This window comes from Eschscholzia californica, unplaced genomic scaffold (genome assembly GCF_041429995.1).
Source record: "Eschscholzia californica isolate CP2 unplaced genomic scaffold, dmEscCali1.0.p SCAF_4, whole genome shotgun sequence".
NCBI classification, from domain to species: Eukaryota; Viridiplantae; Streptophyta; class Magnoliopsida; order Ranunculales; family Papaveraceae; genus Eschscholzia; species Eschscholzia californica.
In genome coordinates, this window is record NW_028238461.1 from 23,270,663 (window position 1) to 23,331,610 (window position 60,948).

General features: G+C 35.5%; 3 protein-coding genes and 2 long non-coding RNA genes across 6 annotated transcripts; 4 read left to right on the forward strand and 1 right to left on the reverse strand.

Moving 5' to 3' along the window:
* The first annotated feature begins 10,448 nt into the window (after window positions 1-10,448).
* Window positions 10,449-12,323, forward strand: LOC147543732 (uncharacterized). Of its 2 annotated transcripts, none has more exons than XR_015223720.1 (4): window positions 10,449-10,585; window positions 11,157-11,354; window positions 11,465-11,932; window positions 12,045-12,323. It is a non-coding gene; the product is annotated as an uncharacterized LOC147543732 (long non-coding RNA). The 2 variants fall into 2 exon arrangements; XR_015223721.1 differs by having other exon boundaries at window positions 11,465-11,696.
* Window positions 12,324-30,468: 18,145 nt separating this feature from the next.
* LOC147543733 (small ribosomal subunit protein eS30z/eS30y/eS30x) lies at window positions 30,469-32,616 on the forward strand. The gene is made up of 3 exons (XM_086636217.1): window positions 30,469-30,595; window positions 30,711-30,848; window positions 32,334-32,616. Exons 1-3 carry the CDS (start codon window positions 30,592-30,594, stop codon window positions 32,378-32,380), a joined length of 189 nt encoding a protein of 62 aa, XP_086492343.1. The 5' UTR covers window positions 30,469-30,591; the 3' UTR covers window positions 32,381-32,616.
* Window positions 32,617-35,452: 2,836 nt separating this feature from the next.
* On the forward strand, window positions 35,453-40,507 carry LOC147543734 (glycosyltransferase BC10-like). Its single transcript, XM_086636803.1, has 3 exons — window positions 35,453-35,852; window positions 36,123-36,760; window positions 39,589-40,507. The coding sequence occupies exons 2-3, from the start codon at window positions 36,248-36,250 to the stop codon at window positions 40,225-40,227; spliced, it is 1,152 nt and encodes a 383-aa protein (XP_086492929.1). The 5' UTR covers window positions 35,453-35,852; window positions 36,123-36,247; the 3' UTR covers window positions 40,228-40,507.
* Window positions 40,508-51,419: 10,912 nt separating this feature from the next.
* Window positions 51,420-52,300, forward strand: LOC147543735 (uncharacterized). Its single transcript, XR_015224003.1, has 2 exons — window positions 51,420-52,142; window positions 52,184-52,300. It is a non-coding gene; the product is annotated as an uncharacterized LOC147543735 (long non-coding RNA).
* Window positions 52,301-56,451: 4,151 nt separating this feature from the next.
* On the reverse strand, window positions 56,452-60,071 carry LOC147543736 (IAA-amino acid hydrolase ILR1-like 4). Its single transcript, XM_086673208.1, has 5 exons — window positions 59,221-60,071; window positions 58,532-58,657; window positions 57,920-58,234; window positions 57,200-57,328; window positions 56,452-57,121 (listed from the first exon to the last, which is right to left on the reverse strand). Exons 1-5 carry the CDS (start codon window positions 59,575-59,577, stop codon window positions 56,714-56,716), a joined length of 1,335 nt encoding a protein of 444 aa, XP_086529334.1. The 5' UTR covers window positions 59,578-60,071; the 3' UTR covers window positions 56,452-56,713.
* Window positions 60,072-60,948: the final 877 nt, after the last annotated feature.

The following is a 60,948-nucleotide window of genomic DNA, read 5'->3' on the forward strand; positions in this document are numbered from 1 at the left end:
TAAGCTCTCCTAATGGCATATCTTCTAAGATGATTACTCAAGTACGCACGTATGATCATTATTGTGCTTACAACGCGTAACTGATAGGCCTAGAAAGTTTCCGAAATAGGTCACCACCCGCAAGTATACGGACGTCAAGTAATAGTTCCGGTAAGACCGGTTCGTTCCTCAGAGACTAAGTGAAACCTATTCTAAGACTTGGAAGTAAGAGGGTTTCATTGTTTGGAAATTGGTTTTTGGTGATTAAAGATATTAAAATATTAAAACGAATAAAAACGGTAAACGAATCAATGGGGGAGAGGACTAGGGTTTTAGAATCGATCTTAACATGTATTAATGATGATTTAATCAAGCATATCTTCTTTATCACTCAAGTTTTGGTAACCGAATGTACCAAACCCCGGAAAGTGTTCTAGTTAAAGCCGAATAACACTAAAGTCTAAACTCGAAGTTTTAAAATAAAAAGTCGCAACTATTAACTATCAATTTATAAGCATGACTCATTAAAGAACTTAACCTAAATATGAGCCATCAAACCAAAAGCATAGCTAATGAAGAAATCTCCCTATGTCAACACTAAGAATTTAATATTATAACGATTATAGATATTAAGCCATGAAACGGATCATCATCAAAATATTTTCAGACTTCATCAAGAACCCTAAGTCAAGGAGAGTTAGCTAATCATGATCAAGTATTGAAATAAATAGAGAGAATGGAAGAAAAACTAAACTTTTTTCTCGTAGGAAAATTTATTGTCCCTTCAGAACCAAACGCATCCCAGCAGAAAAGTATTTTTCAGCAGCAGAGGAAAATAATTTCCCACCAGAACCTACTTCCCAAACAAGGTCTTCTTCCTCCTCAGAATCTCTCTCCCTCTCTCTCTCTCTCTTCTCGGTTTCAACCTTTCTCTCACTAAAAGGAACACAACAGAAAAAAGGAGAATACAAGATGATGAAAGAAATGTAATAATCTTCTCTGTGTGATTCACAATCCAAATGATCAATCTCTGATTTTAAATGAATTTTTCTCTATCCCTCTCTCTCTCTACAATTTAACAGTAATGAAACAATCCCTCCTTTGCTCTCTAATCACTCTCTTTCTCTCTCTCTCTATTAAACTCTCTTTCTCCCACTAAAAGAAAGAACTTACAGAAGAAGAAGAAATTGAAAAGAATAATAAAGAAAACATAAATGAGAAGATGATATTGAGACTCTGTTTTTTTCTCTCTCTTTCTCTGATCTTGCTATTTGATTTGAGCTCCAGAGAGGACCCCCAAAGATGAGATGACTTCCTTCTCTCTGTTCTTCAATATATATGTGAGAATGAAGTAGTTGCAGTTGTCCCTCTTTGTCTATAATCTTCCTTCAATCCCCGTCCACGATTTCCTTTAATAAAATCGTTTCCATAAATCCCTGAAATCTCTAAGTCTCTCTACTGTCAGTTTGAGAGAAGATATCTTCACGATTCTCTCTCTCTAGAAATCTCACACTCTTCCCTGATTTCTTCTTCATCAATGACTCTCTAAGTTTCTGTTTCCAATAAAATACCCAGCTGTCTCCTTCCATAGAAGAGATTGAATCTTTTCTTTCTATGTTCGGTTATCTCTCGGATTTAGAAATATGGAGAATGTAGAGAGAGAAAGCACCCCCTCTCTGTAATTCAAAACAGTAGAGAGAAGAAAAGAAATCAAATCATTTCTTTCTATTTCTCTAAAATTTTCTACTTCTCTAAATAATCTCCTTCCATTTAATTTCTCTATTTCCATCTTTAATTTCATCTTCATTTTCTCTAGAATATCTTCAACTATTCACCTCTTTTTAATCCACTTTCCATCTCTTCAATATCTTCTAAAAATGTTCTTTTCAATCGATCAAATCTCTTTCTCATTACTGTGCAAAATTTCTAAAGTTTCCTATTTATCTTGTTGGGATGAAAAGGAAGATGTACAAAAATATAAGAGAGATGCTAGAATCACAAAAAATTTTGACAAAAAAAAGTTCCCAGCTGATGTGGCGGTTGTGATTTTCATCTCTCAACGGCCTAGATTTGGTCAAAGTTTGAAACCACACCCGCCACATCAGCTGGGAACCTTTTTTTGTCAAAATCTTTTGTAACTTTATCATTTCCCAAAATATAAAGTTATAGTAAAAAGAAAGATGTGAGAAAGAGAAAGGATAAGGACTTCCCATTTATTTGGCAGCAATTAACGTGGGTGCTGTTGGGATGACGAAATTTTGCTACACCAGATGCGCTTCAAGGTTTGATAGGGTGGACGTACCAACGCTGGATCTATCGAAACGTGCCATGTGTGCTTCACATTGACGTTGGGCCACTGAAGATGAGATGCACTGGATCTTATTTTCATTAAATCCCAGAGTGCCTCCAATATGCCCGAATTAGTACAGTACACACCTATCACCGTCCATCTGCTTGCGCACCCGCCATGTGTTGCTGAATGGATATATGGTGACCTTTGGTCAACTTACTTTGACCCAAACTTTGACTTTGCCTAAATTGCTCGTCCGGACTCCGATTTGACTTCCGTTTTCACCTACAGATTCGTCTTTGACTCTGCTTTCATCCGAGTACCAAATAGACCAAACTACGATCACCACCAAATGACCGAAATGCCCCTAATGTGTTAATCTCCCGATTTTAACCGTTTTTAACGCTCAATTCCATAGAAGACACCTGGACAAGATAAACAAGTAATTCATGAAAGTAACTGCTCGAAATAGACTAACTAGCCCAAATTAAGAGATTCAGATGGATATTTTCATGTCTCATCAGTAACTTTAACTACGGTGTTTGCATTATATACCGTAGCAAACAACTATAACAAAATTTCAAATCTATCAACGTATAATATGTGATTTATTGGTCATCTAATAAATAAAATATGACATAATGAAAAACACACTTTTTGGGACATATTTTACTGATACATTAATTACGCAATCCACAACAACAGTATATGTGACACCCTTATTTTAGAGTCGGGAAACTGAACGAGTTAGAGCGCCGGACGAAGCTAGTGATTTTGTAGGATTTGGTTTCGAGTAATTTTTTGGTTGGTTTGAACCATTCATTGGATAGATATCGAACGACCATGTATTTTGATTTGTTATATATAAATTCATATGTTATTTAGCCCTTAATAAAAGAGAAACAATAAATACTACGATCGAAGAGTGTTGGTATCTAATTCGAGTGCCGCATTTTCAATTGTTTATGGAATATGTGATTGGGCATGATGGATCATGGAGATTCAATTGTTTATCATTTTTGTTTTATCTTCCTCGAATGTTGATAAACTATGTCGACTTAATCGCGTACATTTAGACGTTTTAAGTATAATTATAGACGGTTTTACGGTCAAAATTTTGAAACTTTGTTCTTGATAAAATTTTAACTTTTGGTTCGGTTGGATCCGTTCATGTATGGTTTGGACCGAACCAAACCATGAATTAATTGGTTCAGATTGAGATTTACAATAATCCAACCCTTTTGGATCGGCCTGTGGATACGCTCAAAAAGTCAGTATCCAACCGATTTTCACCCCGTATTCTATTACAACATATAATATACTAGGTATATCCCGTGACTCCGGCACAGCGAAATTCAGTAGACATGTCATTTTTTTTTTATGGCGGTAGAAGACATGTTGATTTTTTTTCTTTCATGAATCTACACCAGGAAAAATAAACCTTAATTAATTTTAAAACAAAAACGTATCTCTTTTTAAAGGGTAAAAGTACAATTTCATTAAGTTCGTCAAATTTAAAGAACTTATGCAAAGACAAATAAACCACACCAAAAGAATTTCTTTACTGTTCAAGCGACACTAAAAATACCACATTATAGTTTATAATCGAATTGTACTCCCAAAACAACCCAACTTATTCTTGAATATGATGGAAACTGTTACAAAGGTTTTAATGTTTCACATTGGACCAAAACGAGTGAGGATTTCATACGCTTCCAAGTTGTAAAGTCCCATATTCTCCATTATGTGTTTGAAGAAGATGAAGTTGTGTACAAAATGATACATATATCGGATCCATGGACACCGAAGATAAAATTTAGAAGCAAAAGGAATCCTTAAAAAGAAAGAAAACATTGGAACAAATCTCTAGACTTTCATTTATAAGTATTGGTAAAAATACCCTTAAAAACTCTGAGCCGATTTGTTTAAATCTATATAATAAAACAGAATGAAAAACGATGAATGAAAAACGATGACTAGGACAAACATCCTTTTTTAATTATACATATTGTCTAGAAGCCCTTCTCAAAATTTCTAAGATAGTCCTTCGTAGAAATAAAGTTACCTATTTAAAAAACAATAATCTTTTTGTTATTGGAAATAAAATAACTAATTTAAGAAAAAAAAAACAAAATAAATTTCAAGGGTTAAAAAAAGAAATTAAAATCTCTCTCTCTCAATAAAATAATAACTAATTTAAGAGAAAAGAAACAAAAAAGTAATACAAAAATATAATAACTAATAAAAATCTCTCTCAATAAAATATAACAATAAATTTCGTAACATTTGATTGATACAAGTGTTCGTGTCGTACAAGTGTTTCGTAACAATAAAATCTATTATATAAAACAGAAGGGAAAACGATGACTGGGACAAACATCCTTATTTAATAAAGGATATTGTCTAGAAGCCCTTCTCAAAATTTAAGATATAGTCCTTCGTAGAATTAAAATTACCTATTTAAAAAACAATAATCTTTTCCTTCTTAGAAACAAAATAACTAATTTAAGAAAAAAAGGAACAAAATAAATTTCAATCATAATCTATTATATAAAACAGAATGGAAAACGATGACTGGGACAAACATCCTTTTTTAATAAAGGATATTGTCTAGAAGTCATTCTCAAATTTAAAATATAGTCCTTCGTAGAAATAAAGTTACATATTTAAAAAACAATAATCCTTTCAATCTTAGAAATAAAATAACTAATTTAAGAAAAAAAAAAAGAAAAAAAAAATTTCAAGGGTTAAAAAAAGAAATTAAAATCTCTCTCAATAAAATAAGGGTTAATTCCGTTTTGGACCCCCAATTTGTGACCAACTAGCCGTTTTGGCCCCCAATTGTGTCCGGCAGTTCGTTTTGACCCCAATTTCCTGTTTGGCCCCAACATATTTTTGTAAGCTTCTCCATTCTACCCTTAATGCAATTTTGTAAATTAAATGTATTTTCTTTCTCTTTGTCCACCTCACTAAGCAATTGCCATGTCATATTCGTCCACATAAGGTCGCCGGAAAATGTCGTCGGCGACATCATTTCCGGCGACCACCATTTTCTTTTTTAACTTCTTCTTCTCCAACCATCTCCTTCCTTCTTATTCTCTCTCTCTCCTTCCTCTTTTCTCTCTCTCTCCTTCTTCTTCTCTCTCTTCTCCGGCGAAGGGTTTCCCTTCGCCGGAAACCTAACAGAGAGAGAAGAGGGGGAGAGAGAGAGAGAAGAGGGGAAGAGAGAGAGAGAAGGAGAGAGAGAAGAAGAAGGAGAGAGAGAGAAGAAGAAGGAAGGAGATGGTTGGAGAAGAAGAAGTTAAAAAAAAAAAAATGGTGGTCGCCGGAAATGATGTCGCCGGCAAACAACCAGTCTGGCGGGTTTAAATAGACACACAACTTTCAGGTGAGGAAAGTTTAACATTCAGGTCAGGATTTAGAAATCTGAGGCACAACATTCAGGTGAGGAAAGTCTAAACCAAGGCAAGCGTAACATTCGGGTCAGGATTTGGATTTCGTTCTCTAAACTGTGAGACACTCCTAACCGTACTATCTGCATATGAGTGAAAGGTTAGGTTTTAATGAGTTGGGACTTGCAATCTAGATAGCAACAGGAGTTATGGGTTGTCTATGGGTCAATATGTTCAGATTTTATGTTTTTATGGAGATAGTAAGAGTCTGCATCCTCCAAGGGAATATAGGAACCATAGGAAGAGTTTCTAAGCAATAAAAAAAAAAAGTTAATAGGAAGCAATCTTCGGATTAATAGTAAAATTATAAAGGGTAATATAGAGAACATTAGTCATGTACACAAAAGAAAAACCAATAAACAGAAACTTATTATATGTTAATATATATCATCACCCCTAATAAAACATGATTTGATAAATTAGTAGTAATAAGGATAGGAGAGATGGGAAGGGAGGTAAACTTTGCCAAACCTAGTGATGATATGTGGGTCTTGTATTAGGTCACCTTCTCTCTTGCGGCCTTGTTGCACATACTTATCCAACAATAGTTTGCGAGTTGTTTCCATTAAATTGAATTTCATATAAATATTATCAAAACTTTCAGAAGCCTCTTCAAGAAGAGGCCGAATAGGATCATCACCTTCAATTTTGGTGGAATCCATCGTCGCCGTCACAGTTGTTATCATCATCTGTCTCACATGTTCTGTTATGGCCATGGAATCATCAACCTCGCTCAGCATCTCAGCACATCTCGCTCTGTTTTCATCTTTTAACGTCTCTTCTTCATTCTCTATCATCGATCTAGTAACTTGTGTTAATTTATCAATTTTTTCTGAAGTTTTTAACGCCGACTGTATATACCTTTTAATCATGAACTCCGCCGAGTATCCTCCGACTCCTGATTCGCCCATTATTCTTTTTTTGCTCCCAAATTGGTTGTTCAGATAGAGACCGACGAGACTCGATTAGGGTTAGGGCTATTTATCTATCTTCTCTTCTTATTGGGAAGAAACACCTTTCTTGACCGACACCGAGGTACTTAACTTCTTCACCAACACGGATATAACTATGCCAATATATTTTATTGAACCAACTTCCTTAAATAATAACTTCCTTTTATAAATTTAGTAAATTTCGTAACATAATAATAAGGCCAGCGCTGTGGGGAAAGCTAAATAGTTTCCGGGATGTGAAGACTTGGTCAAAAATTGGTCGATTTTGTTTTGACAATTTTATTTTGTAAATTGTTAGGGGGAAAAATAAAAAATCTCCGCCTCACCTCTCTCTCTCTCTCCACCTCACCTTATCATCTTCACCGGCGAAGGTCGCCGGCCGGTCAATTTTCCGGCCGGCGACCTTCAATCATTAAAAAAAATAAAAAATTCTCTCTCCTCTCTCTCTCTCTAAGAAAAAAAAATTTTTTTTTTTTTACTTTAAGACCTAGATCTGGTCTGAACAGACCAGATCTAGGTCCGTTCTGTTCGTGAGGAACAGATCTGTTCCTCACGAACAGACCTAGATCTGGTCGTTATTCACGAACAAACCAGTTCTGTTCATGAAGAACATACCTAGATCTAGGGGTGGGAAAAAGATCCGAAAGATCGCTATCCGATCCGTTCGACCGAGATAAAAAGTGTCCATGGGCACCCGATGGTCATAATGGTCAGTGTCCGACCGGCCCGAAAGAATTGGCGGACGGTCACGGTCAAAATTCTATGTCGAAGGACCGACCGCTAACCGACCGGTACGAGTGACCGAATAGGTTGACCGACTAAACAATCCTCATTTTTAAAAGTTGACCGTTGAATTTTATAGACATATGAATATATGATGATCATTAGCTATAGTCATATAGTCCTCTGGAAGACCAAACATTAGTGCATGGCTTAATTATATCTTGTCAAATGATGATCAACTGTGTTTTTTCTTTTTTATATTTACTTTTGATTTCTTGGCTAAACATCTTCATTTGCAAGTAATTTTGTTTGTGGTAATAAAAATAAAGTTCTGAATTAAGTAAATTTATTGGAAAGTCCGGACCGAGACCGTCTGGTGTCCGACTGGACCGGTAAAATAAACGGTCTTGGACGGTCAATGGACAAAGAATTCTTGAGAGTGACCGTCCGAGTCCGCCCGAATAAATAGGTGGTCACTAACAGTTTATGTCCGAGTCGACCGGTTCGATGAAGTTAGAGTCCGGTACCGACCGGTCCGGACCGATTCCCACCCCTACCTAGATCTAGTCTGTTCTTCAAGAACAGACCAGATCTAGGTCTTAAAATAAAAATAAAAATAAAAGAGAGAGGAGAGAGAAATTTTTTTTTTTTAATGTTTGAAGGTAGCCGGCCGGAAAATTGACCGGCCGGCGACCTTCGTCGGTGAAGATGGTGAGGTGGCAGAGATAGAAGATGAGATGGAGGAGAGAGGTGAGGTGGAGAGTTTTTTATTTTTATTTTGAACCATATTCCCCATAAAATATGTTTCCCCGGAAACTTTTCAAAATTCTGCATATTCCCTTTAAAATTTCACACCCCGGAAACTATTTAGCTTTCCCCAAAGCGCTGGCCTAATAATAATTTAACTTTTTGTTCTCTCAATAAAAAAAAAACAGAAGGGAAAAATGTTCACTGGGACAAACATCAGTTTTTAATTAACGATATTGTTTAGAAGCCATTCCAAAATTTAAAATATAGTCCTTAGAAATAAAATAACCTATTTAAAAAAAAATATGCGTGTCCTTCTTAGAAAGAAAATAACTAATTTAAGAAAAGAGTTATTTTCTTTTTGGCCCTACTTTGTGACCAACTTCCTTCTTGGCCCCCTATTTTTTTATAAATTCAAATTTAACCCCCTATTTTCAAGTAAATGCCATAATTACCCTTCGTTATTTCAAAATAAAATATTAAAAAAAGAATATTTCCATCTCACCTATTTTCAAGTAATTGCCATAACTACCCGGAAAATTTTCTCTTTTTTAAAAATATTTTTAATATTTTTTCTGATAGTTTTATTTTGAAATTAGGAAGGATAGTTGTGACATTTACTTGAAAATAAGGGGTCAAATTTGAATTTATGAAAAATAAGGGGTCAAGAAGGAAACTGGTCACAAAGTAAGGGGCCAAAAAGAAAATAACTCTTAAGAAAAAAGTAAACAAAAAATATTGGAAGGGTTAAAAAAAAAGGAAATTGACCTCGCTATCTCTTAATAAAATCGTGTGCTTCTTAGAAATAAAAATAACTAATAAAAAAATTACACGGATTAAAAAAAGAAAATTGAAATTTCTCTCTCGCTGAAATAACTAATTTAAGAAACAGGAGTGCTACATGTACAAAATCTTTGACAAAATTCTCGACTTAATGACTCATTTTCATTAAAAGACAAAAGTTGATCAAAGTTTTTCAAAGTTTGACTTTAATCTGGACCGTTTTTTTAGAATTTTGTCAAGAAGTTGTATCAAACAAAGAAAAAAAACAATAAGCAGGATACCAAAAAGTTTGGGTATCCAGAATATATAACAATAATAAATATGGAAAGTCAGATGTCATATTTGGGGATAGCGCCTAGAGCAATACTATGAGGCGCCTATACACACTGGGTTCGTCAAATTTGATTGATACAACTTCTCGTACCCTAGGACACAGGATATACCCTAATATTTAAAAAAAATCCAATCATAATTCTTCAAATTATTATTAGTTTTTTGTTTTTGTAAGAAGATACATCAAGACACTAACTCGCACATGAAATTTGAACGAATGGCGCGGATTCATGAGTTATTCATCCAAACACACCATCACTTGACATTTGGGTTGTATTGGGCCCACATAAACTAAGGATGGGGCTTTATCAAGGGTTTGGTGTTGATTCAAAGTAACCCAGCCCACTACACAAATTCCCTTACAAGTTACACCCTCTGTTGATGTCGGTTAAAATGGTTGGCCCAACACATTATTTTAGTCTGTCATATTTATCCTATGCTCCCAAATGAAAAAAGTGAGTGTTGTGATATTAATAGTAATTATATATAAGATGTTGTAATAACCTTACTGTTTTTGAAAAATAGTTCAGCCCTAAATAAGAATATATATATTTCTTTCAACAAAAAAATATATTTTCAAATATGTGGCTACATTATTATATCTTTTTTTTGTTCCATCTTTAATTTGGAATTTGAAATGTTGGAGAAAACTAATTTGATAATGAACCCCTAACACGTATTCATTCACTTCTACACGTGCTGCAAATTTTGAAAGATCTGAGTTCTATTATATAAAACGCAAAGTTTTTTGCTGACTGCGACAAGTCGAAAGACAAATCTGACCGTTCGTTTGATTTGATCTTCAGTCTAGATCTTTAGATCTCTTACCCACCCAAGCAAAAAATAAATCGTTCACCCACTCGATGTAAGAGTAAATCTTCACCCACACAATGTAAGAGTAAATCTATGTATAAATCTTGGCCATCCTTTTTGACGAGATACAATTCTATCCTTCAGATGATGGTTTGGCATTTAACATTTTGTTCACGTCCCATTTTTCTGTATACGCCGTTACATTGATATAATAAATATCACTATATTGATTGCTATTGGTTGAGGGAAGTTCTTTTGTCAGCATAGTTCCTATCTACAGTCAAATTTTGAGGAACTTTTGTGTAAATGGGCACCTACAGCTATTATGATGACCCCTCTAAAACCTTCATTTTATTAATTCATGAAATCTCAACGTTGCATTGCCTCAAGATAAATGCGTAAAGAAGAGTTACTTGCACACCCCAATTAATTTGTTTGATTTTTGTTGATAGTTTTTGTTTAGGTATGTCATGAAAACCTGCTCGACAGATTGGGTGCTTCACCCGATTGAGGTAATTTATTCCTTTTAACTTCTTCCCTTTAATTTGTTGTTTAGTTTAATAAACCTCAATTGATTTCTCTAGATAATTCTTAGTTTATCGTCTTCACTTCAATTTCTGGGTATTTCTTCATTGATATTGACTATTTGTTAGTTTGATCCATTTGGTTTAGGAAAATTTTCAGAAATCATTATGGTTTCACAAAATGAAGAATTAAACCCCTAAAACACCAAAATTCTAATGGAATCAACGCAGAGAAAGTACTAAATTCCAGTCTTTACCAATTCGATCGATTTTATAGAATTACGAACTAACAGTTATTCCACCTCCATTACTTTCTCCGCAGTTTCTGGACATTTGTTAGTTTATTCGCCGCACATAAAATCTGGGTATTTGTTGGTTTCTCTTTTTCATTAATCTAGGGTGTTTGAAATGTTTCTGTGTAAAATTGTTAGTTAAGATCTTATGCATGCTGGAACAAGAGTTAATACTCATGTTTGTCTATGGCCTGACAGTACCCATTGAGTAGAGCTACCAATTGGGACAAATTTAGTGCAATTGTTGAACTGGGTGTTGTGCACAGAGGTTGCAGGTGACCATTTTATGTATCATCAGAAGGGGGTGTTCTTATGCCATGAAACTAAAAAATGGTCAAGTGGAGTTGTATCTTCCTCGAAGTGGAGTTGCTGACGGTGGAATTCCATATTCAGAAGGGGGTGTTCTTTATGCCATGAATCCATTTCATGATTAAACAATTATATTCACAAAGATCAGTAGTAAGGTTACAACCTTTCTTATTCTATGTTTAACGTGTTACCGTTTCTAATTTTTGTATGGCTACTTAGTTTGCCTGTTTTATCCAAGTAACAATCTTTTGTACCTCCTTTGAAGGTTCGAGACCACATAGGCGGATAACTCGTCACAAACTGTATATGAATCATGAGTTGAATCTGAAAAATTCTCCAAGATAAGATATAAGAATTTTAAGTCATTAAGTCTCACATCTTCAAGAATCATGGCACAAAAATCATTACATTTTGAAGATTAGGAGGTGGAGGTTCTGATTACGAGTCCTTTGTAAAACATGTCAGAGTTTCAGCCTTTTACATGTTATTTGGGGGAGGTATGTATATGTCTTCTGCTATCCTTACTGTCATGTTATCATTAAAAAAGTGGCTGCAAAAATTGATGGACAGAAAAGGTATTAACTAAAATTTTGCAACCGTTTCGAAACATATATATCCTGTGTCACTGGATTAAATTTTATTACACTTGGATTGTTATTGTTGAACCTGTGTGTATAAAACACCAACATATCTCCCAAGGATGGTTATGTGAAACGTCGAAGGTTTCATTTTGGTATGTAATTTAGGCCTACTTGGCCTTTTGAATATTGTAAACCTCTTGTGCTTTAGTTCATTTTGATTTAGTATCTTATATCTAATCTATACTAAAAATTCACCTTTGGCAGGAATTAAGTTATAGAAAGTGATTAGCCAAATGGAGTGTTATTGCAAAAGGAATGCAAAGGTCGAGATGTCTCTTGAAGAACTCATTTACGATGTTAACTCTAAACATTAGTGAGGAAGTGTATTATTCATTCAGTGTCAAGATAGTGTTAGTTTGTTTTTTTGTATAATTTGTCAATAATATCTTTCTTCTTTCGGATTTGGTGCGCTTTCATCGAATTTCTCTCATTTGTTGGATCACAAAATTTCAGATAAATATCAAAATGTTGTCTTCATCTTCTGTATAAATCCTACAATTGAGCTAAAAATACCGTTGTGTTTTGTTATAGGAATATGTGTACAGATAGATTTCCTGTTGTAAAGGATTATTGTTATCTATATATATTATTAGATTTTAAATTAGTGTATTTTTTAGTATAGATTTTAAAAATACTATTTTTATAATATATGATTGCTTCTTTATAGTCTCTGTCATATACATGGCACAAAAAGTAAATTTGGAGTTGAAATAAGTTTTTTTTTTTTTTTTTGTTGAAAGGAGTTGAAATAAGTTTACATTTAAATGTATTTTTCATCATGCTGACTACTTATAGTATGTTATTGTTTGGTTGCTAATCTACTGAGTAGTTATTATATGTTATGCTACTGGTTTGAAAACACAATTTAAATATATTTGGTTGAATTAGTGGTATCTAAACCATTTGATAAGTGCAACAAATAGTTTTTCTAATGTGATTGATCTCTTCCGAAGTGTAAAAAAGAAACTATCTGATCAGGAATGAGATAGTTGCAGGGTCATATTAGTTCAAATTTTACACCGAATCATGTGATAAACACACGTATCCGTGCCCTCCGGGCATGGGCTATACCTAGTATATTAACAAAGGTCCATAACAACATCAAAGAGGAGGGGTAATGAGAGTGAGGAAACCTGTGTAAATTCTCTTGTTTTTTTTTTCTTACATATGATTGCGTGTTTTTGTAAGGGCGGGTGTCCATGTCTGGATATGATCACTCTTACATAATACAATATATCTTAATTTACCTTTGTAACCATCAATATGACCTAAGTAAAATTGAGATACTTAAAGAAATAGAGAACAATGAAAAGTAAAGGTTCATGATATTTTGCTGGGGTAAAAGAATTACAGATTCTGTTATGAGTTGAAAATGATTTGGGTATCTATATAATAAAAGATAAGGGAAAACGTTGATTGGGACAAACATCCCTTTTTAATAAAGGATATTGTCTAGAAGCCCTTTCCAAAATTTAAAATATAGTCCTTCTTAGAAATAAAATAACCTATTTAAAGAAAAAAAATAACCGTGTCTCTAGAAAAAAAAAAACTAATTTAAGAAAAAAGTAAACAAAAGAAATTTCAAGAGTTAAAATAAAAAAATTAAAATATTTCTTTCTCTCAATAAATAATAACTAATTTAAGAAAAAAATAATACCTAAAATCTAGGACATCCTGAATATAGCAATCTATTATATTAAAACAACTCAGTCGGTTATCCAGGGGATAAGTTTGACCTTCCATTTTATTTTAGAGATTTGATTGGGAGTACATCCGACGGATGATATAAAATCTTTTTATGTAAATAGACTAGAAAAAGAAGGGTATCTATGTAAATCACTCAAAATTAGTTAGAATAACTACTACCCACATATTTATTTCTCTATTTTTTTTCTCCTACGGATTACATCTTAGAAACTACCAACTTTACAGTAGGAAATCGTGGGACAAATCAAAATAACTAACCCACTCTCCAATATCTTCCTATTTTCTCTCTCGACCGCCTAACTATTTGACTTAAAATTGAAATTCTCTTATTCCCTCTCCAAATTCTTTCTCTACACAATGGTAGGTTGGTAGTCCGGTTATCGGGAGAGTCTATCCCACCGGTCTACGAGTCACTCACTATCTTAGACTAAAACGAAAAGGTGTCAAATTGGGTTTTTGATTGGTTTATAAGAAATAAAGAAAACAAATAAAACTAGCTAAACAATTTAAGTAAAGGCGCGAGAGATTAGAGAGAAGTGTCGGAGGAACAAGAGTCGGGAGACAAATAAGTGAGAGAGGTGTCGAACGGGAATCCGATATGATAAACCTACGACTATGTGTAGTCCGATCTAATGTTCGAAAGTATAATCGATGTTCGACTCTTAAAATAGATGTCTCTAAGTACTACATATATCCGGAGATCATACTTAGTCAAACAAACGTCATAATCGGTTAAACCCAAGTCATCGAAGGTGTTGTCTAGTCGCCTAACTATGTGAAGTGCATGACAAGACACGTGAAATTATGACTTAGACTACGATTGATATCGAATACTTCGTTTCGTCTATTAACTATGTGAAGTGCTTGACAAGACACATGAAAATACGATCGAAACGATAATCGAATCAAATGAACATCAATTCATAGTCAAACCATTAAATCAAAACACACATAATCATAACATTTATCACATTTCATCTCATAATTGACATACGAGAGTTAGCTAAACATGGTGAATGAATAATAAATGAAAAGAAAATGATGAGAGAATCCCCCTTTTTCGATGTGGTGCGAGGCTAGGATCGTCGGAAAATATAAGTCTTTAAGGTACAGCCGCTTTCCCCTTAACGAAATTTTGGGTTCCCTATAGCAACCACCACCATCTTCTCCATTTTTACTCAACCTCCATGAAAGCTTAACCCTAGCTTTCTCTCTCTAGAAGTTTTCAATCCAAATCAAAATCAAACAACATGGGAAGCAAGACAATAGTGTGGGGAGCAAAAGCCGTATGGTTTCCGACCAAGGAAGTGGCCGGAACATCTATAAAAATCCGACCAAAGTTGAGAAGAATCCGGCCAACTCAAGAACACCAAAAATCCGACCAAATGTGGAGCTCTCGGGCCAAGATGCTGCTGTCCCGAGCACTCCCGAGCAGGCCCTATGCCGTCCCGAGGTTGAAAGCCTTTGTCCCGAGCTCTATTGCTTGCAACCGAGCTGACTTTGAAGAAGCAGCTCCATCCCATGTCGGTTGAAGATCGAACAGCAGCTGTTGTCACTTTGCTTTGCGCGTCCGGAGCTACCCGTGCAATGAAGTTCCGAGCAGCCTATGAAGAAACACGAGCAGTAGTTGTTCGTGTGTTTGCTTATTCTTGCCCGCGACTTTGCCGACCTAGCTTGGCTGGCTCCTCCTTTTCTCTACCACTTTCTCTCTCTAGCAAGTTCTCAAACTCTCAAGATCTCCAACCAAGAACGAACCCTTGGAAAACCCTAGCCTCTCTAACTTGTGTTGTGGAAGATAGATCTCAAACTTGTATTTTCTTTCTTTTAATCAAAATCCTAGACTTAGTCAAACTTGACTAAGTCTTTGGACCATTTTGACTTGGACCACAAATGGGTGCCCATAAAGTTTCTCCTTGTTCTTCTTCTTTAGGTTCGTCTTGGACTTGGGCTTGGGCTTTGATTAGAAACCAAAGGGAGTGCCTCCATCCTTGTCTCTACTTTTTCATTTTCCATAAAAGATCAAGGTGCCCTTGAGCTATCAATTTTGGCATGAGATGAAAAAGTGATAATTGCTTGGTTTTATTCCAAACTCATGCTTAGCTTCATGTTTGTCACCTATCATGAAAACATGGATAAGTTATTAAAATAACACCGAAAAAAAGACTAATTAATCTAAGTTAGGCGCATCAAATGTGACATTTTCATGTCACCTCACCCACTCTCCCATATCTTCCTATTTTCTCTCTCAACTGCCTAACTATTTGACTTAAAATTGAAATTCTCTCATTTCCTCTCCAAATTCTTTCTCTACACAATGCTTTCTCTCTCTCAACAATAAAAAAAATTATTTAAAAAACCAACAAAAGAAAGCTCCCAATTCTTTTATCAAATCTTTCCTGTTAGTGATTTTTTGTATGTTCTTCCTTCACATAAAATGTGATTTACCGGCGAAGCCAAGAGGAACTTGTCGCGTCCGTAGGACGCGGCAAAAACCTAGTAATAAATATAGAAAGTCAGGTAACATGTTTGGAGAGAGTGGCTAGAACAATACGAGGCGACTCTAGAAGTAATGAGTTAAAATTTCGTCACATTTGATTGATTCAACTCTTCGTGCCCTAGGGCACGGGATATACCCTAGTATCAATATAAAACACCTACGGGTCCAAACCCTAATTTCATTTTGAACCCCTTATTTATAAGAAACAGAGAAAATGAGTTAGTGAGAACAATACTTACATGGTTCTGTAATTTGAGTTCTCCCTCCTGATCTATATAAGATTTCACACGTATATCAATTGTAATCTTAAATCTCATAGAATGAGGATTTGAATGTACTTTTAAACTCAGAGTGCACCATTGATTATCAATTGGTTGTAATTGCATGATATGATCAAACAATAACATATAATAAGTACTTTTTAGCATAGCAAATACATTCTTGTTTCTAGATGTATATGACCTCAAAATTCATGTTTGTTTTTATGTATGTGATCTACTATATCGGTTTGATTGTGATACAAAATCCATTCAATCAAATAGATTGAAATTGTAGTTTAAAGCCATTAGGATAACATATAATAAGTATTCAGTAGCTTATCAGTCAAACTATAGCATATAAGTAGTTAGTCAGTAGGATATCAATTACATCTAAATGTATACATATATCTGACGTCAAAATTTATGTTTTTAACAATGTATACGATCTACTGTATTGGTTGACCGTGAATATAAGGAAGCAATAAGAGGTTATAAGAGTTTTTTGTTAGTATAAAATTAGTACCAAACAATACACTAAAAAATAGTCGAATCATTAAGTAGCAAATTGAAACTGATAATTTATTTTAGGATCTTACAAATGAAGAAAGTTATGTAATAAAATTATCATATTTTCATTCTTCGGTATTATATTAAGAATGCAATAATAAGCTATAACAGATGTCAAACGTAAATTTATCCTAGTTATCTCTCTCCAATTGTATTCAAGAAGAAAATCAAAAAAATAATTATTATATATCTACAAAAAGTTAGCAAATTTTTTTCAAATGATGACCTGTTTTTTTTTTTTTTTGGATTTTTGAGTAAGGTTCAAAAATAGGGGGAGTAATTAGTCATATATTCACTCCTAAATTAATAAATAATATAAAATCAAAATAAATAGAAAATAAAAAATAAGCCCAAAAATTTACTATTTACTGGTCCCCATGCATCAACCCATTTATTTCCTCCCATTCTTACCCTTTCATAAATATATATTTAACCGTCGGTAAACCAAAGGTTTCTAATGGTTGAGTTAATACATTTATTCTTTCCATAAATTTTAAGAGAAATATTTATGGTGGATATTTATTGTCAATATTTATTTCCAAAACTTATATTTGTTTAAAGTAACCTACCAAACAATAATGATTTACCTAAAACGAGTTTCTCTCTTTCTATAACTTTATGTTCTTCGAACTTGAAGAAATTGTGAATTTTGTGATTGTCTTTTTATGTCTACCTCGATATATCCATCTCTAAAACATATTTTTCCTTGAAAATCATTAAGAAAATTGTATACATGTCGATTAAACTTAGAATCTTGTAAAAAAGTTATTTTATTATAACAACAAACTTAAAATGTAACACTTTTTCGTCCACAGTGAATTTTGAGATCTCTATCACTATAATCTTGTTCTCATAAAAAAAATATATATTGAATTTGTTTTTGCTACATTTTCAGTATTTTACTAGCATTTTCTTGATTTTATTAGCATCTGTTATGAATATGTTAAAATTAGGTTAATAATCATTTTATTATTTCGCTAGCATCTTATTGATTCTAACAACATTCTTATATATAACAGAATTCTCAAATTTTTTCTAGCATTTTATTTATTTAAAAATTCAATAATATACTTTACAAAAATAAATTCTTCTGAAATTAGGATTGCATTTCTCTAGCATCGGGTGAGCAAAAACCGAACCGATAGGCCAAACCAAACCAAGTCGAACCGCAAAAATCGGTTTTTGGACCGAACCGATCACCGTTCGACTCGGTTCGGCCGAAGAACCCAAATCGACTTGGTTTGGCCTCGGCTTGGGTTTCTAGAAACCGTCCAAACCGAACCGACCGAACTCTTTGGAAAGAGGGAATAATAATTTTGTAAAGTTAATAAGACAAAAAATTAGGAAAACCATAATCAGATCTTCCAAGTCTAAATTTGTCCTCCTCCCTAGTTGTTGTTATCGGCTTCGTCAACCACAACCTATTCAACTTGATTGAAAGGTTTTTACAGGTAAGTTTTCACTAATGTTCTATGTATCACAACTCATTCTTAGTTAATAACTTAAAAATATAGATTTTGCATTTGCACTTCTACTTCTTTTTTTGTTTGTAATGGTAGAAAAGTACGAAGAATTTTTAATTTTTATTTTCCATATATGTAATGGTGGAAAAGTACGATGGACTCTTAATTTTTATTTTCTATATATCCAATGAAATGAATAACATTAGTTTGACATTTTCTATAAATTGTGTTCGGTTAAACCGATCAACCGAACTCAACCGAGCCGAACCAAACCGAGTCGAACCATGTCGGCCGGCCGAATGCTTGGCTCGACTTCGGCCGATGATTTAGTCAAACCGCCACTTATTGGTTCGGCTCCGGCTCGAACCAAAACCGAAATTATATTATGTTCACCAAATTTTTAATATTTCTCTAGCATTTCACTGATTTTCCTGCACATGTCTTAAATTATGTTTCTCTAGCATTTCATTGATTCCCCTGCAATACTTATATTTCTCTAGCATCTTATTTATTCTGACACAATTCTCCTGAAATTATATTATGTTAACCAAATCTATATAAAAAAGGTAAAACTAAAAGCTTGGTCATTACGATAAACGGAAAAGAAAACTTTTGTTGTGGAAGGAAATTTCTTTTTTGAGGAAATAATTTTGTGAATCTTTAATTTGGTTATTTTTTATACTTAGGATAGGTTAGGTAGTAATAAAAAATCAAAGGTCAGACATGTAATTTACTCTAAGTGGATTTATTTTCTATTTCAGATTATCTTTGGGCTCTAGACCCATTGATCATTCGATTTTGGACTTAAAACCCATCCTCGCTTTTTTTCTTCTTCCTCAAGCTCATTCAACCACAAAATAACATGAACTCTCTATAGTATTATCTGATTATCTTTTGTCAACTTCTCAAATGTATGAACTTCAGGATCCACCATATGCAATTTACAAATTTCAACCTTATTATAGATTAGGGACATATATTAGAGGCTGGAATTAAACTCTATAAAGATGCTAAGAATTAATGACCACAACTCCTTTACGATCATGATATATCTTCTCTACTTATCATATAATCTCATACTTAAATCAGAACAAACAAAAATCAAGTTAAATTTTTTTCTTTTCTAAAAATGAAAAAGATTCCAAAAGAACCTAACTTCATTAATGGTATAGTGATTTTTTATTATCCTTTCACTGATACAATTATAACTTGTTATATGAACCCAAATTTGTTTAGACCAAAGTCGAAAATCACTTTCCATAAATTTTCATATAATGATAAAGATCATCCGGTTATATTGAACTATATGCCACAAATAAATCATGGAATATTAAAAGAGATGAAGAGTTACCTCTTTATGACTGATGAGACATGAAAATGTCCCATCTGAATCTCTTAACTCGGGTTAGTTAGTCCAGTTCGAGCGGTTACTCTGATGATTTGTTTGATTTTCTTTCTCAGGTCTCATTTACGGAGTTCGATGCAAAAACATCGTGATAAAGACATACTCGAGGGGTATTTTGGTCATTTTAATAACAAGGGTATTCTGGTCAATATTAGTGCTCATGTGAAAGTAGAGTCGAATACGAATCTATCGGCAGAAACGGGAGTCCAATCGGAGTTCGGATGAGAAACGTATGGCTAGTCAAAGTTGGGGTCAAACTCAGTTGACCAAGTCAGCTACTAGACACGTGGCGCAAGCTGGGAAGTTTATATGAAACCTTCGGTATAGTGGTGGGCACTAAAGGGATTTCGGGATGCACTCCAAAATCTGATCCCCTGTCCATGTAATATGAGATGTAACGGCAGACGCTCATCAAACGCCATCTCGCGATTCAGAGGCCACCGCTCTATCTGCTCCGGTAAGCCGCGATGCACCATATCCGTGTCACTTAACATCTAACATTCTACCGGCGAGATTTGAAATAAAATTCTCCCTCCCTCTCGGCTTCTTTTGGAAACTGCTTCAACAGGAAGCTAGAGACAACCGAGAGAGATGTTTTAGAAGGAAAGAAAATAGAAAAATGGAAAGATATTATGGAGAGAGATAGCTCGGCTGGAAGTTAGAGAGAGAGAGAGAGATTCGATAGATGGAGAGAAGGAAAGAAAGAGAACCGAAGAAGGAAGGAAATCTAGAGAGAGAGAAGGAATTCTGAGGTGGTCATCTTCTTCTTCTCTATATAGCTCGGGACTGCAACAGAAGGGGGGTATCTCTCCACGGCTACAGACACAACAGGAAAAGAGTTTAGAGAGAGAGAGAGAGTGAATCTTTTCTGCTTCTTCTTCTTCTTCTTCTAATCCTTCTCTTTGTGAGAGAGAAAAGGATACATAGAAAGAGTTAAGAGAGAGAGAGAGGTTACTGTTATGTAGAGAGAGAAAGAGTTTTAACTATTTATAAAATCCATCGAAATCATCTATTTCTTCTTCTTTCTTTCTAGTTTCTGTTAGGTAGAGAAAGAGAGAGCTATATTATTGTTTAGAGAGATAAAGATAAAGTTTAGAGTGAGAGAGAAAGAGAAAACAGTAGAGAGAGAGAGAAGAACCAGAGAAGGAAAATAATTTTCTCACCAGGAAATCGTTTCCGGGAAGACGAGAAAATTATTTTCCATAAGGGACTGTTTGGCTGCACAGAGGGAAATTCGCGAGAAAAAAGGTGTTTTCTTCTCCGATTCTTTTTTCTTTCTTTAATGTTATTATTTCTGATTTATCCCACCATGATTATGACCTCTTTAGTGATGAGTAGCTAATTTCTCTAATCTAGGGTTAGGATGAAGCCTTAATCTTGTATGATAGGATGACATTTTTCTCACGATAAATATATTCGATGTGATTTGATAGATAAATTTAATTTCTTTGCACTTATTTTATAGTATCTCCTTCATTATTTATGCTTACAATTTGATGTTACATGTTTAGACTTAGAGTCTTTAATGTATCATGCTTAGGGTTTGATATGTAATAGTTGGAGCATCTCTTGAATATTTGTCTTGAAATTAAGATATTAGATGTTTATGTCGTTTTAAAAGATTATAATTTTCCGAGGTTTGGTACGAATGGTTGTCTTCCCTTGAGTTATAAGAAAAATATTTGATTGTGAAAAACTAGGTCATTTTACATACATGATAAGGTGGATTCTGAAACCCTAGGTTTCCTCCTCATAAGTTTCTCCATTAATTATATTTCCGTTGTTTTAATCAAGTTCGTTATTTTTATCGTCTCATCACAAAAAAATCAATTTCCAAAGTAAATCCAAATTAGTTATAGGAGTCAGAATAGATTGACTTAGTCTCTGAGGAACGAACCGGACTTACCGGAATTATCACTTGACGCCCGTGCACTTGCGGGTGGTGACCTATTTAGGGTAACCTTTTAGGCTCATCAATGACCCCACTCATTGTTTTTTTTTTCGATTTCTTTAGCTTCCTCTGTAATTTGTACTCAAATTCAAGACGAAGTTTAACTAGAGCAGGGACTCTAGTAATTATGTTGCGTCCACTCATCAGTGATAAATCAAATAAACAGTGTAAGCACAAAACCTAAAAATGTTTTTCATCATTGTTTTCGTTCGCATACAATAGTTTGTAATTCAAGATTTTATATCTTACACAAATTTTCCTTTCTTCCAAGTCTCCAACTCAGAAATAACACCACCTTTTACAGCTTCAGTGTCCATTAACCAAAACATAAAACACATTCACATCCTTTAAACAACATGATTTTCAATCTATTAGATGCGAATTGGTCATAAAAATGAAACAACACTCGAATTTGCTAAACCATCAACCCGTAAAACTAAACGTATACAATGAAGTTCTCATTGTACAATGTATCTCGAACTTGTCTTACTTTGATTTTCTTTTCTTTAGATTCTTCAATTCACAACTAACACCACCTTCTACAGCTTCCTTATTTGAAAACAAAACAGACATTCTTATGATTCATGAAACATCATTTTTAATTTATTAGAAGAAAATTGGTCATAACTGATAAACAGTGTAAGAACTTTTCTGATGGCGGCCATCATTATAGTGGGCCTCTCGGCCAAAGTACTAGTAGGCCTAACGGTCAAGTCGTCGCCTAAGCCCGCATTAGTATAGTTACCGGTTTGAGTATTTAGGGTTTCCATGTTTTAGTATTTTAGTATCTTAGCAATCAAGAAAAGTATCCTTTAATAATTATCTTCTTTCTTTATTTGAGTCTATCTAGGAAAGTACCAGTGGCGTGGCTGAGAAATTGGGGGTCCGGTGCCAAAATATTAACGGGGTCTTTTACATGTTAAATTCTTTTAAACAAAATAATAAACATAAAATGTAAGTGATCTAACCATAAAAATAATATTTCATCGGGGAATTGAATCACAATGTTGTGTTTTGAGTTAAATGAGTATAATTAATATCGTTATTTGAAAATTTTCTTCTCGCAATTTTTGAAGCAAAATCGTTAATTAAACTTCCATAGTCAATCTTGCCTAAAAATTTAATTTCAATACTAAACAAAGCCAATCCCGGTCTGCTTCTTTTTCTTTATAAGAAGTGAAGAAAACATAATAACTAGTGAGATGTAGATTTCAACAAAAAAATTAATAAGTTGTAGTAGTCATCAAATAATACTTACATTAACTCCAATGTGGGTAGATAGAGAAAAAAGGTAAGTGGGATTCCCGGCTACTGGCTAAAGAGAAGTCGGAGAAGAGCTAAATAAATAAGGGAGAAAATAAACTAAAAAAAAAGAAAGAGGGAGAATTGGGTAGGCTAATAAGCGGTTAACTATTGGAAAAGTAGGGTAATAGTGGGCCTCTAACCTATAACCCTAGTTATACACTAAGTTTTGTTTGGGGGCCCATGTGGTGGGGGGCCCTGTGCGGGAGCACACCCCGCACCCCCCACCACACGCTACTGGAAAGTACAATCTCTATATAAGAGAAGTCCGATCTGTCTTGTTAAGCATTGAATTGAATTATCAAAATACAAAATCTCCTTGATTGCATCTTCTTCTTTAATTATTTCAGTTGTTCTTCGTTATTTTATCGTTTAATCGTTATTTCATCAACTTTATTTCCTTAGTTTAGTTTAATAATAATGGTGGATTCCATTACTTTTACGCTTTCGCAACAATCTACATCAGCTGGTATTCAGAGCTTCAAGAATCTGGGAACAGATAATTTTTTTTAGATACTTCTCATCTTGAATGTTGGAAAAATCTTCCGCGTTTAGGTTGGGATCCTTTTAGAGATGCACAACAACTCTATGTTGATCGAAAAGATCTAAACAAAATTAATGTCGTTTCCAAAATTCCTATGTTTGATTATCAATATCATATAGATTTTTGGATTCAACAGATGGAGGATTGGTTTATAAACCAAGAGGTTCGTGATGAAGATAAGGTTTTTATTCTTGAACAACACTTGTCTACAAGAGTCTATGAAAAATTCAACGAGATGCAATGAAGACTCATTAATGAAGGAAAATCGTTCGAAGATGATTGGAATAAAGTGAAAAGTATTTTTCGATATGCTTTTCTCCCTTTACATGAATACTTATCTTTTATTGAATCTCAAATCCAATCGAACAAATTATTATCCGAAATTCCTTCGACTACCATGGTCAATATTATTGAAGAAGAGTTTTTTGATAAAAAAAATCCTAGTTTTTCAATAATGGAGGAAGAAAATTTCGATGAGACAGATCAAGAAGAAGAAATTCAATTGACTAACACAAGCCCGAATAAGTTGTTTGATCCATATATGATTCCGGGAGAAGATTTAGTTGTTTCAAATCATAAAATTCTTCCGCCTCAATCTGTGTCGCCATTGATTTCTACTCTTAAAATTCAATTACACCTGAATTTTTGGAATGATTGTGTTGGTTATGCTATTCAAACTCTCAAAGTTAATTCTCTTGATTGTTATTTTTTACCCGGCAAACCACAACCTTCTTCCACGACTCTTATATCTTTCAACCATAGAGAAGTAATAGAAGAAGATGATTCCTTTGGTACTAAAGAAGAATTTCACGATGAACGTGAAATTATAATTTTGAATCCTGATTACAACAAAGGTGAAGCAGGTTCTGGTCAAACTTTTATGAGTTATATAACCGAGAAGACTTGCATGAAGAACTACAATTTCGACCAGCCAATCCTATGGAAAGTCAGGTTAGTTTCGGTTCCACCCACTGTTACTGTGACAATTAACCAATACCTAGAACAAGGTGCAACGAGACTAGTTACTAAGTGGCATTATACGATCGATAAGATCGATCAAAACCACTACCTTGCCGTCACAATTTTGGCGGTTAAATCTACCCAACAAGTATGTGGAAAAATAATTCAAGCTTGCTTTTCCAGGTTATGCTTTGGAGGAGTTGACAAACTCCTTGGGCTAATAGAATTTATTGTCCATGAGTTGGGGTTCACAGGAAACAACACAATGAAGATGAGTTGGGTTGACTCTCATGTCTCCTTTTTGCCAACTCTCACCAAGAATGATGTTGTAAGTGTCCTTGCTTACTTCAATGTTTCTAACCGACAAGGGACACACGATGTTGTTGTGATTCTTGGTCTTAATGCTACTGCTTATGGTCTTGATAAGAAAACATCAAGTGTTGGCAAAAAGAATGCTTTGATCTTTGATCTATGTGGCGGTACTTTTGATGTCTCTCTTCTCACCATTGAAGAGGATATTTTTGAAGTCGATAAAGTGAATTCTGATTCGGCTTTCATGGAGTCCCTCTTCTCACTTCTTCCAAAAAAAGAAGTGCATTGTTCCAATACACAACTCTACAATTTGAAATCACTAATAACTATAAACGTGTTACTGATTTTGGTTTTGGGAACACTCATGGATCGATTCACTACTGTTGGGTTTATTCCTGGAACTTAGTCGATAGTGCCTATCACCTGTTCGATAAAATGTTCTTAAGAGGTTTTTCAACTACCCGACTTTTTCGAGTAAGGGAAGATTTAACTATGGTATTTCCCAACTTGACAAGTTCTGATAAAGTTACGATTTACAAACTTCACGATGATGAACGTGGGAAGTTAGTTTTTGAGAGTCATAGCGACATTACATATTTCCATATCGTTACCTTTCTTAGAGTTGGTTTTGTTGATAATTCGTCTCTTGGTGAAGAACTTTGGCGAATTACAATAAGTCTCTTCATATTGGTTCATGTTACTTCACACCTTGAAGATTGTTAAGTGGCAAGTGTTACCGTGAGAAGATGACAAGATCAACATTGTTTATTCTTCACGTGTTGATAGGAACCTCGATAATATAATTAAAGTTGGTATTAACAGAACGGAGGTTTGGAACGTGATAGATTGGATGACCAAATTCATAGTGGATTTTTCTGTAGACAATAATCTGGTGTTTATGATCATATTCATCAAATTACTGGATGACGGGAGATGTCGAAATTTGTTAGATGTTTGTTTCATACAATTGATTTCACGGGATCTATCGCTTTGTGGGTTTTGGATTTTAGTCGATGATTTTCTCCATATTTGTCTTCTTCGACTTTTTGGCAAATTTCGTGCAAAGTGGGAACTAAGGATTGCCTTCAAAATCGTCACCAAAGTTACCTTCCACATCGTTAATATATATCCGTATTACCTGGACGATCCGTTTTATGACGACACCAACTTGGGGGCTAGTTTTTTCTCAACGGGGGAGTATGATGGCGGCCATCATTATAGTGGGCCTCTCGGCCAAAGTACTAGTAGGCCTAACGGCCAAGTCGTCGCCTAAGCCCGCATTAGTATAGTTACCGATTTGAGTATTTAGGGTTTCCATGTTTTAGTATTTTAGTATCTTAGCAATCAAGGAAAGTATCCTTTAATAATTATCTTCTTTCTTTATTTGAGTCTATCTAGGAAAGTACAATCTCTATATAAGAGAAGTCTGGTCTGTCTTGTTAAGCATTGAATTGAATTATCAAAATACAAAATCTCCTTGATTGCATCTTCTTCTTTAATTATTTCAGTTGTTCTTCGTTATTTTATCGTTTAATCGTTATTTCATCAACTTTATTTCCTTAGTTTAGTTTAATATTAATGGTGGATTCCATTACTTTTACGCTTCCGCAACAATCTACATCATTTTCTTTACCTACCTTGTGTAGTATCTCCACCAACAATTCCTTTCATCTCGACAGCCCGGTAACTCTCTGTTTACTATTTTCCACTCTTCCAATTGATACCAACATGCTCGGCCACGACAGCTGCCCTCCATCTCAAGGAACGAAACACGGGGGCTTTCACCAAATGAATATCTCAATCTTACAGAAACTCAATATGGCAGCCAGGCTGCACTACCATCAGTGCTAATGCGAGGTAAGTGAGTAGGATTTAAGACAACATTGAGGGCAAAATCAACAGAATTATAAGGGCGATCACGATGAATGTTGATTTTCGATGTTGAAGAACTCTCAGAGTTGTCATCTGTGGACGGTAGAAAATCACACAATTAATAGAAGGTCGACTGGTGGGCCACCGACAACTTGGGCTCTAGACTTTGAGACAGACGAAGTTCCGGTTGGACCTGTAGACAGACAAAAAAAGTAAAACCGTGAAGTCTTGGGGACACTGGGATGGTGTCTTGCCAAGGGCACTCCGACGGTCAAGTCAGCAAACTATAAGTAAGGTAAATACTAATCGATTGAATGCTGAGGGTGTCACCGTGTTGTATCGTCGGAGGGTGGCTAGACTCGTAGAGTGGCCGGAGCTTCGACTCTACGGGATAGTTGGTCGGGTTGGTCTCCTAGAGCAGGTCGAGAGGTCGTCTCGTACGGAGATTCAGAGTAATGGAGAAGTGTGATATAACAGAGACTTTAGAAATACTTCCAGAGTGATAGAGCTTGAAGATGGAATATTGTCGTCTAGAGTGATCCCTTAGAAGATTATCCTTCAATGTCTACTGAAATTCGAAGGTCGGTTATCGTCGTCTACAGTACTGATTAGAAGATAGCAAGTGGGAGAGAGAAGATTAATATTCAGTAGGTTTCTAGCTGATATTCGATGCCTTTGATGTCTGAGTCTCCTTCTATTTATAGGCGCCTGATGGACTCGTGGAGTCTATCAGATCCGAAATACTTGGGGTCGAGGGTGACTTAAACCCTAAGAGAGACTCGTTCTAACCGTCGATCTGTCGCTTAACTTGACCGTGCGATTGCTCTACCTCAACTGTAGACTCTTCGTAGTCAGAGGTGACTTCGAGATATTTGAGGTCTTTGACTGACCTAGTCAAGTGTCACGTGGAGAAATCTTCAGAGTTGAGGTTGAATTGACAACTGCATGCTCGGCTGAGGGCGGCCAAGGAGTGCTCGAAGTAATGTTACTTTTAATGGGTTGTTGTTCGTCTAGATGGACGTTCACAATGACTTAGAGCCGTTTGGACCTTTAGTGGATTGAATTCCACGTTGGAGAGTGTCCAAGTAGTAGGCAAGTTGGCTGGACCCAAGTGATATTTATTCTAAGTAGGCTGGGTCTAGTCGACATTTTGGCGAATTGGGCCTAGCACGATTTTTGACCACTACATCATCCATAGTTAACCTAGTGCGATTCTCCAAACATAGTTCGATCCGAGGTTTTTGTCTGTGATGCTTCAAATACAAATTGACTTCTATTTTACTGTATATGTTTTGTGCAAGGATGCTGCTGCTGAATATGTTCTAGTAAGGTAATCTTATTGGTTATGAATATGTTCTCACTGTGGGCATGTGGATAACCTTTAGCAGTTTTTTGTGGTTTCCTTTTGTACTTATGTACTTAACAATTTGATTATGAAGGAGAAAACTAAGAAACTAATGGATGATAAAAATTGCATGACAAATATCTCCTTATTCTATAAGTCACCGACATAAAAAATATAAAATAAAATGGCGTTCTAGATTTAGATAGAGAGTTGCTTGATTGATAAAGAACAAAGACGATAACCTCTATATCAAGGAAAATATGTGAATTATTTTATTTCAATGGAACAAAACATGTACCATATCTGAGCCTTTACGAATGTCAAGTGGGAATAAGAATCGCTGTTAACTATAACACGATATATCAATTACTGCAAATTCATTTTTAGCTTCGTAAGCTACAATAATTGGATTTTGAAACATAGAAAAAACTTTTACACTTCATTTCACATGACGTTAAAATTGGATTTTGGAGCACTTCAAATTAGATAAAAGATACAATAATTCGTCTATAAGACATTTCATCAAACACTTCATTGACAAAACTCAACTTTTACCAAAAACACTAAAATCAACAGAAACTCAAATTAGATTTTGGAACTCAACAAAATTAAATTGAAAAAGATGAAAGCAACACGAACCAAACAAAAATTCAGAGAACTCTACTTTGACCAAGAGCACTAAAATCAATCAAAACTCAAATTTGATTTTGGAAATCCACATAACAAAATTGAAAAAGATAAAAGAAAGACAAATCAAACAAAAAACAAATATTTTCAAACAGAAAGTATAGAGATTTCGATTGAGAGGAAACACTAACCTTGCCGAATTGAACTAAATTACAATGAAATTAAGCAAAAAAAAAATTTAAACATCAGAAACCATAATTTTAAAGATGAGAAGAGTTATGTCCGATCCAGTCTAAAGTTGTGTCTTTTGATATGGACAACTATATGCACTCGGGATGTGTTTGGATGAATCCAACGGTTGGGATTAGTGGTGATGTGGGATGAACGACAATATTTATCGAGGGGTTTCTCCCAGTCGACACCCATCCATTTGTTTTATTATATAGATATTTATTACAAATATTTATATTGGTCAGTCTGGCTTTAGCGGTTTCCACAACCCTAGTTGTAGGCAAACCAAGTTGGTTTCGGTTGATTGATTTTTGCACCAAAAATCGGTTGGTTCGATTGGGTCCAATCGACCAATGCTTACAATAGGAATTGTATATTTATATGTGAAGGCTTATTATTATATCTCATTTTGAACGAACGACGTAACTTTTCAACCATATTTTACACACAACAAAGGAATGAGAATACTAAGAATAGTAATCATGTAATGTGATTCATGGTAGTCGTAATATCTTACCAAAAAGTTTGACTCGATCATAAATGAAACTTGTAAAAATTGATTTTATCTGTAAATTATTTCATTGATGTTTCAATGGAAAGGACATCATAAATCCACCAACACCGACCTCCTAGTGTGAGAATTCCCCTTGCGGAAGAATAATATTGTCCCTTAGGTTGTGGTTCATGGTGCATTCTTTACACCAAACACTATTATGGAATGCGATTCCTAGTAATCGTATTATATTCGTGACAAACATGTGTTCATGGAGTAATGATACAATACTCGCTAGTTGCACTTCTTTCTTAAATATACCTCGTCGTAGACAAAACGAATAGTTTGCGACTGAAAGAAAGAGAGAAAGTATACGAGGAAAATACTATTGGAAGAAAAACTTAAACAAACAACGCCTAAAGTCAACTAATGGAACTATGGTCAACAATCTTGATTGGAGAGGTTACCAAGTTGGTTTCTACCCTCTAGGTCAAAGGTTCGACCCCTTCAAGTATACTCACCTTTCAAAAAAGAAGCTAATGGAAAATGATCTAGCAAGAAAAATCATGGGCAGATTTGGGAGATAATCCAAATGAACAGTTGCGATTGATTTGTTAACTTTCTCTTTATTTGTGCCATAAATCAAGAGGAAAATTCGTGTGTTGATTTGAAATTTTCTTCTAAACCTGGTCGGGGATTTCCCTTGCTAACCGTTGAATGAAAATAGGATCTTGGGGCCGCTTTGGAGTACGAAGGTCAAATTTTTTAAGATTGGACTTTAAGAGTCATTGCATTTGAGTGACATTGATACATCATGATTATAATATGTAATACATCACGATTTGGACGAACACTATAACCGCCAATTAAAACATCTTGGACTCATATTGGGGTCAAATTTTAATAGTCAATCAATCCGTTTCTGAATTTGGACGGACCTGATGAAATGGGCGCCTACCCTACTTGGGTGCCTGATGGGCCTAAGTCAAAGATGTACTCAGTTCATGACTAAGAGAGCCTGTAGAATTTTCAGATGGAAGGCCCACATAGATCGGCCCATCGCAAGTCCCAGGGGAACATATAATTTGATCCCCCACCACGAAGTCCCGAAACCCTAACCCTAACGAAATTTAAGCAAGAAACTGGTCTTCTTCCTTCCGTCTCTCAAGAAGCCAGAACAGAGTAGTAGCGGCAGAGAAACCCTAACAATCAACCATGGGTGTGACTTCTAACTCCCAGTTTTCTTATCATCCTTGTTACGAATTCCGAATTTGATGTTTCTAGTTGTGAATTTGTTCAAGAATTGATTGATTTTTGGTTACTTTGAAATGCAGGTAAGGTTCACGGATCTTTGGCTCGTGCTGGTAAGGTGAGAGGTCAAACACCTAAAGTAGCGAAGCAAGACAAGAAGAAGAAGCCCAGAGGTAGGGCTCACAAGAGGATGCAGTACAACAGACGATTTGTCACTGCTGGTATGTCTCTCTTAACTTTCTCTCTCTCTCTCTCTACTTTTATCTATGTTTGATCTTCTATCTTGAATTTTTAATGGTATATTTCTATTGGAAGGAATTGTGGTTAGTTATGGATTATCAATTTCTGATTTGTGTTGGTTAATGATGAAACCATGAAAAATATTTTGAAAGAATTAAAACCCATAAACCATTTTCGTAATCTTTTGTTGTTGTGTGCTATATTCATTTCTAAAAATCATAATTGTGGTTAGTTTAGGAATAGATGCTACTGAGCTCCAATTTTAGGGTTTGAATTAAGGAAGTTTTAAAGGGCCCTCCTAATAGTGTTATTGGCCCCTCACACCCCTTTGACTTCGGAAATATAGTTAGGCTGCATTTGGTTAGGGGAGCACTGAATTGGTGGACTCGGGCTGAATTTTGTAACAATATTGACTCAAGGACCATCCAATTCAACTCCGATGTTCTGGAGTTGAAAATGGTGGCCGTGAGGCGAAATTTGTAACCAATTTCGGTCGGAGTCAATTGATTTAAGTGCTATTGAGTAGTGGTGGTAGGGTGCAACCACAAATCTGTTCGAAGTTCAAACCCACCGATTTTTTTACATAACAACGGGCTGGTCCTACAGTTTGACCCACAATCGATAGTTTTACAAACGCTTTCTCTAATTATTAAAGTTAACCATAGTTGAGACTAACTGATTTGAACCAAAACACAAATAAAACTACCGAGCCTATCCAATTTGGATTCATCTAAGAAGAAGTGCTCAGCCCCTTTAAAATCGGTGGACTTGAACCGATATTTGTAGCCAAATTGGCTTGAGTCAACCAATTTGTAAGTTGATAAAAAGAGGGATTGCGTGTTTTAGTGAGGGCTTTTAGCCATCATTTTCTGGAATAAGAGGGTGCCACTAACGGGAGGTGTCTTCAAAACTTTCCTTTGAATAAATTTGCAAAGTAACAACATTGTGCATTAGTAAGTTCGTAGATTGTATTGGAATGTTGTAGTTGTGATGCCACCAGACCACCACCCTATTACTTTTGTGCGTCGATTCCTGCATGAACTTTTGACTTAGTAGCATTCATCTTCCTAGTTCGCTATGAAACGCATGCCTGAATAGATTAGTGGTCTAACACTGGAACTACCGTGCCTTGCATGCAAAAGATCTTAGGACTGAGAAATTGGCAATTCCTTACCTCTCTCATCGTCAGGAATGTGTACTTTAAGTCGATTAAATTATCAATTCTTATCCCTTTAAGATACTTTTTTCATTTCACTTAACTGATCTGGAGATCTTTAGCAAAGTAATACTAATGAGAAAAAGTGATGAAACTGATATTCAGGCTTTTGCTTTCTTTAATGCATGAATTTCTATTAGCCATTTAACTATTTCAGTTGTTATTATGGTGTTCCAATACTCAAATGTTTATCTCATTTCTGTAAAAGAATTCTGTGATTGACAGTCGAGTTTTTTTCTGTATATTTCAGTTGTTGGATTTGGCAAGAAGAGGGGACCTAACTCATCAGAGAAGTAAGCTCCCAAGTAGGGTTTATGTTATTGAACATCAGTTGCTTCTTCAGCTAGCTAGGGAGAAGTTTTTTGTTCTTTAGAAGATATTAGAGTTGCCTGCTTATGAACGGGGTTTTGCTCTTTATTATGGAACTTTCTTTTATCATCATATTTTGATGTTTGATATTTGTTTAAAGATTTGAATTCGAAGATAATTTAGGAACTACTGGATTTTAATTGAGTTGAAGTCTTTCTCGTCCATATGAGATGTTTGATTTTTTTTTTTTTTTTTTCTCATTTGTCTAAAGTCAGACTCATTTCAATCGATTTAAATAGACCCATAAATTCATGTCGGACGGAAGCAAGCTTGTTAAAATTTGAATCAAGACAATTCTTTTTATTTTTTTGGAAGTAAGACAATTCAAACTATCCAAAATTAACTTTTTTTTTTTTGTTGAACATCCAAAATTAACTTTGAAAAAATAAGCTAAAACCAAACCTGAAATCTGTAGATGTAGTAATATGATGTTTATTTTTTGGGTACTTCTAAAGGCACTTTCCGGAAATCTTATTGACTCGGGTCAATGACTATTGACCCGAGTTCTCTATAAGCACCTGTTTTTTGTGTGGGCGACATTCAACTCCTTTTACTTCTTCAAAGTTAATTTTGGAGGTGCCTTTAGAAGTACCCGAGTCAATAAAATTAATTAAGATCCCAATTTGGAAAAAGAATTAATTAAGATCCTAATTTGGTTCAGATTTTGTGAGAGATGGGTGGAGAAGGTTAGGGTTAACTCCACTTTGACCGGTGCCTACATAGTTGGACGGTGTTAGGTGCTAATAGAAATGGATGCTAGCAACCTTTTGGCCCAGTACCTTTAGAGCCACCCTTATTTTTTTTAATAATTTGTAATTTTCTTAGGTTGCATACTATAGTCATTTTGATAGAATTGGACCTTGAAGCAATTTTTTCGTATGCATTTGTTTTTGGCTAAAAATATATGGGATTTGGGAAGAAGATCTGAATTTTTTCAAAATATAATTTTATTAGGAAATAGAACCCAAAATAACATTAGCTTATGCACTTTTGAAAAAGAAGATATGCTTGTGACGATTTGAATTTATTTATGATTTCTAGGATTTCTCTACTACTCTACCTACTCCATCAACATTAGCTTACGCACTTCTTAATTGTTATTGCCAACTGCCAAGCTACATGAAAAGCTGACGAATCTCTCTCTACTCCCACCAACTCCAGTTTCTTTGGCTTAATATCTTTCATTCTTAACAAAGATAGTCAAAAAAATCAAAATCCTATCTGTCTCAAAAGAAAATTTGCTCTAAAGAAACTAATAAGTATATCATGTGTTCACATGATCTCATAAGAAAATACTTATATTTTAGTAGTAATGTTTCTATAAGCATGTAACTTCAAATCTTTATTTGAAAGCCAACTCACTTTATGATAATATATAGTTTGTTTAGAAATTGGGACCAGTTCGATTAGGAATAATATGTAAGTACAAATTCTGTAACATGGTTTGTTGGTAAGCAAAGATATCCAGTCAGCTTCCTCAATCACCTCACCTTCTTCTTTTTTTGTTGCATGTATAAATAAATAACTTCCCCAGTGCCTAAAACCATAACTTTAGTGATGTGCCCATTCAGACGCGATTGTCGAATATGAGACATAAATGGTGTTTCTTAGGTTTGAATTTGAATTTCATTTGCATATAATTTACTCATGTTATTTTGAGTTCTATTTCCTAATAAAATTATATTTTAATTGAAGTTATTTTGGTAACTCAATTTATTTTTGAGTTACCACCAACATCACCACTACCTCGCATACAAGAGTAGTCGTGGAAATCATAAAAAATTCAATTAAAATCAAGTATCTCTATGAAAAAGAAAAATAAAATTATCAAAAGTAAATTGAGTTATCAAACTAACTTTTTTACTTATAAGTAACATTTTTGTCAAATATACTTTTGAAATTTTTTTACTTTTTTAAAGCAAAAGAACTTCTACTTTTGGTTGCCAAACGACACCTAAGAATTTAGCGTTTGAGTGTTGCATTAGAGATGCTGTCAAAATGAAAACTCAAAGTGCCACTTAAGTTTTTTTGAGTTTTGTTTTCAAAAAACTCTCTCTAATGCAACACTCAATTTGGAGGCCAGGGCTTTGGGGAAAACTAAATAGTTTCCAGGGTGTGAAGACTTGGTAAAAAATTTGTCAATTTTGTTTGACAATTTTATTTTGTAAATTGTCAGGAGGAAAAATAAAAAATCTCTACCTCACCTCATCATCTTCACCGGCGAAGGTCGCCGGCCGGTCAATTTTTCGGCCGGCGACCTTCAAACATTAAAAAAAACAAATATTTCTCTCTCCTCTCTCTCTCTCTAAAAAAAAATAAATTTTTTTTATTTATTTTAAGACCTAGATCTGGTCTGTTCTTGAAGAACATACCAGATCTTGGTCCGTTCTGTTCGTGAGGAACAGGTCTGTTCTTAGAGAGAGAGATCATTTAATGTTGAGATATCTCAAGAAGAAACTTAATATTTGAGATTTCAATTGACCACTCAATATTAAAAACAAATCTACCCATCTAAGAAATGACACCTAAGTTATTTTCAAACTTTTAGAGTGTTGCATTGGAGATGTCTTTTGAGTTGAAGATCTCAATACTAACATCTAGGAAAGAGAAACTCAATTGAGCCTTGACACATATGATAATTGGAGTTTCTTTTGGAGTTTTGCTTTGGAGATGGGAGATTGTGAGAGAAAAGTGAAGGAGAAGAAGAACCTTCCGTCCTGTACTCTCTCTCTAAAGAATTACTGATAAAGAAAATCGAAGATAAACCTTTAACAGATTAAAGGTCCACAGATTTAGTCAATTTTTCAAAAGAGATAGCCACGTCATCACGTAAAAAGCATTTGTCAAACTCTTTCAGAACGTAGCATTCGGTGTTTTATATTGCCAAACGACACCCTAACAGGATTGTGTTCCATCAAACTGATATTCCAAAACGAATTTCTTAATAAATAAATAAAATACATTACCATACAAGAAAAGAAAAAAAATACTGCAAAAGAAGCGAACAAAAGTAGACGTCCGACAAACGCAAACACGCACATATATGACATATCCAACTTCTCAACGTTGAATACCACGTTTTCCTCTCTCTCTCTCTCTCTCTCTCTCTAGATTTATGATCTCCCCACAGACCTTCCCTTCCTCCTTTACTCATGGTCAATTTCTGCAACGCGGAACTCTCAACTTGACCACTCTCTCTCTCTCTCTCTCTCTCTCTCTCTCTCTCTCTCTCTCTCTTCTGTCTCTCTCTTTCGGATCTTTCTTTCTCTCACTATCTACAAAAAAAATTACATAGCTTCAATATATTTGGTATTATTAGCTTGATTCAATCTTGACAACTGATATCTCAGATAAGTTCATTTCGAATGAGATCAACTTCTATCTTTTGTTACTTGACAAGGTAAGTAAATCATTATATATACCTTTTGAATTTACTACACAATCTATCTTCTTCTTTTTCTTCACTCATTATTAGGTATATAAAGGTGGTCAACATTTATCTAGTCTTTGATCGAATTGATTAAAACCCATGTTTGATTCTTGCTATAGCCCTGGAAAATCGAATACCCATTTCTTCTTTTAGCATATATTTTTTCAGATCTCAATAAAATTTTTGATTGTCGACAAATTTGGGAAGAAATTGAACCATATTACATTGTTTTCTGTTCAGGATGATATTGATATTGATCAAGAGTAATTAGTACAACTTTGGGGATGTAGAAAGGGTTGCTATTGAGTCATTGAAAACAAGATTATCTTGGTCGAATATTGATATATTGGTTGCCTTCTTCTAAGATGGCATTAGAGGAAGGCAAAGAATCCACACCCACAACCACTGTTACAAGGCCAATCCATTCTAGGATTTTGCCTCATAAGTTACTTTTTTTATTACTGCTGTTTTTAGTTCTGGGTATTGGTTTACCATTGCTAAGTATGCATATGATTCGATATTTTGGAGTTCAGAATGTAATTACCTTATCAAAAGCAAATTTCCCTCATTGTTTCGAGCAACCCGGTACTCTAAAGAATTGGATCAAACCTCCTTCTAATTTGATGCACACAATGAGTGATAAGGAATTACTTTGGAGAGCATCTTTTGTTCCTCGTTTGAAGAAGTATCCGTTCATAAGAGTTCCCAAGATTGCATTCTTGTTCTTGACAAGAGGACCCTTACCTTTGGCACCTGTTTGGGATATGTTCCTCAAGGGGCATGAAGGATTTTATTCAATCTATATTCATTCATTACCATCTTATAAGCCCAATTTTCCCGCCACATCTGTCTTCTACCGTAGACAGATCCCTAGCCAGGTAAAACACACCCTTACTCAGTCTTCTTTTTTTAACTTGTATTCCGTCAAAATAATTTTGTTGTATCAATGTATCATTAGGGACTACTTTTTCTCTATTTTAAAATGCCAGAAGCGTGGTTATATTTAAAAGTACAGATAAGCTAACGACAATATTAGGTTTGTCTTCGTGGATTTTTGTGCATGCTCTATAGATTGTTTTTTTTTTTTCCAAATAAAATGATCAATTATACATATACATCTGAAGTCTGACAGACGTACGACTGCCTTCAGATAAAATCTTGTTATTCATTCCACCGACTCACCTAACCATATCATTGTCTACATGTAATCATGTGGAACGTTCGCATATTCTGTTTTTAGCAAGATTTGGTGATATACAAGGACACCTTACGGATAAGATTACTTGCTTTTTGAATAGTAAGCTAGTATTAACTTGTTAAGTGCTCATAATGTTGAGTTTAACCGTTTTGGATGGTAAAAGTCAACACTGATTATAATAAAATTACATGCTCTCACGTGTTCTACTTGAAAAGGGAAAATCACATAAGTGCAGCACACTAGTCCTTATAGCGTGAACTCCAATTTTCCTCATAAGAGATGCTTGTTCGATCGGCCAGTGTTATACTTTACTTTTAAATGTTTCTTTGTTTATACTTTATATCCCTTTCAACTTGATAAACGAATTAACCTAGTGGTATTCCTTGTTCTCTAAAAGTGTATCCAGATGATATTTTCTAACATGTGATGTAGTACCTCTTGGTAATGCTTTAATGCTGGTTAGGGTTTTTCATATTGGCCTACAAGAATGTAACTTTTCCAAAGAAGTTCTGGACTTTGAACATTAAAATTTGTCTTCAAGTGGCCGATTAGTGCAAATAAACGATTTAGTTCGTGGGCCTGTGACCCAATGGTTGCGTACACCAGAAATCAGGTCTTGGATTTGAGTTTTGGAGTCCATAATTTTGTCTTTAGATTTTTCTGATGAACTTTGTAGGCCTTAATTAAAGTAAAGGTGGTTCTTAGTGGCATTAATGGTTTCATTATCATGGCCTTTAGGGCATTTGTCAATGTTTGATGTTCTCTCTGTGATATTTTATCTGTTTATGTGCTTAATCCATCCTTATGAGGTACCCTTCCGATATGGTTTAATGGTAACTACATGTCATGCTATTATGTTATAATGCTTCTTCAAATAAAAAACAGTTGGTGCTTCAGCTTGCAGTTGGCTCAAACTTCCTGCATTCCTTTTCATTTCTCATCAAACAAATGGCATCTTCTTTTGGAAATCCTAGCTATTCTTAGCCTGATATTGGGGAATGTTTAGATTCGTTCTTATCCCAATCAAGTAGTTTTAGGTCTTTGTGAGATGAGTCTCTCCTGTCCATAACTAAGATCCTCCCTAGAACTTCCCTTATGTATCTAACATTGTGGACACACCCATCTACCTCTCAGTTTCAACTTGATTGTAATAGAATTCTTAGCACGAACAGAACAACACGAGATATCAACATTTAAAACAGAAAGCAGAAAGTAAGTAGTAAAATATAATGGAATACCAGCAGTTGGTGTAATCTAAATAAACAACATTATATCTTACACTATACCAACAGTTGGACTGAAAATTTGCTATAGCAAAATATTGGATACATGCCTTCTGATAACCACTTCTACTCCCCAGATCCTCACCAAGAGAGATAAGAAATCATTGTCATCTATGTTCTGCCTCGTCCTTCTGCACTTTAGCAACAATCCGCAGCTGGTATTCTTGAAAGTGAAAAGTAAAACCCTTGTAGTAGATTCACTTACCAATGAATATAAACTGAGGTTTTCAGTGTTTACTCTTTACAGAATAAACATATCTCCATCCTCCAGGATGGAGCTGCATCATGAGGGCACTCTTTTGCTTTCACCAATGAGTTTTTTATTGCACATGTTTGTCCCATCAGGCTCTAGGTTTTGGGCTCTTAAACTCTTATTATGAGCCTATATGGCATATCGTAATTGTTCATATATGAGTTTTAGTGATTCCAGGTCTGATTTAGAGTCCACATATGTTGTAGCTTGTGAGCCTTTATAATCCCTTGAGGCACTGAAAATGGGAATTACGTTTTTGGTTTTGTGTTTGAAGTCACTATTCCGTATTTTAAGTTTCTTTTTTTGTGTTTGTGGAACTTCCCCCGATCGTGACATAATCAAGGCTCATAAAATGCTTAACCATGCCGCAAAAATTTCTCGTTATTCCTCAAGTTAGTTATATAAATTTCTACACATACACAGCATGTTGAGTAGTTGATGGTAGTAGTACTTCCTGCCATTTTCAGCGAAGCATTCGGTTATGCACATTAACTGACAGGCCAATTGATCCAGGACCTTATTCTGGCCCAACAGGGACAGCAGAAAATATCATACAGGCAACAAGCAGCTGAGCAGCCAATTAGGGTTTATGAGTTTTAATGTGGTTAGAAAATCAACTGTTTCTGAACTATAATGTCCGTTTATCTTTGTTAAATACCTATTTGTGGGGGTAAACTTGCTAAGCAAGTTAGCCTAAGGTAGGAATCGTAGTACTCTTTTAGGTGGGTTTAGGATTCTTGAAATAGCCCAAATGTTGGTTTTTGTAGCTCTAGAAGTGGGCTGTAAATAGACTTAATATTCGTTATTTTTCATTCTTCAATAACTGAAAAAGCATGATTGGTGAAAATATACTCTTTCTGTTCGTTCATCGTTTTATGCCTGTGTTAATGGCTATCTAGTTTATAATTATTAGGTTTTGTTCTTAGTCTTCCACATCGGTGAATATAATGTCATTTTGTTTTTACTTTGAAGGTGACTGAATGGGGAAGAATGAGTCTATGCGACGCTGAGAGACGACTTCTTGCAAATGCATTACTTGATATCTCCAATGAACGTTTCATCCTCGTCTCTGAATCATGTGTTCCACTCTTCAACTTCACAACAATCTACCATTACTTAACAAGATCCCGACATAGTTTCATTGGTGCATTCGATGATCCAGGCCCATTTGGGAGAGGACGCTACAATTATAACATGGAACCAGAAGTCAACTTAACACAATGGCGTAAAGGGTCTCAATGGTTTGAAATCAACCGACACCATGCAATTAGCATTGTCGAAGATACAATTTTCTACCCAAAGTTTGAGCAATTCTGTAGACCGGCATGTTATGTCGATGAACACTATTTCCCGACTTTGTTGACCATTCAATCGCCAAATCTTATAGCAAACCGGACTATAACTTGGGTTGACTGGTCAAGGGGTGGACCACATCCGGCTACATTTGGGAAAGCTGATATTACAGAGGAATTTCTAACGAGAGTTCGTGAAGGTCACAGTTGTCTTTACAATAATCAAACATCTTCAATCTGTTTTCTTTTCGCAAGGAAGTTCGCCCCTAGTACGTTGGAACCTTTGTTACAATTTGCGCCTAAAGTTTTTCACCTTTGATCTGTCATCAACATACCAACTTTTGATTGTTCTTCTCCAGAAGACTTCAGAGTCGAAGATGATTGAACCAGGTTCTGAACTTTACCTTCTATAGTGGATTATACTAGTTTCTTTGTTACAGTTTTGGGTTTATAGACTTTTCTTTTATGTCTGTGATACGACTTTCTGTACAGAAAACTAGAAACGCTTGGATATATCCCTGTATCCAAGTTTATATATGTAGAACTTCAGTAGATATTCAATCTAGTGATCTTGGTTGCGGCCATTAAAGGGTAGAAAAGAATCTAGCTTGATCATTACCAGGTTAGTATCAATGGGTAGACTTTGTTTATGATATCTCTCCTATCTGCTTTTACTATAGTTGTAAAAGTTTCTGGCTTTCTGATCTTGTTTGTAAAGCTTCTAATAGTGTAAGTTGCCTCACATTCTGTAGTAATTAATGCTAGATGCTAGAAAGTAGAATATGTCGTTCCGTGCCCTAAGAGTATGCTGTATGCGCGTGTAGCATGTGCCCGAAAGTCAGCAAGTACACACCCCGTATTTCTCGAAATTGAGGTAAAGTGGAGCGTACCCCAAAATGAATTTTCAGGATAACCATTCAAAGATGAATGAGTTCCCTTCGGGTTAGGACACCCTATCTTTTGTGCTTGTGAGTTGGAGGAGTTGTTCTGTTTATGGAAATAAATCGCATACCATCATGAAAGCTAATTATATGTCACTGGTACGAAATTAAGATACAAGATTACAATACAGAGTGAAGATCGAATGAGCAATCCGTAACTAGTAGGCAATTCACTATTGTTTTAACTTGAACTGCTACTTAAATATGTCGACCTTCTAAGTTTTTGTGTTGAGTAATGCAATGGAACAAGAAAACTAGAAAGACTCGCGGCAAAAATCCTGTGTGGCTTGTCTGATTCATGATTCAGTAGATCAGAATCATTGGGAACATGAAACTTAGCAAGCCACATATGGTTTCTGCTTAGAGTCTACCTCTTGTTCCCTAGCATTTTTCTTTTGTGATTATCTCGTCATGCATGCCGTAGATTCAAAATTCCATGCCGCCTACCAAGTCTCTAAAGGCCCGGGCAACGAGGATGCGAGCCAGGGCGGCCGGGCCAATATTTACTAGATAAGGTCTAATTTTCATTTCTCTTATACAGATGTTTAGTTCCATCACCGTAGTGTGTTTTGGGCTTTCTAACCTATTTATAAACAACATTTTAAATTTTTTTTTTTGTTAGAGTCAAGTTATATTTTTTTTTGTTAAAAATTCAAAATTTATATTTTTTTTTTGTTAAAACCCCATATTTGTATTTTGTTTGGTTAAAAACCAATATATTTTACAAAGTTGTTGTAAGGTGTTGCAAAGTTATTGTAAGGTGTTGCAAAGCTGGCGCAAAGTGTTGCAAAGCTGTCGTAAAGTTGTTGGAAGTTGTTGCAAGGTGTTGCAAAGTTGTCGTAAGGTGTTGTAAAGCTGACGCAGGCGGTTGCAAATTAAAAAAGTACCTAAGGAGCAGAAGACAAAAAAAATTGACTGTTTTTTTTTCACCAAAACAAAAAATATGCTGGAATTTTGACCAAATTTCCTATCCGAGTTTGTGAGAATTTTTTTCCTTATCTTTTCCTTAGGGGAGCTAATCTACAATTCCACTCAAACGTGAGACTAAGCTTTCTACGGGGAGGAGTTTTTCTTTTTGAGAAATCGACTACGATCTATGTTAGTTATTACAAGTTATACACCATTAAAATGTGATACGCATGATACCCGCCCATATTAATCTAATAATTAAAGGGGGCCTAAAGCCCAACAACATATAACCTAAAGTCCAACAACATATAACCTAAAGTCCAACAAATCTATTATTACTTTATATCTTTAACAAAACAAATTTCAATAACTATGAATTCCACTTCCTCTAAGAATGGAACCTCGGACCTCCAAAATTTTGAAGTCTATGTCAAGACTATCAACCACTTGAGCAACTAAGTGTTGACTACGAGAGAGGAATTAACATCACATTTCGAGGCAAACTTATATATATATATAGACATATTTCTTTTTACCTTATTTATATTTATGTTCGCATAATAGAAATTTGTATTTTATTACAGCGTTGTGTTTTCCTTTATAAATTTGTAGATACAGTTCAAGAGATAATATTTAATAAGGTCGACAATTTTTTTTATTTTGTACTGTAGATTTCGAGTTCAAATTAACCTGTTATCTCTTACGAGATTTTGTGAGAATGTAATACTCTAAGCTTTAACAAATATTGATATTGTTTCCGTATTTGACACTAAATTTAAGTATATAAGGTACAAAATTCTGTCTCTAGCAAAGGCTGTGTAAGTTTACCCAAAGTTTGAGCACGCTCCTATAACGCAAGTGCTAGACTTTTGCCCAAACCATGTTCGACTATCATTTCTAGAAATATTTCCTATATTAACACTTGTATCATTGTTTGTTTCACTTTTTTTTTTTTGTTGAAATTGTTCCACTCATTCTCCTCATTTCTGCTATTCGAGAGGATTATATGGCGAAATTTTACACCATTAGAGTTGGTTATGTTTTGATGATTATAATGAAAATTTTACTTTAATGATCTGACCTGATAACTATTATGGCGACGCATAAAACTGTAATATATTTATACAATGGTCTATTTGAAATTTTATTGTTACTTTCAGAGAGATGGCCAATTATTTAAACTTTCACGTTTGTAGAGAAAAGGGACGACGAGACAGAGACAAAAAAAAGACCACAACATTGAATTGATAATTGCAGATTAAAAAACATACAAGAAAGTGATGATGAAGAGGTGGTGGTTCATTTTGATAAAAATAAGCCAAGGTTTAGCTCATCTTAGGTTGTAAAAGGTAGAGAGAGAGTGAGTGAGAGTGAGAGGGGGTTGTGTCTTGTTTTGCTTGTGGGGTTGGTTTTCTTTTTCTTTACTTTATGGGTTAAATTTAGGTGTCTTTCATGCCACCTATACATGACTTAGTTGGTTAACTTTGAGTTGGCAAATGAGTTGATTTTCACAAAAGGGTTTCATATTAATTTTTTTTTTTCTTGAAATGTATCATGTTAATTTTTTTTTGATGAAATTGTATCATGTTAATTGATGTAGCAAAATAACACCATCAGGTAGTGTAATTTACTGGTAAAAGTTCCACTAAGATGGGGTGAAAGATTTGTGAAATTGAAGTGAACCTTGTAAGGGCCAAAATTTGTTTTAGGTTGTGGCTCAGGCCCCACCTACTTTGCACAACGTCATTTTGGGTCTAACTTACTCGCCTACTGGTTGGACAATCTCTAACGAGGAATCCGATCACTAAAGGTCAAATGACTTCGAAGCCCATGCAAACGACCATCTAGACAACCACTTATCCGTGAAAAGAGATAATACTTCAAATGCCACGTGGTCGCCCACAACCGACCTTGAGGGTTGTCGATTCAACCTCAACTCCAATGATCTCGCTACATATCTTTTCATTAGGTCAGTCGAGGACCCCTCACCACCTAAAATATCTCGAAGTCATCTCAGACTACGAATAGTCTATAGTCGAGGAGGTGCAATCGCATGGTCAAGCTAATCAAGGCGATATATTGACGGCTTGAATGAGTCTCCCTTACTGTTAGGGGCCATCCTCAACCACAAATAGAAGGGGACTCCGACTTGAAAGGACGTCGAATGTCAGCTAGAAAACGACTCAAATATTCTTTCAACCACTCTATTGATCTAATATCCTCTCTCGCACTTATTATCTTCTAACTGATCATTTCAAACTACGATCTTCTACCTTCAAGCTCCAACACCCTTGAAGCTCTTTGAGACATATACGAGTCGAGCTCGATAAAGTAGACAGTTACTCGATTGAGCTCGAGCTTAAGCAAACAACCAGAGACACCAGTTGAGCTTGAACATCTTACTACTCGCATCGGCTCGGCACAAGTACCCCAGTCTCTACAGGTCTAACTAGAACTTCGTCCATCTGAAAATCTAAACCCCAAGTTCTTGGTGGGCCACCAATCGACCTTCTTTTAATTATGTGATTTTCTATGGTCCACAACGGTAGATCATATACTTCCTATATGTGAAAACAAAGTAGTTAGTTCTAACCTGATTCAGCCAATTGACAAGATTTATGTGATATCCCCAGGTGAAAGAGCTTTATAAGATTGTGAGATATGTATACAACAAATCACATGGGCTTTGATGCCATATAATTCCTCTTCAACAAAAAAAAATGTCATATAATACCAATTTATAAACTTGAACATCCTCTTAATTCAATGGTTACATATTAAAGTTAAACTAACTACTTCCACTTTTTCAATTTAACTCTGTGTGTAAATTCCTCTCCATGATATTTCATACAAGTAAATAGAAATATTGTTTGATCCGAAATTTAGGGTTAGGGTCGAACATAGCCAAAAATTAATGTCATCGGTTCTTATCTGGAGAGAGAAATACCCTGACTAGTGGATATACCGATTTTCAACCTGCAATCGCCAATCGGCTTCCATACTTCGGACCAAATAGCATTTCTCATGCGGAGGAAACATGTCATATGTTGACGGCATCATGTTAACAAATGAAATGTGGTCCTAATTAAAAATGAAAAGCTGAGGACTGTAGGTCCATGATCCTTCTCAAAATAATGTACCCCATGTGATGTGAATGAGTGGGGAGCTGAGTCAGGTAACCTAACTGGGAGGATACTCCAACTGAGAAAGTGGCAAATCCAATTCTTTATAGCATTTCCAAAGAACCTATACTTCAAAGTCTAATGGGTGGAATTCAAATCTTTAAAGATATCATCTCCAAGACACCAAGTGTGGAGCCCCATGAACACTAATTCTTTTGCTTCAACTCCTAGGTTTAATGTAATAGAATCCCTCCCATGACTTTAATTCTTTTGCTTTTAATTTTTTAATGTAAGTAAGTTCGGGTTTGGGTTATATATGTCGAAAATTTAGCTGTATCAACCAGAGACTTTTCTAAAAAATTAATGTATTCAGAATAACCAAATTCATTTGGTTTGTTATGGTAAGGAAATATCTCTCTATATAAACTCGTTCTCCGTAATATCAATTTATCCTAACATATGATATACGATTGATCAGCTTCGCTTGATTAATTCCATAAGGCTCTTAAGTCTAAATCCAACTAAATTGATTTGAGTTGATTTAATTCGGTCCAAAAGAACATTCTGGTTTAGATCGTACTGTTTCATTCAGCCAACCTAATCCATGCCTACTCCTACTCTATCTCTCACTCTACACTAAATTTTAGTTCGACCCGTTTGGACGAAAAATTGAACTCCAAATTTTATTCTATCGTGTAAAAGGTTTGAAGTAAAATTGTATAGTAGAGTCTGGAATTTCGAACCACACCCTTATGTTTATCAAGCTTTTAGGCATTGGCAATGACAGGATGGAAGTAATCCCCAAGCATTGTTCAGGATTTTGAGGACGAGACATAAAAGTCTGGTATCATCATGTTATTGTTGGTAAGGGTTTATTGTGTGTCCCCTCATATTAGCCTTGGTTGGAGTCTCAAAAATTGTTGCCCTACAATCTCCACTGAAATTTGAATAAGAAAATTTCGGGATGTGTTTGGATCACGTACTTTGACATATGTCCACATTCCATTAACATCAAAATTTCGGGGGTTGTGTTATTAGGTCAGGTTATTTGAAATATCCTCAAATATTTGTAGGTTATTAGTTTGGTTCAAATGTCAATGTTTGTGTTACCCGTTTTAGACATTTAAAATATATTTTTTATTCGTTCGCGATAGTTTAAAAGTCTTCGAGTCGTTATGTTATTCGTTAGGGACCCAAAATCGCGGCCATTCAAGACATTTTTAGTTTCATAGAAATTTGAAGACATTTTGTGTAAATTTTGAGGACTTTTAAATAGAAAATGTGTTTTGGAATTATGTAAGACTAGGGTATATCCCGTGCCATAGGACACGGACACTTGTATCAATCAAATGTTACGAAATTTATTATTATATTTTATTGAGAGAGAGAGAGAGAGATTTTTATTAGTTATTATTTTTTTGTTTATTTTATCTTGAATTAGTTATTATTTTATTGAGAGAGAGAGAGATTTTAATTTCTTTTTTTAACCCTTGAAATTTATTTTGTTTATTTTTTTCTTAAATTAGTTATTTTATTTCTAAGAAGGAAAGGATTATTGTTTTTTAAATAGGTAACTTTATTTCTACGAAAATTTATTTTGTTTATATTTTTTTTTTGTTTTTCCTGAGTGTCCCATTGGAGATGCTCTAAGAACCCAAAAGAACTTTGAACATAGAGAATAAAGACTCGGAACGGACGACTTCCCCCCTTTTTGAGGAATGCATATTGATGGACTACACTTTCATATGTTATTTGAATGATCTAATTTCGTTTTAGCTTCTAACTTGTGACCAACTCAACGTTTTGGCCCCATAAGTGTACGTCAGTTCGTTTTGGTTCTCAAGGACCAAAAAATAAAACTCTTTCCGCATATATCCTTGGGGGCCAAAAACAACTTAAATCCACATCATCTCTCCCTATCTCTTCCACTTCATCTTTTCCTTCGCCACTTCATCATCTTCTCCTACGAAGGTCGATGGTTGACCATTTACTATAGCAAACCTTTAAACTAAAAAAGCAAATTAAAATTAATATTTTTGGCCCTAAGGGAACTTCCAAAAATAATTGATTTTTTTTATTTTTGGGAAACAAAACAAATTGTCGAACACTTACGGAGCCCAAAACAGTGAATCAGTCAGAAATTGGAGACTTGAATAAATATTGGTTTCTGATCGATGGACAACACTTTTGAACATGTAGTCCATAACTACGCAACCAAGTTGTAATTCATAACTAACTAAAGAAAACTACTGTTAATCAGTGATGGAACCTAAATAGTGGGTTCGAGAGAAGGAAGGAAAATCTTGTGTTTTTTTATGCCAGTATTAGAGATCTTGAAGAATTTATCTTGTAGATAATCAATTATTCCCTTCTTTACTAAGGGGAGTGGTCACGTGGTAGAGAACTTGAGAAGGTTGTGAAATTTGAGTTGGGATATTTTTTTTCTATAATGTAAAGCGTAAAATTATGTTTTATACCCAATGCGGTTACAAATTCCAAAATGATCTAAATTAGATAAATATTTCTTGTTTTAATAATCCAAATGAACATTCCTTTGTGTATTTCAGGTGGGGAAAGTTTAAAGGCATTTGCACCGAAGTATGGTCGTGTATATGTCTTCCCATGAAGTTTGGAGGTCTAGGTACTCACCCCCCGCAATTGGACAATACCGCTCCCCTTAGCAAGCTTGCTTGGAGGCTTAAGATTGAACCAATTCGATCTGGTTAAAATTGCTCAAAGCCAAATATTTCAACAAGTCGGCTACACCAGCCCCAGCCAAACAAGCACATTCATGGATGTGGAGAGTAATAAGGAAACACTATGACCTCATCACGAACTTAACCACATGTGAAGTGCATAATGACTCTCCCATCAACATTTGGACTGATTACTGGATCCCAGTCACCCCTCTTCCTCAACCTAATACTACTGGTTCCAATCTTACGACAGTTTCCCAACTAATTCAGAATAACCAATGGAAGGACCAGATCCTTGTAGCCAACTTTGATGGAACCATTTGAAATCTTATTAAAGTGATTCCCCTACCTGACAATGTGCCGGATCAAATGAAGTGGATCTTAACTCCTCCGATAAGTTCTCCATGAAATCCATGTATCAACAGTTAAGCTTAGTACAAAATCCGAATTGCTGCTCCAGAGGTCTGCAGAGCTGCTCTAGAATTTTTCTTCGGAGACCCTTAGCTTCCTTGGATGATGCTTCCCCTACTAGTTTCGTGTCATCGGCGAAAAGCCAATGATTCATTTCTTAGTTGGTTGAGGGGTGACCGATCCGGTCAGTCAAGAAATAGGAAAACGAAAAAAGGTGTGTCTAGTCTGGTGTAGCTAATGTGACTTTCTCGATCTTGAGTTCCTCTTCTTTCTCTCTCTTGACCAATCCTTAAGGGAGAGGGGGAGCAAAAGCCAAAAGGATACTCTCTTTAGTCCCTATTTGGTTAATATGAAGTGGGGTATGACCCTACCACTTCTTTACCTTTTACTTGACTATTTTACTATATGAAAACAGCAGAAGTAGAGGGATCAACCTTAGGAGTCAGTCCCCCGACGTACCCAAGATCTTCGAAACAAAAAAGTAAGGACCCCGATTTCATGATGAACTCGCTGCGTATTTTCTACAGGAAGCATCCCAACCAGCAGCTTAAGAAGGAGTTCCGGTGCCAATTTCATACCCTTTTCCAAAATAAGGTAGTGCTCTTACCTTCCGGTCTACTGGTACGGAAATTACCTTTGATTTTTCCCCTAAATTCTTTCCCTATCACTATCTTTGCCCTTTTCAGCACCCGAAAGATCTCCTACTAAACATATAGATTTGCATGCTTCTCTAGCTTCATCCACACCATTGTCGCAGTGGTTGCCTTGAGAAAGCGATCCCTGCAGTCTCGGAACCAACACCCCGTAGGTAACATCCGACTTGCACGCATCAATGTCCGTCGTCTTGTCCTGTCCCGATGTATCATATATAGATACCTCTCTCTAATATCAACCCTCACCTTCCCCCAACTGGTCTTTCATATGATTCATGAATACCATTCCGTATCCACCTTTTTCTTTGGAAATGTTGCACGGGAGCTCTTCCCGTTAGACAGAGGATCGACAAATATATAGGAAATCGACATACTTGTCCTAATTGTAATCAAACTGAATCGCCTGCACATGCTTTACTTCATTGTCATTTTGCAAAAAATATTTGGTTTTACTTCAACATAAAATCGTCTAACATTCCCTCCATCTCTGAATGAATCTTCTCTTGGCATGACTCTCAACAAATTAACCACACACCTACGATTATTCACTTTGCCACTATTTCATGGAACATCTGGAAAGCCAGATGTGATCACTGCTTTTAACACATCATTAACTCTACTTACCAAGTCATACAACAAATCATGGCTTTCGCTCAGATGAACAGAGACCTGAAAAAACTTAAAAATAAAAAAAAATCTAGATGGCAACTTCCTAATTCACCTTTTTTTAAAGATTAATGTAGATGCCTCTTTTACAGATATTAATGCTTGCATTAGGATCAATTTCATCATTCATGATCATCATGCAAAATTTATTGACGTTAAAGTTCAAAAGTGGCGTGCTCACACAAGTGAGGAAAGTGAGCCACATGCAATACTAAATGGAATCCGTTGGGTGGTGGATCATAACCACATGTATATCATTATTGAAAGCGATAACCTTAATCTCATTCAACATCTGCAAAATCCCAGGAACTCTATTCAATTGCAATCGATGAATCACATACAATCTATAAAGGAACTTTTACGAAAGTTCCATACTATCTGATTTGCTTACATTGAAAGTGAGCCCCAGCAGACAAACTGGTGAAATAGTCTAGGAAAACTAATAGCAATAAAGTCTGGCAATACATTCCCAAGATCCAATGAAACATATATTGTAATTATACTTTTTTGATGTGACACTAAGAGCATCTCCAATGGGACACTCTAACAAAAACTCTATAAATCTTAATTGTCAAGTGTCAATAGAGATTTTCTTCCCTAAATGTTAACATAGAGACACTCTAATTTTTGTTGGTCTCGAATGGAGATTTCTAATGTCTATATACTTAATACACATGTCCCTCTTCTATCCAATAGATAAAAAGTAGTTGAAAAGCAAAGTTTTCTATTGGTTGAAATTTTAAAATAACACTTAGAGAGTCTCAAGTAGACACTCTCATTTTAGAGTTTCTCTCTCTAGACACTCTATAATAAATGTGTCCATCTCATATTAGAGTGTCTAACAAAGTGTTTCATTGGAGATGGTTTTTTAACAAAAACTCTAAAAAGTCATATGTGACACTCTAAGTGTTAGAAATTAAGTGTCCCATTTGAGATGCCCTTAGAGAGTCTCTTTTGAGGGGTCTCTATTAATAAATGCTCTACATCATCATTGAGTGCCTAACAGATTGTCCCATTGGAGATGTTTTTTTAACAAAATCTCTATAAATGCTAAGTGGCACTCTAAATTTTAGAGTTTGAGTGTGTCATTGGTAGGGGTGGCATTTTTGCCCGGAACCCACCCACCCACGACCGTCCGAGTCCGAAGAGTCCGTGGCCGTCCGATGCCCGAATCGTTCCATTCCCGCCTGACCGAAAGAGCTTAAGCGGACAAACGCGGGCATAAGTCCTTACCCGGTGATCCGTCCGAGTTCGCCCGCTTATATAGTCCGTTCGACCGAACCCGTCCGTTTTATCCTACCCGTTATACCCGCCCGCCTATATGATTGATTTTAAGTCTTTAGATTTGTAGGATTAGCTACAACCGTTAGATTTCAATAGTAAAAATATATAACTCTAGAAATCACATTTCTTAATCTTGTCTTTGCCTCTCTACTTCTCGAGTCTCTTTCTTCTCCAAAATCTCAATATCTAATCAGTAACCAATAGAATCCACAGTATACCGATTGTAATCCATGAGAAGTAGAATATAACCGATCGTAATCCATGAGAAATCCCAGTGATTATCTTTTAATTTTGTATTCATTTACTTTTTAGAATTGTAAAGTGGGAGTTTATAAATGTTTATTTAGTTGCTAAACAAATTTAATTTGAGATGCAAATTTCTTTATTTGTTCATTAGCGACCGGTGCCCGGCCGATCGATACCCGATTTGACCGACTATCAAACGGTCACGGACGAACACTTTATTGGAGAAAAATCCGAAATGTTCACTCGTTTTGTCCGGATGTCTGAGTGGACACTTAGGACTTGTGCCCGAACCTGTTGAGTTAGTGTCCATTTCCTGCCCGTCCGGACCGATTCCCACCCCTAGTCATTGGAGATGCTATAAGCCTGAAATGGATTTTAGCGGAAGCTCCGTTCTAAAAGTGTTTCCACCAAACACACCCTTAGACCAAACAAAAGGGCATGTGTGCTCTTAACGACCAGCTGTCAGTAAATAGAACTCCAGCCTGTTAAATCGGGTAGCTGCCGGTTCCAACTCCAAATACCTACCCGTTTCTCCCAAAACATTCGTCTATATAAGAAATTTTCGCCTCCTTCACCGCCATTCATCCCTCATAAAAATCTTACAGACCTTCACATTTTCTCTCTCTAAAACGTCCTTTTTCTCTCTCTCTCTCAACTTCGAAGAAAATGGAGGGTTTCAGTTGCAGCAGAGCTTCAATAATTTCTCTAATGGTGATAATGTTCGCCATTTTCTCTTTCATCGGTAACACTTATGCTGCTGCTGATGCACCAGCTCCTAGCCCTACATCAGCTGCTGGTTCTGTATCTCCTTCTATCGCCGTCGCTTTCTTTGTTTCCTTCGTTACTTTCTTCGCCGGATCTCTCTTCTATTGAAGTTCCTTCATATTCAATGGTGACTTAACCTTTAACGTTTCTATGTAGTTCCTCTCTCTCTAACCTTCATTTCTCTTGTTTAATTTCCTTTCTAGTAGACATAATCCTTTACAGTTTCTGTTATGAATCGAAACTTCACTATTGATATTTACTTTACAATCATCATCTTACCTGATTCTGTTGCTAGTAGAAGATCTGCAGAATAAAATTGAAGATTAGTAAAAGAATTGAAGAATATGATGTTTGAGATTTCTCAATGTGTGTTGTTAGGTTGATTTTCAGTTCAATTTCTCTCTCTTCTTTTATCTAGATGATGATGATGATGGAATTTATGCTTATGTGATTTCTGATTCTCTGTTATATAGAAATTCTCTTCTTCAATTTTAATGCTTGTTCAATTACAGTTTTTAGGTTTTTAGTGGACATTTTTTAGGTTTTGGATAGTTTTTTTTTTTTTTTTTTTTGATGAGAGAGGTTTTGGATAGTTGCTTTTCATTTTGATTTTGACATGGACCATTAATATTTGTTCATCAGTGAATATATTCAACAAAAAAAAAAGTGACTCACTTTGAAACCTAATTTTGAGATAAATCAGATGGTTGGATTAAGTTACAACACAATTTTGGCACAATAGGGTAGGAAATGAGTGGTAGTTCTTCATGGGAAAATTCTTATCATTTTCACATGGGGTTTGCACTTGACTTGGCAGTAAGATGGACACTAATTTACCTACCATAAAGGCCCCAAACTGATTCTCTAGACTAATTGCATTTGTGGTTAACATTTCATAGGAAAGAACAATTGTGATTCTACTATTTATGAATAAAGTAGTTGGACTTGACCAAGAGTGATCTATTTCGTCAACTAGGCCTGTAAACGCGGTAGCTTATCGGATCGGATATAGGCGTATCCGAATCTGATAAGCTATCCGAATTCGATAATTATCCGACGGATATTAGAAATCAATATCCGAATCCGACCGATAATATTAACGGATATGGATAATATCCGATATCCAAAACTTTAACAAAATGTCAAAATTTTTCTTTAAATTTTTAACCATTAGATCTAAATAATAAATCTCAACCATACATTTTATATATTATTATGAATAAATTTAAATTTTGATTAATTCTTTATATTTTTATCGGATACGGGTATTTATCGGATCGAATATGAGGGTATCCGTATCCGATATCCGATAAGCAGATATCCGATAAGAAATATCCGAATCCGAAATTTCAGATATTTTTTTTTAAATTCGAATACGGATGCGGATCGGATATCGAATATTCAGATATCCATTGAGAGGCTTATCGTCAACAACATTTGGTTGGAGTGGTTGCCAAATTCGTTTCCACCCTATAGGTCGGGGGTTCGAGACACGGCGTCACACTCCTCTTAAAGTATGCAGACATTTATAAAAAGAATGAAGTTAACATTCTTGCTTACTCCCTCTTCTTATTCATGAAACAACAAGGGCTTCTGAAAAGGGGTGGTTTCTTGTCTGGTTCCTTATCAAATACCAAATGACCCCTCTTTCGTTTTTCCATCAAAGTTCGGTTAAGGTTAGTTTCTATCTTCCAATTTTACCTTTGTTAGATTGCATTTTGCACATCTTTATTTTTTTTGTTGAAGGACATATCATCTTTATTTAGTTGCTTGTGTTCACATAAAAAAAATAAAATATTTTTAGCATTTATTTGAGAAGATTTTGATTTGTCTTATTTTTTCTCTCTCTCATTTGTTTCAATCACATCCCTATCTCACTCTATTTCCATCTCTCTCTTCCCTCCTGGTGGGACAAATAAATTTTGTGAAAATAAGAAACTTAAAAGAAATAGAAAATTTGTTTGTAATTTTACTTAATTTTGTGAAAATTAGAATCTTAAAAGAAATAGAAAATTCGTGTGTACTTTTACTTTCTGAGAGTTTTAGCAGTGTTTGAATTGTAGTCATAGTTGTTTAGTAGTACCTTCGTTACGTTTATTCATATTTCATAAAAACTAGCCATTTCATCATAATCACGTCTTTAACACAGACGTTCCATTTCATAGGCAGTCATTACCAGCTTAGGGTGGCACTTCAGTGGGTACACGGTCACTACCAATACATATACCGTTCATTGCGGTGTTAGGTGATCCTATAGTCCCACATGGGGAGAAGGACTATATAGCAACCAAGAATATAATGTTTGGGTCCTTTCTACTCATTATCCATTGGTTTTGAGTTGGATGACCACAAAATTTAACATGGTATCCTGCTGACTGACGTCAATAAGTCAAGAATAGACTAGAAGTTCAGCGGGTCAACCCGTCTCAAGGCAATAGGACCACTATATCTGAAAAGATCACCCACCTAAGCCCAGAACTGGGAGGTCGGCTAAATCCTCTAAGGAACTTCAGTCCTGTTACGTTTAGAACACAACCAGGTCTGCCATAAAGAATAAGGGATCTACATAAGCAAGACCGATGCCTTACACCTTGAATATAGGAAGAAGAAGCGTGCCACACGCTTATCGATGTAATCCTGAATCTTCCTGAAGGTCTAAGCCGGCTAAGATATTAAATGTTCAGATAACTTGGGCTTCAAGAGTCTCAAAGGAGGAAACATCTCATAGAAGATCTATCAACTCGGTAGGATATTTACGAAGTATCCTTGAACATAGGAACTTCTTATTGTACTAGATACGAGATAAACTAAAAAAGAAACCGTAACTACAAGCAGCAGTCTAAATCTCGAACGATGGATCACAACCGTCTCATCTAAGCAACGAAGGATCACAACCGCCTCATTTACGCTGTCTATTACAGTCGGTCCTAAATAGCCTACGAAAGGGCACCTCATCACCTTTACCTCCGTCCTTTTATAGGCGGCGTGTGAGAATAGTCCCACATGGGAGAAAGAGAACCGGGCCACTCAAACACTAACAGAACCGGGCCTATAGCCCAACAAGACATGGCCTAAAGCCCAACAAGACATGGCCTAAAGCCCAACAACAATATTTACACCCTACTAACCCCATATCAAATAACCAAAGATCCACTTTCTCTGAGATTTGGACCTGGGACCTCCAGGGATTTTTGGAGTTTATGTCAACATCTTGGAACCACTTGGGCTACCAACTGTTGACCAATTGAAATTGAGTTGGATGACCACAATACTTAACACCCTATACCCTACTCAACGGATTGATACTCGGAACAACATTACAGGTGGAATGTCCTATTTGAAAATGAAATTCCACTTCAAGCAAATCCCATTTGGGATTCATCTGAACCTCAAATTCTTTTAGGATTTGAATCCTAATCAAATGAAGTTCTCTCTGATTATGTGACGACCAAATCTAGTGATGAAAGATAGGTTATGAAGGTATGTTAGGGTTACAGATTTGTTCGAGTTCGTCAAAATCAAAGTCGAATAGATCAAAGTTCGTAATATATGTTGGGTCTTCATTCCAACTTCAAACACACTGGTTATGAACTACTTACATTTTATGATATGTTTATGATATTTGTGCTAAAAAAATGATTGTTCACAATGTAAAAAGGTTTATGGTGAATCGCCGAAGATTATGTGTCCTTACAATTGATAATATTGAATGTAAAAATGACTTCTTTGTACTCATAAGTATTTATGCAGGTCTAAAACAAATATAGCAAAACAAATGTAAGAACATAATGTCCACCCAAATATGTGATACGCCAATGACCAGAATTGGTCCAACCACAAAAAAGAATCATAATATTGTAATGATAAAAAAGTTCAAAGAAACTTACTAAACCAGTGACGAACAATACAACGACGAAACAAATTAGATAGAGAGACCCAATTCCATGATGTTTTTCGCGCGCAAGTATTTTTGACAATGTCGTCAAGTTCAATACTTTTTTCAAGGGCGGTAGACTGGTAGAGTGCGCCTAATTATGCGAAAAAGTCGTTACACACATAATTTCGCCTCTATTGTCTTTATCACACATCTTTTATTCTATGTTGATACTAAACTAACATTTGCGACATATTTTCTAGAGACCGTCTAGATTGGGGTAGTTTGTGTTGGGCTTAAATAACACGAACTCAGGCCAGGATTCATGGGCGTTGGACATATGCATATGAGGCCTACCAAACTGCCAAGAAAGGGATAGGTAAGAGGAAAAAGACCGGCCGCCTTTAGAGGCACCCTACTTTTTGTCCTTTTTAAATCATATACCTTTTCTTTATGCCCCATATTTTCGAAAAAGATACATAAACCACCAAATTATAATGTATTAGTATAACTAAAGTTAATATAAGATACTCTGCTCCTTTATATATATATACATATGTTAGGGGTAAGTGAACGCTAGAATAAAATGGAGAAGAAGATTAAAAGAATATCAGGTGAAGTAAGCAGTGACGTGTACTTACAATGAGACACCAATCATCACTAAGAGAACATAAATATTTTATATTTTGTGCAACCATCTCAACTAAGTGATGTATGTCACCAATTATGAGCACAAAACAATCCCAAATGCTTTCTTTTACAATTTTGTAAGTTTTGATCTGATTGCCCAATATGGTGGTTGGTGGTGGTGGGAATGGGTGATAACAGTTATAAGAAGTTATGGTCGGAGAGAGAAGAGTGAAAACAATCAAATTTTGTAAGTTTTCATCTAGTTTCAAAATTAAAATTGTCATTAAAATGAGCTTCCATTAGGTAGTTAAAACGAAATCATATATGAAACCCTCGATTCGATGGCTGAACGGAAAGAAAGATTATTATTAATACTAATAATCAGTCATAACAGGATGTGGGTACCTCTCTGCAGTTAACTATTTAAGCAACCAAATCAAATATACAAACATTGCTGCTTAAATAGATCGAAAAAAAGGTACTAACGTTAACTGCATACCCTTAAAAAACACAATCAAGGGTGTTTAAATAGGAGAGAGAAAGTACTCGAAGATGATAAATATCGAGAGTGAGTTCCGAAACACCTTACAATTCATCGCGAAGACACATTACAACTCATCTCGAAGATTTCCTTCCGAGAGATGAGGTTTTGGTTGTAAGTGGAGGAGATACCTTGTAGCTAACGACGCGTGAAGTGCTGCACCATAAGGAAGTGCATCTTCATTTATAGTAAACAAAGGGGAGTGCCCGGAATGAAGTTCTCCACGAGTTTCGTTCTTCATTCCGAGGAAAAAGAAGTATCCAGGTATCACCTCTGAATAAAATGAGAAGTCTTCAGATCCCATTAACGGTTGTTGATCTTTGATTTTCTCAGTACCTAGCACATCTCCGACGACATCTACGAAGTGTTTATGTAATTTTTCGCTGTTTACAGTAACGGGGAAGAAGATCTTGTTGTCTGGAGAGAAGTTAACAGTGGCATTGCATCTCTGGACAGAAGCTTGTGCTCGGATAACCTGTCAACCGTCGATTGAAAATCATACTCAAGTCAAATTATAGATAAATTTTAGCCGGATGAAGTTTTCATGTTTTACCTCTTCGATTCGATTCTTGAGTTGCATGAAGCTTTCTTTTGAAAAGGCTCTGAATGTACCTCCGATGGTGACAGAATCTGGAATAACATTGTAAGCTCCGCCTCCTTGGAATTTCGCAACTGTTATCACCTGAAGAAGGAAATATTTGGTTTATGATAAATTCTCACTATTTCAGAAAGCATTCCACCGAAAGAGACCAATTACAAAAAGAATAATATGAAATAACACGTATTAAACACCTGTTCTTGAGACATAAAGTAATGCAGGAAATCTGTAATATTTCGCACATTTCCACAAATATTTAAGCATTTCAAACATTTCCACGAATATTTAAGCATTTCAAACATTTCCACAAATATTTAAGCATTTCAAACACGGGCGAAATATTTCATGCAATGTTTGCATACTCGGGCTGATTAGAAGGTACATTACATCGTGATCTAACACCAACCATGATCGAAATTATTGGACAGGACAACAAATTAAGTTGAATATTGGTCTCCAGAGAACAAAATCATGTGATCTATGAAACCAAAGACTCCTAGAATCACTATCAGGAACAAGAGAAATAAAGCAGGAGAGATGTTGTGAACATCAATGTCGGGTCCATGACAGTGGGAAAAAAAAGTTCACGAAATAGATACAAGAGAGTCTACTTTTAGGACAGGCAAACCAGTATTGTGTGAAAGTAATCTAATCTGATGAATGGTAAAAATATACCTGTGAATCGAGTGGATCGGCTTCACGTGAAACAAGGTGTTGCAAACTGACTATGACATTAGATGCTGCTAATATTGGATCTATTGTGTGCTGAGGAATGGCAGCATGACCTCCTTTTCCACTTATTACAGCCTCAAAGAAACCACTTCCAGCTAGTAAAGGACCGGTTCTGGTTGCTACTTCACCAATTGGTAAACCAGTTGAAACATGAAGCCCAAAGATAGCTTCTATGTTCTCCAATGCCCCAGAATCAATCATTTTCTTTGCTCCCCCTTGTCCTTCCTCGGCAGGTTGGAAGAAAAGGGCAACGGTTCCCTGTCATAACAATAAAACGGTTATGGAACTTATGGTTTCAGCCAGGGGTCCTTCTGTTCAAGATCTGGATAAAAGAAAAAGCTTAATAGCTTAAACCAAGAGTCGTTCTATGCTAATCGGAGATAAACAAAACACCATAGGATCCAAAAAAGCATGACTAACCAATATAGGCACTTCCATCGTTTAGAACTAAAATAATAAACAAATTCATCAAACGCTGAAGTGCTACCAGTTTAAAAGATAAATAAATTGAAGGACGGAATTCAACGACCAGCAATTAATCAGGTGAGATAAAACCTTCAATTGTTCGCGATGATCTTGAAGGATCTTTGCTGCACCAAGAAGCATAGCAACATGAGCATCATGTCCACAAGCGTGCATCTTCCCTGGAATTTTACTCTTGTGATCCCACTCAACACCTTCCTGAAACCATTACAACCCAAATCATAAAATACTAAACCTTTTCGACAATTTCTCATAATTTTTCATTTCTAAACATAAGATCAGTCAAAGCCACAATAAGAACCCAACTCAAAATATACTATTTCCCATAGATTTGCACATTAAACTCATTAATGGTAGGAAAAAAAACACTTCCTCATCACTTCTGCTCATACACAAACTCCATTCAATTAAACCCAAGTCAGGCAAAAACTATTTTCCAAAAATTTCTTATAAGCAACTGAAAAGTCATACCCAATTCAGAAAACTAAAGAATTTATCAACTTTCATCAGTTCTCTTCAAAACCCAGAAGAACAAAAAGCCTAGTCTAGTCACAATTTTCTTTCCTAGCCAATCCACATAAAAGCACAATCCTCATAATGAATCCTATCTAACCAAGTACTAATCTTTCTCCAGTTCTCCTAACTTAATCTGAAAAAAATAATCAATTCATATCACTTACCCCCTTGAATCAAATCTATTAAATCCCACATCACAAATCAAATAGAAAAAAAAAAGAAACAATCTTGAATCAAAATCTAACCTGCATAGGTAGAGCATCCATATCTGCTCTAATGGCAACAAATGGTGGTCCACCAGTTCCGATGTAACCAATAACACCAGTAACAGCAATAGGATGTTTATAAGGAATACCCATCTTATCCAATTCTTCTCTGATTAATTTACTTGTTTCAAATTCCTCAAATCCAAGTTCTGGGTTTTCATGAATTTTCCTTCTAATATCAACCATCCATTTAGCAAGTTCTTGTTTCTTTGCATACTTGAGAAAATTAGTTGATATTTCTGCTGATTCCTTTGTACTTAAATTATTTGATGAAATGGGTGTTAGAGAAATCAAGTTAAGAATCAGAATCAAAGATACCCGTTTACAGAAAACCATACTTCTTCTGTTACTGAGAAGTGAGAAGTGAGAAGTGAGAAGCTCGAGGAGGATGAAAGAAGAGAACCTTTCTTCAGTGAGAGAGAATGACAAAAAGAGTCAGAATGTAATAGTGAACAGAGAAGAGAGAGAAAGACACTCCAATCGTGTCTAGAAATGCCATGTGAAATGTATGGCAAACCCAAATACCTAAATGTGGCCGGAGTAGGTTTAGCATTACTTGATTGGAGCCACGTTCCTAAATATTTTTGGCCTAAACTGCAGTTTGTCTGATTAATCGCCTACCTAAACAAATCACCATATTTTGTTCTTTTTCATGACATACCAAATTATGATTTTGTAAAGGTGTTTGGATGTGGATGTTATTATGTTTCAGTCCCATATCGATCAAATATGTTGGAGCAAAAGTCTCAACCATGTGTTTTTATTGGGTACAATGATAATCGTAAGGGGTATTGCTATTTTGATATGAAAATCAATCGAGTTTGCATGTCGAATGACGCCCTCTTTGACGATTGTTTATTTCCATACACGATGTTAGTTAACACCGACACAAAATGTGTCGAATGAAATAAAAATCAATGAAGTATCTAATTAGCTTTTCTTAGAAATCCCTAATTCTATCCCACCCCACCTCACAAATTCAAACTATGTCCCACCTAATTCTCTCCCACCAAACTCTATCCTCGTGAATACCCAATTTTTTTTTTATTGGCAGAGGTCAGCTGGGATTAAAGGTGAATACCCAACTTCTTCGTCACCCTATAATAGTGGAGCAGGAACAACCAATAACGATAAAGTCCCTGACGCTTCTTCAAGGTCGGTTCAGTTCACCATTCAATGGTCACTTGATCAAAGCTAGGTATTGTAAAACCAAAGGTAATAGCCTCCTTATTAGCATCCAAATATAGTATTTCAATTGCTCTTTTATCTACGTTTCCTTGCTTACCCAATGAACCAAGTTGTTTCAGTGACGCACTAAAATATCACATTTGGCGTGTCGTAATGGCTGATGAATTGAATGTTCTGTTACGTGATGCACCCGAAAAGGTTGCAAACCCAAGCGGAGGTATCAAGTAGTAATCCGGCAAAGTCGGGATCGATCCAAAGATAGGAATGTAGCTTGGATATCGAATGGTCTTATTCGTCAGTTTAGATATCAAAGGCTTACTTAGACAAAAGCGGAAATAAACGAAGATAATGTGAGGTTTATAATCGAATAAGCAATAAGAAAATAAAGTAAGTAAAAACAAACTAAAATATCAATGTAAGAGGGCGAGAGAGATTTGAGAGAAAAGTTCGGAGGAACAAGAGTCGGGAACAACAAGTGAGAGAAGTGTCGAGGTCCGGGAATCCGATGTGGTGAACCTA

What these genes read in the sequence shown, in the direction of transcription:
- LOC147543736 (XM_086673208.1), bottom strand. Translation starts at nt 59,577, where the DNA reads ATGGTTTTCTGTAAACGGGTATCTTTGATTCTGATTCTTAACTTGATT. An exon ending in ATCATCGCGAACAATTGAAG is followed by an intron (nt 58,235 to 58,531) that starts GTTTTATCTCAC and finishes TTGTTATGACAG; the next exon opens with GGAACCGTTGCCCTTTTCTT. An exon ending in TCAAGAATCGAATCGAAGAG is followed by an intron (nt 57,122 to 57,199) that starts GTAAAACATGAA and finishes GACGGTTGACAG; the next exon opens with GTTATCCGAGCACAAGCTTC.
- LOC147543733 (XM_086636217.1), top strand. An exon ending in CAGACGATTTGTCACTGCTG is followed by an intron (nt 30,849 to 32,333) that starts GTATGTCTCTCT and finishes TGTATATTTCAG; the next exon opens with TTGTTGGATTTGGCAAGAAG.
- LOC147543734 (XM_086636803.1), top strand. Translation starts at nt 36,248, where the DNA reads ATGGCATTAGAGGAAGGCAAAGAATCCACACCCACAACCACTGTTACA. An exon ending in GTAGACAGATCCCTAGCCAG is followed by an intron (nt 36,761 to 39,588) that starts GTAAAACACACC and finishes TTTACTTTGAAG; the next exon opens with GTGACTGAATGGGGAAGAAT.